At 39.1% G+C, this 55,648-nt stretch overlaps 1 protein-coding gene across 1 annotated transcript; it reads left to right on the top strand.

Moving 5' to 3' along the window:
- Window positions 1–13,206: 13,206 nt before the first annotated feature.
- LOC306876450 (amine oxidase [flavin-containing]) lies at window positions 13,207–48,288 on the top strand. Its single transcript, XM_079427619.1, has 15 exons — window positions 13,207–13,307; window positions 29,339–29,433; window positions 30,186–30,323; window positions 36,004–36,108; window positions 37,004–37,095; window positions 37,184–37,325; window positions 39,202–39,351; window positions 40,440–40,599; window positions 42,453–42,549; window positions 42,657–42,710; window positions 42,812–42,869; window positions 42,968–43,065; window positions 43,164–43,275; window positions 44,692–44,754; window positions 44,868–48,288. Exons 1-15 carry the CDS (start codon window positions 13,259–13,261, stop codon window positions 45,021–45,023), a joined length of 1,569 nt encoding a protein of 522 aa, XP_079283745.1. The 5' UTR covers window positions 13,207–13,258; the 3' UTR covers window positions 45,024–48,288.
- Window positions 48,289–55,648: the final 7,360 nt, after the last annotated feature.

The raw sequence follows: 55,648 nt of genomic DNA, 5'->3' as shown, positions 1-55,648 counted from the left end.
TTGTGTTGGGTAACTTTCTTACTCAAATGAGATGAACAATGGATTTTGATTATCTGCTGTATACTTATCATGGACATTATAATGTATGACCTGACAGCTCCATCCAGAAGTAAGTGAGGTTTAAATTATATATATATACACACACACACACACACACACACACAAACATACATACATACATACACACACACACACATATATATATATATATATATATATATATATATATATATATATATTCTATGAAATGTCAGTCTGAAACAATGTATGTGAATCTCCAGGCACAACCTACATGACTACATCCACCAGATGGCAGCAAATTCTATAAGAAACAGTTGATGCAAAAATATATTTTTAAATTCAAGTAGGCTATACAACATAACAGACACACAACTAAATACAAACCAAGTGGTATATACACTTCTCATGCAAATTTCACAAGAGCATTTCACAAAAAAAAGAAAAAAAAGACATGCAAATGTACAGGACACTTCCTAGCTCTCAAACTTAGTTGAACATGTTCATGAAGTACGCCTATGGTTACTCTGCTAGGACACTGGTGCACACTTCAGGTTTCATTTAGAAGGAAGTTAACATGGAAATGTTAACGCTCTCAAATTTTTTTTTTTTTTTTTTTTTTTTTGTGTAATCGCGATTAACCGCATACCAAATAAACGTTTTTCTTTGCATAGTGTGTGTGTTCTTTGTTTATTTATTATGTATATATAAATACATACAGCCTACTGTACTTTGAAAATGTATTTACATGTCTATATTTATATTCATATAATATATACATAGTATTTTTTGAAAAGTTTCTCAATTCCAAGAACGCAAAGAATGGACTTGTGTTCTCGTGGAGACCGGTCTTGCCAAACTTCCTTGGAAGAACGAACTTGGAAGGACGCGAGGACACAGAACGCGTCTTTGTGAGAATTGAGATGCAATGCGTTCTTGCTGAACTGACTGCATAGTCTCAGCATAGGCAGCGGCCAATGAACAATAAATAACATAACATTACAAAATGTCAACTTATTAAAACATTTCATACTATTATAGATATTATACTTTCATATAATTGTATTGTGTTTTATTTTACAGCGTTATATATTTAACTGTTAAGACTCATTTTAATATGCCAATAAAAATGCAGACTTTCTCAGGGTCTTATAACTTTATTAAAATTAGAGCTGTCAAAGTTAACGCGTTAACGCATGCGATTAATCTAAAAATTATAACGCTTTAATATTTTTTTAACGCAAATTAATCATTTGATAAGGTTTGACCCCAACTTTTTGCCGTCATCGCAGCATGGAAGGAAATCATTGCCTGCGTCCCAATGTGCACACTATCCATCCTAAATTCTATGTGATCTTAGTAATTTTCAATACTATTTTGGGCAGACAGGGTGAATAGTATGCACATTGGGACGCAGGGATTGTGTGATTATGAGGCGCCGGGCTAGACGAAAGTGAAGCAAACGCGGAGAGAGAGAGAGAGAGAAAGAGAGAGAGAGAGAGAGAGAGTACACTGGCCGCCGCAGCGTCTTCTGGGATTTCTAAAGGTTCGATTATCTCAAGTCTGCACTTGATGCATCCTCAATTTCAAGAACACATCCGGGCACTTTCATGCGTCCTCTGTACTTGCGTTCTTGAGAATTGGAACTGAACTTCGACGGTTAATGATGATATAGAACAAGGACGCAAGATCACTGAAGGCATATTGCGAAACAGCCATTGTCAGTCCTCTGTCGTGTGTGTCTTGTGTTCCCGCCTCATGTGTCCTTATTTGGTTTGTTTCCTGTCCTTGTTTAATGTGATTATTAGTTTATTCTGTTCCAGCTGTGTTTGTGTAATTAGCCTGTGTATTTAAGTTCCTGCCTGTTCAGTTTCGTGTCGTCTGATCATTAACATGACTTCCAGTAATATGTTGTGCTATGACATGGATTTTGTTTTTTCTCTTACCTCTGTGGTCATGAACGCAGGCAAAGTGAGGAGCGTCTCGCTGCAGCCTGCGGTGGACATCCAACCCCGCCCACATCCAAGCGTGACGTCACAAGCCACGCCTGTGTCCAAATACGTCACATACCTATTATTTTGCACCAGGAAAAAGCATCGATAAGAAGATAAGCCTAATTGTTTGCAAACCGAAGCAAAATAAGTTTGCTGTGTTGGTAAGTAAAAAAAAAAAAAAAACATCTTTTGTCTTAAAACGTTGACAACTTGAATGTTTGTGTGCATATGTAAACAACAGTTCAGCATGCTTATGTGTTTTGAACTGTACACAGGCACGTTATTACTTAGATATCACTAACATATATATATATATATATATATGTATGCGTGTTTGTTTGTTTGTGTGGGTGCGTGTTTGTGTGTGCGCGTGTGTGTGTGTGTGTGTTATCCAGCAAGAAGTGAAATGATGTAGTTCCTCAACCAAGATACTGTGGAAGGGCACTGTGATCAGTGTCATTAAAATATCACGTGTGTGGGGAGAGATGAATACATATGTGAGAGGGATAGAGTGTGTATATGAGTAGGTAAGAGTGTTATTTAGCTATTATAAAAAAAGGGTTATTAAAAAAATTGCACATTCAGTTAGTTCATTTTATGTCACAAAAAAAACAGTGCACTATATATTTATTAGTGCACTGATTCTTACAACATATAATGAATGTTGAGTTAATGTGCAATTTTTTTATAACACTCATCTCACCCACTCACAGATATGTACTTACCACCCTACACACACACACACACACACACAAACACTCACATACAGATGATATTTTTAATGATATACACTGATCACAGTAACTTGGTTGAGCAACCATCATTTCACTATGAATTGCAGGATAACTGTGTTTGTGACATATTATCTTTGTATTATTCTATATGAATGGAAAGATCACATAATGATTGTCAATCTTTGTCATGTTTTACAGCATTCTACACATTTTTGTTCCTAGCCTGATGCAGAGCAGTTCTGCCGGGATGAGGTGTTCCTGCTGCAGTTTCACCAGTAAAGAAAGGTCTGGAGGAATGGTGGGAGCATTTCTCTAGATACTGTAGTGATTGATTTTTGTGGTTTAAAATCATAAATATTCTTGTATGCAAAATGATGAGGTAAATACTATTTAGTATGACAAATATTTAGTGGACCAACACACATGTATTCTGTATTTTTAACAGGAGTGCCAAGAGGACATAAAGTGGAAGTTTTTAAGAGACATTGGCCCAGTGTTGTGCTGGATACAGAGTCACCGTGAGTTATTCTGTGGGGAGGTGAAAGGGCCTGCTTTACTCCAGATGTATGGTAAAAATCAACAAAATGCCATCAAAGACTATCTGGGGTCGAATCAGGTGAAGCAAGAGATGTCTTTTTATTCATCTCTCAGGACCTGCAGTGGGACATTCACATTCACACTCTCCAAGAACTGTACTTATCCAGAGTGAGCAAAAGGGCTGGTAAAATCACTCTGGACCCCTCACATCCAGCACACTCCCCCTTTGAACTGTTACGGTCTGGTCGATGCTACAGAGCTCTGAGCACCAGAACGACCAGACACAGGAACAGTTTCTTCCCTCAGGCCATATCTACCTCACAAACAGTTAAATGTTCTCCCCACTGTGCAATAAAACATGTGCAATACCAAATTACCCATACTTATATTTATTATACATATGTTTTTGATTTAATATATCATACATCTATCCACATTCCCTTGCATAATTTGTATATAGCACATCTGTACAATACAATATTCTGATTGTTTGAGTATCTGGAGGAGCTGGACACATTCATATCAAATTGTGTTGCTGAACAAGGCTTGAAAGTCCATGCCTTGTTTCTGTGAATAATCTAACAAGACAAGGAATCTCTCTGTGTAGTTTATGTATGTATGTGTACTGCATTTCAAGAACTGTTTATCTGATCATTCAGCTGCTCATTTATAATAGTTTAAACATATCTCTTATAGAACATATTTTTTGTAAAAAAATGTATTTAGTTATTTTTGTAAAATAATAAATATAAAAATACCTAATGAATCAAGGGATGTCGGTTTATTCATCTTTAAATATGTGGAGGACCTGGACACACTTCATATGAAGTTTTGTTGATGAACAAGGCCTGAATGTCAATGTCATGTTACTTGTTATAATGTATCAAAGCAAGCAATCTCTGTTCAGCAAATGTATGTGTCTCCTACTGCATACTGTATGGAGAACTGTCAATCCTTTCATTCAAATGTTAACACTTGATGATAAGTGGAACAACACAACTTTATAAAATTAAATGACGATTATAAATTATAACAATGTGTTGTGACTTTTACAATAACGTCTTTATAAAATTAAACGACAATTATCAATTATAACTATGTGTTGTGACTTTTACAATAACGTCTTTATAAAATTAAATGACAATTATAAATTATAACAATGTGTTGTGACTTTTACAATAACAAAATCTAATTATCCCTTTTAAATTTTATAAATCTAAAAGGTGTCTTAGGTAGTTTAAAATCGATAGTAATAAATTAGACTTTATCTCATTACAATAAGGTTGAATAAGGTAAGGTGTAGAGGTTTTTTATTACAATTAGCCTAATTTAATCAACCTTAATCATTTAATCAAATTTAAGTGTTTTACAGGCTCTTGTGATGAGAAATCAGCTCTGTACATTAGACATATTAAATATATTACATTTAAGTTGTGCCATTTTAGCCTAGACATCCTTTAAATAAATAAGAAAACGTGTATTAATAAAACGAAAGGCAACATTATTTTATTTAGATCCCAGAAACGGCTGTAAATTGCTTGGACAAAACGTTACTTCCGGGTTTCCCGGGGAATAACAAGAGGTGACGTATATTATAGGGCGTGGTTTCTGACGTAACGTTTTGACGTGGGCGTGACTGTATTGGTATGGGCGTGGCTTGTGACGTCACACTTGGATGTGGGCGGGGTTGGATGTCCACCGCAGGATGCAGCGAGCCCTACTTGGGCAAAGTAGCTTTATTTCCAGTGGTAACCAAAGGAACGCTAAATTGAGGCCATAAGCGCCATCTGCTGTCATAGAGTGAATTTGCATGTTCTTAAAGTCCATTTGCTGTTTTTCTTTTGCACAGGTGTCTTATGTAGCACAATTTCACACATCTGAAGTCAGACCATTCTATTTTTGCCTTAAATCTTGAAATCATGTTTTTTTTATAGTTATATAAGGTTAAAATACACATCTTTCCTGTAATATATTCTACTAAACTGTGATTCCAATTTGTTGTTCTCATATCGCTATATAATATCGATATCACCAAGACTTGTAATAGCACTTGCACGTTGTTGCTCTTTTGTTGGTTTTGATTACTTCTAATGTCCTCATTTGTAAGTCGTTTTAGCGTCTGATAAATGACTAAAAAATAATAATAATATATATACGACTACTATATTGATTAGCTACTTTTCTAAATTTCTATTGTTTTCAACTGTTAATAATTTAAGTCAGTAAGGCTTAACCTATAGTACTCTTCACTGATTACTGTCAGACAAAGCCTTCATCACATGAATTACAATTACGGAGCTCTCACTCTCATGCAGTGTGTTTGTTTCATTCACACTCGAAGCTGGAGTGCGCTCTCGCGCAGAAAGTGCAAGACAGACTCATATAGAAGTAACAATTTATGACTTACCAGGAAACCCCTAATATGGGCAAAAGGTCCAGCTATTGCTGTATGATCTGAATAAAAGGCATAAACTTTTGGAAATGCTAACACATTAAACACATTGGGACAATAAATGGTTTATTTGTGTTTTTCAAATCATCTCCAGGTAATAAAAGTATTTGAACAATGCAGTGCTAATTGACAGCATTTATTACAGTCTAGAAACTATTTGTCACAGACCTGCCAGGCTCTGCCACCAGCCAATCACTGCGCACACCCTCACCTGAGTTCTGATCACGAACACCTGCACCTCATCATGTCCCTCATCACGTCACCCCTATAAAGACACACACCGCCAAACACTAGACGTCCGGTCTCGTTAATCCGAAGAGGACTGCTAGCGCTACCCCAAGCCTAGTTCTACTACCTTTCTGACAAACTTACCTGATAACCCTCTTACCTCTTGTGTGTATGCTCCTAGGATCCCTCGTCTGTCTGCTCCAGGAAGTCTGCTCCTCGACAGCGGTGTGTGTCTCCTCTGTTCTGTCCTCCAGCCCTGTGTCACCTGCAAGACAAGACCCAAGTCAATATCCAGCGACTTCACCAAAGATTCCAAGTCCGATACTCACCACTACTGCTTCTCTGCTGGTTCAATAAACTTACCCATTACCATCGGTCTGTAACAGAAGACCGGACCATCACCGACGACCAGCAGCTTGAGCACCACCGATCCAGTCCAGGAACTCGTCGAGATCATGAGACGAGCACTCACCCCGGCACCATCACCTACCGGTATCTCTTCCTCGACGCCGATTTCCAGTCCCATGGCCTGACCAGCGCCCTACTCAGGATCGGCGGAGGATTGCAACCGTTGGTTTTTGCTCCAATGCTCTCTCACATTCGAGATGCAATCCCAGCAGTTCCCTAACAAAAGTTCCAAGATAGCTTACATCATCTCACTTCTCCAGGGGAAGGCCCTACAGTGGGCTGGGACCATTTGGCAGCAGGGTGGTCCGGTTACTCAGTCATCCCAAAATTTGATCCACCATTTTCGAGAAGTATTTGGTAAATCAGCCCTAGACACCTCCATTTGTGATCAGTTGTATCAGTTACATCAAAATTTGCTGCCTATTAAAGAATACGCCTTACAGTTCCGCACCCTTGCCGCTACTAGCGGTTGGAACGAGCGAGCCCTCCTAACCACCTACCGCCCATGCAACTCGACCACTCCCGTTTATCAAACCAGGAAAGAGCTAGACGGTTTTCCCTCGGTCTATGTCTCTACTGTGGAGAAAGGGGACACCTCCGCACCTCATGTCCAGTGCGACCTCCACGCATTATGGTGAGTCCCATCTGCCCCGACGTGCCTAATCCTAAGCCACTGACCATCGAAGTGCTTCTTACTGGCCCTAAATTCTCTGTTGCAGCCCTCGCACTCCTCGATTCCGGCTCCCCCGGTAACTTCATCTCGGGCACCCTCTGTCGCCAACTCGGACTCCCAACCACCATCACGCAGAGGCGTTACCAGATCCAGTCAGTAACCGGCTCCCCCATAAGCCGCAGGTGCGTAGACCGATACTCTGGTCCAGTGCGTCTTAGGATTGGTCTGCTTCACGAAGAGGAAATTAAATTGTTGGTTCTGGAGGGTTCAACAGTCGACATCATCCTGGGTCGTCCCTGGTTCATTCTTCACGAACCCAACATCTCCTGGCAGTCTGGTGAGGTACTCAAGTGGGGAGAACAGTGTTTCCATGGATGTTTCCCCACGATTCCACGACCCAAGTCACCACCCTCCGTCTTCCTGAACCTCAACGCCACTTCCATAGAAAGCCCACCAGAGAAACTCTCCATGGACATTCCAGCCTGCTACAACCAGTTCCAGGACGTGTTCTACCCCCGGAAAGCCTCCCAGCTGCCTCCTCACCAGTCATGGGACTGCGCAATCGACCTCCTACCGGGTGAGCCAGTGCCCCGTGGCAAAATTGATCCTCTCTCCATCCCCGAGCAGAAGGCCATGGAGGAGTACATTGAGGAGGCTCTCAAGCAAGGCTATATTCGCCCCTCAACGTCCCCTGCCTCATCCAGCTTCTTCTTTGTGGCCAAGAAAGATGGCGAACTTAGGCCCTGTATTGATTATAGAGCTCTCAATAATATCACAGTCAAGTTTAGATATCCTCTTCCCCTCGTCCCTACGGCGTTAGAACATCTACGCGGAGCAACTGTGTTTACCAAGTTGGACCTCCGCAGCGCCTATAACCTCATCCGGATACGTGAGGGGGACGAATGGAAGACCGCTTTTGTGACCCCTACTGGTCACTACGAGTACCTCGTTATGCCCTATGGGCTTGTCAACGCCCCCTCCATATTCCAGGATTTTATGCATGAGGTACTCCGGGAGTTTCTACACCGGTTTGTGTTGGTCTATATCGACAATATTCTCATATACTCCCAGAGTATGGCAGAACATCAACGCCACGTTGCGGAGGTCCTGCAACGCCTGAGGGAGTACCAACTCTATCTTAAGGCAGAAAAGTGCTCCTTCCATCTTCCCTCAGTGCAGTTCCTTGGGTACAACATCAGCAGCAGTGGTATCCAAATGGATGAGGGGAAGGTGAAGGCAATCAGAGAATGGCCCACTCCTGACACCATCAAGGGGCTCCAACGTTTCCTGGGGTTTGCCAATTTCTACCGTCGCTTTATCCAGAACTACAGTACAATCACTAGCCCCCTGACTAACCTACTCCGAGATAAGACCAAGGTCCTACGCTGGACACCAGTGGCCACTCAGGATTTTCTACTGTTGAAGGAAGCTTTAATAATAATAATAATAATTCATTACATTTATATAGCGCTTTTCTGCTTTTCTAAGCACTCAAAGCGCTCTACATTGTGAGGGGTGGTGTCTCCTCGTCCACCACCAGTGTGCAGCATCCACCTGGATGATGCGACGGCAGCCATAGTGCGCCAGAACGCCCACCATACACCAACTTACTGGTGGAGAGGAGACAGAGTGATGAAGCCAATCAGTGTAAAGGGATGATTAGGAGGCCATGATGGTCAGAGGCCAATGGGAAATTTGGCCAGGATGCCGAGGTCACCCAAGCACCCATCCTAGTTCACCCCGACCCCAGGAAACCATTCATCGTCGAGGTCGATGCGTCCACGTCTGGAGTCGGAGCCATTCTCTCCCAACGGCAGGGGACTCCAGCCAAGCTCCATCCATGCGCCTTCTTCTCCCGTAAAATCAGCCCGGCGGAGAGGAACTACGACATCGGTAACAGGGAGCTTCTTGCGATCAAGCTAGCCCTGGAGGAGTGGAGGCATTGGTTGGAGGGTGCCCAACATCCATTCACAGTTCTAACTGACCACAAAAACTTACAGTATCTCCGGGAAGCCAAGAGACTAAACCCACGCCAGGCCCGTTGGGCACTTTTCTTCACTCGTTTCAACTTCACAATCTCCTACCGACCAGGCTTCAGAAACCTCAAGGCTGATGCCCTCTCCCGTCTCTTTGATTCCCAAGAGGAAAGCTCCAAGGAACCAGAACCTGTAATCCCTGACCGATTGTTCGTCAATCCCATCCAGTGGCAACCGGATCCAACCACCTCCTCCAATGTCTCCACTGATACCCCGCCGGGCTGTCCCCCAGGACTGCAATACATTCCCAGGTCCCAAGGTTCACAGCTCATTCCCTCCGTCCATTCCTCTCTTGGCACTGGCCACCCTGGGACCAACAACACCCTCTCGCTGCTGAAGGATTGCTTCTGGTGGCCTAACATGGCAGAGGAGGTTCGGAGGTTCGTCCGCGGGTGCGCGGACTGCGCTAGGTCCAAGAATCCCCGACGTCTACCAGCAGGCAAGCTCCTACCTCTGCCCGTTCCCAACCGCCCCTGGTCACACTTAGGAGTAGACTTTGTCACAGATCTGCCCCCCTCGAATGGAAATACTTGCATCTTCGTGATCGTAGACCGCTTCCCCAAGGCTTGCCGCCTCCTTCCCCTCAAGGGTCTGCCCACCGCCATGGAGGCGGCAGAATTAATGTTCAACCACGTCTTCCGGTACTTCGGCATCCCCGAAGACATAGTCTCTGACAGAGGTCCTCAGTTCATTTCGAGGGTTTTGAGGGCCTTCTTTAGACTCCTAGGTGTGGCCATTAATCTATCCTCGGGTTACCATCCTCAGACGAACGGGCAGACGGAAAGAAAGATTCAGGAGGTAACCCGCTTTCTCCGAACCTTATGCCATGATCACCAGGACTCCTGGAACCAGTTTATTGGCTGGGCCGAGTATGCCCAGAATTCCCTACGCCAACCGGCCACCGGCATTACTCCTTTTCAGTGCATACTCGGTTACCAGCCACCCATGTTCCCCTGGTCGGGTGAACCGTCGGACTTACCATCTGTGGATCACTGGTTCCGGGAGAGCGAGAGGGTCTGGGACGCCGCTCACTTCCATCTTCAGCGAGCAGTACGTAGATGCAAGATGACAGCCGACCTTCGTAGATCCAAAGCTCCCGAATACCAACCCGGTCAGAAGGTCTGGCTGTCAACAAAGGACATCCGGATGCGTCTACCCTGCAAGAAACTGAGTCCCAGATTTGTTGGTCCCTTCCCCATAGTAAGACAGATCAACCCCGTCACTTATCAGCTCCAACTCCCCTCACAATACCGGATCCACCCGACTTTCCATGTTTCCCTGCTCAAGCCTTACCACCCTTCTGTTTCTCCTCCCACAGAGCCTGGCCCCACGGAGGATCCCCCGCTCCCGTTGATCCTAGAGGATGGTACCATCTACCAGGTGAAGGAGATCTTGGACTCCCGACGCCGAGGCGGCAGACTTAATACCTCGTGGACTGGGAGGGGTATGGTCCAGAGGAGAGGTCTTGGGTGCCTCGGGACGACATCCTTGACCCGACCCTTCTCACTGATTTCCATTCTAACCATCCAGAGCGACCTGCACCTAGAGGAAGAGGCAGGTCGCCGCAGCGTCGGGGTCCTCGGCCCTCGGGAGCGGGCCATGGAGGGGGGGGGTAATGTCACAGACCTGCCAGGCTCTGCCACCAGCCAATCACTGCGCACACCCTCACCTGAGTTCTGATCACGAACACCTGCACCTCATCATGTCCCTCATCACGTCACCCCTATAAAGACACACACCGCCAAACACTAGACGTCCGGTCTCGTTAATCCGAAGAGGACTGCTAGCGCTACCCCAAGCCTAGTTCTACTACCTTTCTGACAAACTTACCTGATAACCCTCTTACCTCTTGTGTGTATGCTCCTAGGATCCCTCGTCTGTCTGCTCCAGGAAAACCCTCCAGTCTGCTCCTCGACAGCGGTGTGTGTCTCCTCTGTTCTGTCCTCCAGCCCCGTGTCACCTGCAAGACAAGATCCCAAGTCAATATCCAGCGACTTCACCAAAGATTCCAAGTCCGATACTCACCACTACTGCTTCTCTGCTGGTTCAATAAACTTACCCATTACCATCTGTCTGTCTCCGGGCCTCTTCTGTAACACTATTCTGCCTTATGTAATAAAAATAAAAATGTTTGTAGTATCTAAACTACAAGTGGTGGCCTAATGGTTAGCGAGTCGGACTCGTAACCCAAAGATCGAGAGTTCGAGTCTCATGTCCGGCAGGGATTACAGGTGGGGGGGAGTGAATGTACAGTGCTCTCTTCCACCTTCAATACAATTACTGAGGGTTCAAGGCACTGAACCCCCAACTGCTCCCTAGATGCCGCAGCATAAATGGCTGCCCACTGCTCTGGGTGTGTGTTCACTGCTGTGTGTGTGCACTTAGAATGGGTTAAATGCAGAGCATAAATTCCGAGTATGGGTAACCATACTTCGCCACATGTCACATCACTCGAACTCATTATTATTGGTTGATGTCCAGCAGTGTGTCTGATTTCTTAGCCAATAAAAAGCAAGAAATAACAGAAAAAAATAAAGTTTCCTATCTATCTATCTATCTATCTATAGTCCGTGGCAACTGAGCATATAAATGCGTATAAATAGACCTGGGACAGGCTATATAAAAACAATATATTTTTCACAAACCTTGAATTATGTAACTCAATGGGAACTGGCCGCAGGGAGCTTAAATATAATATAATAGCCAATAATATAGTATAATACATTATAAAGTCTGTGGCAGCTGTCAAAAACAGTGGAAGCTGCCACAGATTCCGCGGCTGCTGTTTATGAATAAAGCTTATGAATAAAGCTCCTGCTGGCCAGTTCCCATTGACTTTAGTTACATCAAGGTAATTTGTACTGTGAAAAAAAAAAAAAAATTATATAATTATATATATATATATATATAAGTAGGCTACAGACAGTGGTCATGGAAAAAAGTCAATAATTTATTTGGTGTAGTTTCTACAGTAAAACAGTACATTAAGTAACTGGTTCGGCAGCTAATAGGCCTAATACAAAGCACTGCAGCCAGAAAGAGCGGCATCTGAGTGCAAATTACCACATAGGCTTTTTTTTAATAGGCTTTTTTTTTATGTAGTTTTTACAGTTCAAACATTACCTTAAACTACTTAACTGGTAGCTGACACAAATTGTGTAAAGTCCGTGGCAGCTGCGAATATAAAGTTAAATAAATATAAATAGTTCTCTATATAAAAACAACGTATTTTTCACAGTACAAACATTACCTCAAACTAACTCAACGGGAACTGGCCAGCTGGAGCTTAAATATATTATCATATAAAGTCGGTGGCAGCTGCTAGGAACAGGCAGCTGCCACCGGAAGTGACACTGCTAGCTGCCACTGACGCGAATTGCGCCAGATCAGTGGGTTTAGCACATATTAAAACAACGCTGATCAAACACACTACATCAGGGTTCGAATTCGCATACTTTCATTGGTTGCTTTCTAGACATTTTGCATCAGAGAAACAAGCACACAGCCATTTTCAGAATTTTCTCTTTGAACTTCAGTTTTCACTGGTGAAGTGGATTTACTTATTGAGTAAACGAAAGTTATCTTGTGCATTAATGTTCGAAGGTGATGTCATAACATGTCAGTAGACCGGGAAGTTTTTAAAACGAGTGGTTAATTCATAAATTCGTAGGAAAAAAGACAAAAGACACGATCGCTGTGCTGAAAAGGGGCGGGGCTATAGTGCACACTACTGCCATGGGCTATTTGAGTGAATGAGCAGCCTAAACTAGTGAGCAATTTCAGACGCAGCTAAACAGTGAAATGTTAAATTCTGGAATGCCGGTTGACCAATCAAATTCGAGGACCATGAAACGATTATATATATATATATATATATATATATATATATATATATTACAATAAATTTATACACTCATTTTATTAAAATTGTGTAATCAAATGTTCGTATATTTTTTAAATACCTATTTGTACAATAATGTTAAAATAGAAATATGTGCTCCTCCTGTTGGCACTCATTACGTAGCACGCAGATGGGAGCTTCGGTGCATTTACCCCAGTGCTCTTCTCATCTGTCATTCCCAATGATAGGAGGCGGGGGCGGGGCTCAGAATGCTTTGAACACAGATGCGGAGCGGCTCTTCTGCTCTGAGCGGAGCGCCAGTGAGACGAACAGCACCATGACTGCGAACGCATACGACGTGATTGTGATTGGCGGAGGCATCTCAGGTTAGTGTCATAGAAATAGCGCATAAAACTTCAGATAATCTCATTGCAATTAACGCACTGTTAAAGTAACTTTATATCACTGATGATTACAGGCTGATGGTAGTCATGCTGAGTTATGATCATCGTTATTGAGTAAAATGAGGCGCGCGACAGACCCGTGCTGAACGACTATTCCATTTCCTTAGAAGCTTAGACACCTTATAACAACACTGTACTATGGCTGCGTTTAAAAATGATAATGCATATTTACGTTTTAAATAGGACAGTGTTAGTTTGCCTGAAGGACAGGGTTAGTTCTGCAGACTTCAAGTGAATTTGTTCGCGGTGTCACCTGAGCTTGCTCTTCCACTTCCGTGACATGATTATTTCATATTCATAACGCCTGAGGCAGAGGCAGTTAAGCGGCACGCAACAGTGTAAGCTGGTAGTTATATATAACATCCCCATTAACTTTTTTTATACTCAACATTAAATTTTAGTTTAAAATAAACATATGTGTAAAAGAACAAATGTATATTTTTTGAAAGAACGAATATTTAATCATATACTGTTAGGCAAGCATCTAGTATACTCTGCATGTATAATAATTATATATATATATATATATATATATATATATATATATATATACATATATACATATTGTTTGTTTGTAATAGTTTTAGATGAATTATGTCAAACTAGATAACATTAGCTGCCCATTTTTCATTGTAAACTACCCATCCTTATTACACTTTCTCTGCAATACTTGATCCTGATTGGTCAGTCACTGCATTCATCAAATATTTCAGAATAATGACCAGCAATGTTGCATAACATATAATTTATCCTTTTGGTCTTGTTTTATGTCTGTAATCATTTAAAACTTTATATTTTAGCTCAAACAATATTTCATGTCCATTTATTTATTCGAAAAAGATCTATAGAAAATCTTGTTGGATGTAACATGTTCTCAAGACATGGGCACTTTACACCTAAAACTATATTTAAGGTTATCTTATGTGGAATGACATTGGAATGACATTTACTATTTTATAATCATTATACATACAGTTTTAATCACCTCATATTAAGATATTTCATAAAATATATTTTCTTTTAAAAATGTAGAGCAAGACCATTTAAAATGAACTAGAAAATGCCCAAATAATTTTAAAAAATTAAGAATGTGGTTAACCCAGAATATACTTTGTTTTAAAATATTTATATAAATGTTAATGTAAACTGACTTCTAAAAAGAACATTTCTTAAGCATGCATCAGCTCCACGCATATGCTGCAGTCCTTGCATGCACATATTTGCAATGCTCTGGTGCTCTTCATTGGCTTAATCCATACAAAATCAGTGTGAAACATTGCTTTGAAGAATGTGTATGCAACTCAGGGTTAAATAAGATGAAATCAGTGTAGTGTGAAAAGCCTAAACCTGTCAGACTCTATATCACAATAATCCCATTGAGAAAAGTAGTGTGCTTTGACCCTGGTGAAAAACCCACACTTACCTGGGAAGTTTATTTTACAGAGCTTGCAGAGAGATTTCTGAATATACTGCACTACAATATAATGCAGTATTGATTAGAAAATACTACATGCTAAGGATTCTGTTTCAGTCAGTCCTTGAATGTGACCTATTTTGTGTAGAGTAGAATAAAAGCGCAGCATAACGTCCTTACGGTTATGACCTGACAGGAAATTCAATTTACTTTGTCCAAACTGACTTGTTCCCACAGTGAATATGCATTATTACATACTGGCGTGACAATTTAAACCCAGCTCAGAGGGAGAGCACACTGGATGAAATATTGCTTGTGTAAGAACAGCTTTCTTGGAAACAGCACTGAGCAAAACAGCATCAAGATGTCCTACCAATAACCTGATGGAAACTTTATTTCTATGCATACAGACCGTATTGATGGTTTTGATTTGATATGATATGCAAGAAGACCACAAAATCAAGTCAGATGTTTTAGACTATACTGAAGCTCACAGTTTATTAACTCTTAATCTTAATAGGCTACTGAGTAATCAAACTCAGACTTTGTTTCAGAAAATAAAGGTGTGTGCTATGCACTGAACCAGTCATACAACTCTGCTTGAAAAAAGCTAATTAATGTAATCGTCACCATTATGTAACAAGGCCACACATGATGCACCATGGACCCAGTATCACCCAGTCCATTGCTGTAGAACATTTTCAGCATCATTTGAATCCCTGCCAAGTTTCTAGGAGTCAATGCTAACCAGACTGCACTTTTGAGTCTGTAAAACATTTGTCATTAATGCTTGTGCAATAATGCACGTCATTGGTAGTGTGAAGCTAGTTACACATTCACCCTCTGGTCAAAGGTGCCGTGCAACTTATGCAATGACATGCAAGTTGTTTCATGATCTGATTTGTGCAGTAATGCAATAAAATGTTGCAGTTTATGTAAATATGATCCAGGACTGTCTGCTTTTGACACATGGAGTATAGATAGAAAGAGACAAAAGATGTTTTTTCACAAATTGGCTGTCATCGTACACCCATTGAATATGCGGATGTTTTTCACCTGTTAGAAATTCTTCATATTCTAACCAAACCTCATAAAGTGGGTTTAAAAGAAATGCAACATTGCTTCGGGGACCTTTTCATAACGACCCAGCACTCCCTGCAAATCCAATTACTATTTGCAAAGCCACTGGAGGTGCTCAGAGAGACAGCATGTTGGCAGAGGTGGTAAACAAAACTGACAACTCATTTTTATGCTCCCTGGGATCCAAGAACACCCGACAGCAAATGTGTATTTGTGTCTGTTGTCAAGCGCCACAGGGGCTGTGCTTGACATAGAAGAGAGACAACTGAAGCCTTTCAGCTAAACAATGGAAATGACACCTTTACTCTTGTGACCTTATTGTTTCATGTCAATGACTGAATTAAATTGTCACGATTTACATTTTATTCCCATGTGTAAAGTCGAAGTGTGTCATTTCCTGCAGCTCAAACTGTAGAATGCAAGCAACTCCAAGGTCATGGGTTCTGTTTCCCAGGAAGTAATAAAATGAAGAACTTGAATACAATGTTTTAGTTGCTTTGGATAGAAGCGTTTGCTAAATACATAAATGTTAAACCATAATTTCTGCACCACTAGTCTTACCAAACAAAATTGGAAAATGAACAATACTTTCTGAATTATTAGTGGCTCTTTCCTGTGCAAACGTTGCTGTCATGATCCTAGGATGTTTTATATATTGTCAGCATGTTACCATGTGGTTTAGGATGTTCTGGTTGCAAGGGCAATGTTAGGTGGTTCCTTACTTGCCCAAAACAAAAGAGCCCAAGTCTGTATTGCAGTTGGTTTCTAAAGGAGAGTCTCAAACCATATATGTGATTTTATAGGATTTTTCTGCTCATTTTAAAGCAAAAATGAGCACACCTTTCTTCATTAAGTCAGGCAGTTTGAGGTATCATTAAGGTCCATAGCGCAAATTGCTTGGCAAATATTATTGTTTACATATAGGGGTTTGTTTAAATCTCTCCACTTCTGTCACTGGTCAGAAAAACAGATAGTCCAGCACTCAAACTCATGACATTGGGTGAACCAGTGCTGGACTGGTCTTTGATAGCACCACAGAACCACTCTGTTTACACCCATCAGAGAAATCAGCCTACAAATGGGGTAGGGTGTTTTGTGTGGGGTTCAGCTTGTATATCTGAACAAACCAAGTGATCTCAGAGCCCCCTAAAAGGACCCAAAAGAGAACCGTATTCAGACCACCTCCGGAGGTGCAATGATGTCCCGGTATGCTTTTTGTTTTGTTTTTTTGGTGTTTTAATATGTTTTTTGTATGGACCAACATAACACAGTATATTATTTACAGATGTAATTTTCATACGTGTCAGTCTCTTGTTACATTAAAAAAATATATAGATAAAAAATAAATAAATAAATGAACCGACTCTTAACTCTTATAATATAAAACAATTCTGTTGTCATTTATGTAATGTGAGGCTAGCTGTGCATTAAACAGTTTTAATGCAAGATGTGGAGGCAAAGAACCACCCGATGCGCAGAGGGGATCAGACACTTTAAATCAGACACATAGATAAAGTAGTGCGGTAAGATCATATTTATTAGAATGCATGAATTCTAGCGTTGCTTTGAATTAATTATCAAGAGAGAGATGTATGTTGTGTGTGTGAATTACCTGCATCTGTGCGTTTCTATTATTTTAAAAGCTGCAGGCAGCCCTGACAAGAAGTTTTTGTGCTCCTGGACGTTTCTGTGTGTGTGCAGTGCGATCTCTTTCGCTCACTCTGTGTGTGTGTGTGTGTGTGTGTGTGTGTGCGCGTGTGTGTATATGTCTGTGTGTTTGCATGCATCAATGAAAGTGGCGCATTAATATAGAATGATGATTAAACTGTCTTGGAACTACCTGTGCATTAAACAGTTTTGATGCACACCTGCCAGCCAATCAGAATCGAGTATTCAGATAGACCATGTTATAATATTATAGAAGTCTTTAGAAAAAAAATATGTGTATCTGTTTAATTTTAAATTTGACTGAAATACATTGTTAAAGCTCTGCAAAAGTCTTGACCGGTAACATGATCAGGGATTGCCAGCTTTTCCTCTCCCCATTCCATGTCCACTTCATCTTCTAAGTTTTCCTGACTCCAGTATTCCTCTGCGGCACAGAATGGGCTCTGAGTTCTTATTAAGTTGTGGTGTGAAAAAGAAAGGGTTTGAGGTGGTGTGAAAAAGAAAGGGTTTGAGGTGATCACTTCAGTGCTGAAGAGTACCAAAAAAAGAACCAGGTTCTCTTTTGAGTCCACTATATTGTGGAACACCAAAAGGATTGAGGTCACTTTCGGCAGGTTCCCTTTCTTTTAAAACAAACTATATGTGAAAATAACTCTTAATGATAGTTGAATGTGCATATCAAGTTAGGAAAGGGGAAAGTATTTTTACATAAAGTTTCTTTATGTCTCTTTGTGCTTACATATAGAAATAGCTGTCAGAAACAAAAGCATTAGGAAGTTGTTTTGCTCAGAACTCTAGTAGGTCTCAGCAGCAGCTCTCATGGGGTGTGCAAGTGGAGGGCAGGAATTCCACATCTAATTATGGAGGCTGTTGACGATGACGCTTCCTGGTGAGTGTCCTGCTCTTGCTAAAGGACTTTGGCATTCCTGTTTTGGAAGACAGCCAGGAAAGGCCGGAAACATGGAGGTTCACAGGCCTTTTCTGTGGAGTGTCAGAATGGGTCACTTTTACAATGTGGTTTTGTGCTTATTGACACATTATATACACCTCTTCATGTGTGTTTGTGTAATGGTGGCTTTGCAAAGTCATATACTACCATTCAAAAATGTAGGGTTAGTTTGTTTTTATTTGTTTATTTAGAAAGAAAAAAAGAAAGATTTTATTTAGCAAGGAAGCATTAAATTGATCAAAAGTGACAGTAAGGACATGATGTTACAAAAGTATCAAATCATTTTTTGGGAAATCTATTCATAATCAAAGAATATAAAAAAGTGTATCACGGTTTCCACAAAAAATATTAAGCAGCAAACTCAGTTACACATTCATAATATAAGAAATGTTTCAGGATATTATAACGAATTCTAAAGGATGATATCACAGTTGTCAATAACATTGCACAATATTATACAGTATTGTTATAATTTTTGAACAATATATACAGTTCTGAATGTATTTTTGATCAAATAAATGCAGCCTTTCTGAGCAGAAGAGACTTAAACTTAAACATTAAAACCTAACCAAACCCAAACCTTTGAATGGTAGTGTCCAAAATTAAACTTCAGTCAGACATTGCACAGAATAAGCTGTAAAATAAACCAGACTTTATGCTGCTGCAGTTCCATAAAGTTAATCTTTTCTCAACATTGTCGCCTCAGACACGGCCACATTGCAAGTGGTTGCAGTCATTCATGTTCCTGGAAACTGCCAGCTCTGTTAGACAAGACTTTTGGTTGTTTATCAGTTCAGAAAGGTGTCAACACCTCTTCAAAATGACAGAAACAATGTTTGTTTCAGTAATAAATACAGCTGTGGATCTCTGAAAATCAGTGTAAACAGACATTACAAACATTGATTTTTACAGCTCAGCACATTTTGATTAATTTGGAATCATTCTTTTATATCTCCAGTCACTCTCTTTATGATCCTTTTTTAAAACATAGTGATAAACCAAACATCTGAACTTGGAAAAACATGTCTACATAGTCCTAGAGAGCTAGGGAAATACTCAAATGCCTAAATGCCTTTTTTGCAGTGTCCTCTAAGCTTGTGTAAACAAATGTCATTGGCCTGGTTTTTTCCTCTCTGAGCCGTGCCTGACTCCAGCTTGACTGGCTTCGTTATGCAACTTAATATAATACTGCTCTGTTCCTCTCTTTTAGACAAACAACTGTCCTTAGGGTTGCCAGGAGAACATGCCATTTCACTGATCTCTCTGTAATTGCTTTTCAATAATGCATCTAAATGTCGATGTTGCAGCCTATTGTAGAAAGCGATTGCTTCTTGAACAGCATGACGCATCAGGAACTGTGCGTGCGTGCGTCACATACATGTTTTTTCAAGTGATTATTTGCCGCATTACATTTAAGAAAACCTCCTTTCCTTTGTGTTGGATTGACTTGGTGCATATTTAAACCATGTAAAGGAATTAAGCATGCTTTAATGTAGACAGAAAAATGCATTAAAGTTCTTGTTTGCTGTGCTTTCAGGTCATAGGCCCAAGCATGTTGCAGCTGCACGGCTGAGGTTAGAGAGCAAATTACTTTGTTATTATGTTATTATAAAAAAAACTAACCACAAATATTGCTTCTCTAGTTTATTTACCCCGATTTAAGGATACTTAGATATTGATACTGAACAACGATGTGACTATTTTATGTAGTGTATGATATCTTAAAGTATGGCAATGCACAAAATATTAGTACCATTGGTTTTTATTTTTAATGTATTTTTTTAATCCAATGTTAAAGTTAAAAGTTTAAAAACACTACTAATTTTAATAACATTTAAAACCATTCATTTTAGTTATAAAAAAATAGTACAGAGATTTGATACTGAACGTTGTTATTGGCATAACGTGAAAATAATGCCCAGTTTTTCGGTATTGATTTAAATTATTATATTGTATTATTATTATTATATTATATCTAATCAACAATACTCTCTCAAAGTTCTGGTTTCTTTTGTCTTGTGCGATTAAATGATAAATGAGCTGCTTGCTAAAGCTGATATTTTAATTGAGAAATTCCTTGAGGGATGAACCACAGACTTAAAGGTGGCCTGTGTCACCTCCAATCTATGGCTTATTGACTGTTAATGTGTCGTGATAATGTGATTGTGCAATTACCACTACTGCTGACAGACATAGCCTCTTAAACGTGATTCTTCTTGGTCTGTAATTGTAGGTTTTATCAGGGTCTGTAAGAGTGCAAACAAAGCTATTAGGTTTAGATGGTAGTATTAATATTAATGGCAAATTGAAATATGATAGAGTTCTAGACCTGACTTTTCAAAGTTGTAAACTAATCCTGGCCTATTTTGGAAAGACATGTTGACGCAGACCAAAGGTTTATGCAATAGTATAAAACAATATTACTGATTTGAGGTCAACTGTTACAATTCTCAGTATGACAATGCTGTTGCCAATGTCTTGAGAACAAAAATGTAAATAACATCAGTTTTTTTATATTACTTGTTTGCATTTACAACAATTGAATGCATGAATATATAAAATATGCATGAATAATTAGCTCAATATTTCAGCATGTATGCAAACGGTAGGCTTTACTTTATAATAACTACTTTTAATGCTCATTTTAATTAAATGTAGAAGGTTTGGTGGTCAGCTGCAGCATATAGTAATTGTATAACAAGAGAAAAGTGCATAACCCTGTTCTTACAGGACAAATTGATGCTGCATAAGATCCAGATCAGGCCTATAAGCTACTATGTTGTCTGATTTATCATCTTTACCTTTAGTTTGATGTCTTATTGAAAAGCCTAATCTTGTTATGCCATGTCAGTTAGAGCAAGAGTGCATAGCCGATTCTTGTTCCCAGTGAATACAGGGAGGTAATTGGTATAGAGTTACCTTTGCCAAGTGACTGCATCTTTATATGTACTGTTGCCACGGAAACCCCATCCACCCTCAGACTCTTGTTTCCCAGTAAATGGTCCCCTGAACCGGCACCAACAAAAGGAGTAAATCCTAAATATGTTGTTTTATCATGATCAGCTAGGTCTCTATAATATTGTACGTGATCAGAGGAAGTTTTCAGACCAAAGCACAACACAGTTGCATGTTATTCCTTACCTCCTCAATTATAGTACAATAATAAATCACTGCTTGTGAAATATAATCATTAGAATAGATATATTTCTACTACCTGAGCTTATTATTACTAGCAAAATTCCCCAGATTCACAGAAGATCCTGTATTTTTAAATGTAGTTTTTTAATTTTATTTGTTTTTATTCATGTATAAATTCCACTCTTATTTTAGGTTCATGCTGCTTGACATGTTGTTTAGTTCAGATGCAACAACTTAAGATGAAGAAATAGAGTGGATGTAGAATGAGAAATTAATTGGGTGGAAAAGCAAAGAAAAGAAGGAAACAAAGACCTTGAAAGAATGTAACTTTCTTTCCCAGTAAGAGACAAGCTCTTTGATCTCCCAGAATTCTCTTCAATTAAAGCTTGACCTTTTCCTCAGTGATTTGACATTCCAGTTGGGGTCATATCTTCTCCATATGTGTGGTGAATGATAATCTTTTGCATGCAACTCAAGTCTTTATCATTTAAAGGTATCTATTTTAAAGATCATTATTTGTGTAACAGAATATGTCGACATGGCTTAATGTTCAAAAAATACTGTACATTTTCAATTTCAAAATACTTTACAATTTCAAATACTGTACATTATTATATTTCCTCTATGCCCCACCTCTCTCAAATGCATCGTTTTCTACAAAGTCCTTCCTTCTGAAAGGCACAGTCTGCTCTGATTGGCCAACTGACCCAGTGCATTATGATTGGCCGAACACCACACGCACGCGTCAGAAATGTAACCCCCCTTACCATAATCGCGAGCTTCAGCTTTCAAAGTAAATTTAAAGACTGTTAATAATGTCCTAAGTTTTACCATCAGTTCAAGCCCGAGAGGGGAACAGAGTCGCGTGACAGACAGGCAGTGATGATGCTCGTATGTATTTGCAGTACACAAGCTGTGATTAAGACAGCTGACTCCACTGTAATGTGACCCCCCCCCCCCCCTCTCTCTCTTTCTCACACACACACTAAGTGCATCTACTTTCGGAAGGCCAAATAAAGTGCTTTTGCTTTCTCCTAGAAGCACACAGCGTCTCCCTGACATGGCTGCATCAACACTACTGCGGACTGGTTACTGAAACCACATCTTCTTTCCTCGCGTGAACATTTAGACGTGGGGGCGTGTTTGAAAGAGCTGTTTTAGGGGGCCGTGGCAGAGTCTTAACTGATAAAGAATATATCTTTGCTTTTGAGACTTTAGTCTTTGCAACTTTAGGATCTTATCTATGCACAATCAGCTTGTAACACTCCAAAGAGAAAGAAAAACTTGAAATCGCATCATATAACCCCTTTAAACTGATTTAGTTTTGCCAAATAGACATGTCCTATAGATCAGTGAGGTATATCATAATTCAGGCTTTATTTAGAGCCACTTCCTGTAAAATAGTAGCTAGCTATGCATTTTGGATTGATTTTTTTTTTACTATCATTTGGTCTGAGGTTTTGATTAGTCCTTGGCTTATTTTACAAACCTACCAGGGACTGTATTTCTGAGCCTGGGTGTTTAGGTAGCGATTCATGGCTTGATCTTTTAAGCTTATTTGGATGGCAGAATTTAACCAGATTGACTGCTTAAACTTAATTGTCAGCTAATTTGTAAACTACGGCTTTAAAGGTGACCCATTATGCCCCTTTTTACACTATGTGAAATAAGTCTCAGGTGTCCCCAGAATGTGTCTGTAAAGTTTCAGCTCAAAATACCCCTCAGATCATTTATTATATCATTTTTAAAATGCCTATTTTGAGTGGAAGCAGAAACAGCATCTGCATGTATCTTTAAATACAAATGAGCAGCTGCTCCCCACCCCCTTTTCCAGAATAGGGCTGTCTTTACAGCTCATACCCCCGATAATCTGCTAAAAACATGTTTGGTTTTTATTATCATGTCTATCACGCTGACATCATGCATTTTAAACCATATTAGTTTATAAACATCTGATATACAGTTTTCTAAATGCATACATTCGAAGCATGCGCGTGAAAGTAACAAAGAACTAAGTTCTTTTTCATGTCTAATTGCACTTAAACTGCCAAATACACACAAGATAATGTTAAAAACGCACGAGTTACAAAAACAGTCGGTTATGTCTGTGAAGGCAAACAGCTGGGAAAGAAATTATATTAGATCTGTGTGACAACAGCGTAATATACAGTAAATAAATCAATAAATCCACTCCTCTCTTGTCTCCTCTGAGGTTGGGACTCTAAATAGCATTCAGTGCTCGTCTGTGCAGCCAAAGTCTGAACAGTTAGCATGCTTTGCTTGAACTTTCCCCATGGTGTTAGAACCGGTACACTGTTGTCGTTTGCGAAAACACAATGGCTGTGGGTGGAAACATACTTATTAAGGGGCGGTAATATTATAATAAGATCCACTTTCTACATCATGGTGGAAGTGAAATCTGAGCGGCTCATTTTTCACAAGCTTGTAGAGAAAGGCTTACCAAAAATAATTACTGGGTTGCTCTTTTTCCCGTTTTCTGGGTGGGTGGGTGCACTGGGGACTTTAAACATGGAAAAAGTCAGATTTTCTTGATATGTCACCTTTAATATCTCTACAGTATCTTTGACCAAAATTAGTCTTTTTGTTTGAATGAGCATGAGTAACTGCAACTTTGATACTTCTGAAAGGATAATTTATCCAAAAACTATAATTTTGCCATTATTTACTCACCTTTTTATGTCTTTGTCAGCACTTATCTTGCATCATACTTGTTTGTCATTTCCTGAAATACAAAGGGATGGTGTTTGTAAAGACTATAGAACAATTATTTGTGTTATTTAAAAGGTTTGCAGTGTGTTTGATTTGATTAAAGTTAAAGTTGCAAGAAATCAGCAGATCTTTTTTTCCGTATTATGACCTACATCCAAGTGAAAAAAATAAGAAAAGGTAGGCATGAAGCAGACTAAATGATCGGAGAACTCTGTCATTTCACTTGAAATTCGAGATAATATTTAAATGAAAAATGATGAGGTAAATTTTTAATGAATGTTATGTATGGATGAGTTGTTCACATTTAAATATATAAGGTGAATTTATTTCATACTGTTTTTAAAGATCTTTTCACGCAACAGTGAAGGCTGAAAACAGAGCATGAAGTTTAAGACTACTAGAATTGCAAAATACTTGAATCAATATATAAACTGGCAGGATGTTCAACTAAGAGACGCAGTTGAATGACTGATGCACAGATGTGGGCCCCTACAGAGAGAGAAAACATGAATGTAACCGAATGCATGTGTACTTAGACCAACAATCAAAATATTTTGCAGTCTGAACACAAGAGCGTGACCTGTGTGAACGGCCCCAAGTCTATAATTGTGATCTTATAAAAGTCAAGCACGAATCTTTCTTAAGCTTGACCACACTTTGAGATGTTTACTGTGCTTTTACGGTTACTGTCGCCAGTGTTTATTGTAAACATGTTTTTAGCAAACTGTGAGCTTCATTTTTGTATTCAGTTCCATATGCGTTTGTGTGTGTTTACTTGGCAGTGGTAGAGTTCAGTCAGTGTGGTCCATTCAGGGCTGCACTTGAGTGACAAAGACCACAGCTACTATTATGTTTCTGCCAACTTCAAGTTTTTTTCTTCCTTTCCTGACCATTTAATGTCTCAGAAAGAAGAAAATATATACTTCTGAGCCAGCCAAACATGCAAGACCAAACTTTCTCTCATGAGAGCTTTTATGTTAAAGGAATATTTTCAGTTCAGCCACGCAGTGACAAATGGAAATAAACACAACATATTGATCATATCATATAGGTATCATATAGACACCTCTCAAATGTGTGTGTTAGTGAAAATGACTTTGTTTGCACTGTCTCTAACATGGTAACACCAGATTGGCTGGTAATTTCATGTGTGAAATATGAGGTTGTTGAATTGGTTCTTGGAATATTTCTATTCTCCATCTCTTTGGGGTGAGACTTGAATACCTCCTACTCATGCCACCTGGTTAAATAATCAGGTTTCACTGCAGTGTATACGACAGTGAGCTCATTTATTGTTCTCGGCCTTGTTCAGACAGGCATAAATTTTTATTTTTTATTGCCTGAGAACCACAAACACATTCAATTCCAATGTTTACAAATGTGACCCAAAGTACATTCTTAGGAACGCGTCTCTGTCTGAATGGTGGAAATTCATTTTTTTCCCATATTTTGGATATTAATGTTACATCATCATATCATCTGACCAAATATAGTCCAAATATGCATTTTGCACAACTTTTCCTCATGCGGTGAGTGTTTTTAAACACTATATGCATGAAGGTGTAAAATGTTGTGGTGAAATGGTGAAATGCCATGATGGACATGACCAAACCAAATGGCCAGGTTTCATCTTCTTTTTCCACACTAACAGCCACTCTCAGTTGGTGTATGTGTCTCTTGTCATTGTGCTGACGCATTTCTATAGTAACTGATGTATATGTAATATTGGCTATGCTGTCTGAACAAACAGATCAGATTTCATCACTTACTAAATGGACAGTCAGTCCTAAATATTGGATTTGAAAACCAAATTGCCTTTGTGCATAGTGTGAACAAAGACTTAGAGATTTATATTGGATTTCTTTCTAGCTCTTTGGCTCAGCCAAAACATCATTTAGTAAAACAATCATTTCAAACCTGTCAGATATCAGACTTCACAGCTGTGGCCAGGGTTTGCAAGCCTCTGTTTCTTTTGAATCTGTGCTGTTGCTGAGAGCATGAAGTGTCTGTGTGATGTAGGTCACTGTCGGCCACAGAACCCAAATGATGGAGAGCATTTTAGATGTTTGGTACGGTGCCTGGGAGGGGTCATCTTCGGTTCACTTAGTTCGACATCCATTTCTCGTGGCCACGACTTCTTATGTTGAGGGAACAGCATATTTTTCTCGTGGCCACGAGTTTAATGCATAAACAAACCTACGTGACCATAGCAACCCAGTATTATCAGAGATGGATAAAACATTTTTCTTAACATTAAAGTTTTCATTAAATGTTTGTATATTATTATTATTATTATTAGGTTATATTAAATTGTTAGAGCTATATTTATTTCATAAATAATATTTTATTATTTCCTCTTTCAATTCGTGTATCGCTTTACCTAATTAACGTTCTGTATAATTATGCTTTTTGCTACCATATATTTAGCAAATACTGCAAACGCCTGACAATTATGCCAATACTTTATGATTGTAGGCTATTTATGCAGTGCATGATGATAAATGAGTGTGTTGTGTTTTCATTTACAAATGAAACTACGTGAATGATTAATTCCTCAACGAAACACTAGGCAGTAGGCTATAATATTAATCATTATTAATTCGCAGAAAAAAAGACGAAAATAAATAAATGTTAAATTCAACCTTTAAACTGCATTTCCAATAGGCTATAAATTCCAGTCAGCATAATCAAAGCTTTATGTCGAGTATTTACAGTAGGCTTATTTACAAAAGTGGTCAGAACGTTATGTAAAGAGATCGAAATGAAGGGAAAAAACTAATATAAAAATATAATAATAGGCTAATAATAATAATAATGTAATAATATAATAATAATATACAAATACGATCAGTTAGTGGACACACACAGCTAGCAAGACTGTGGGATGGATTGGATAAAAATATTTTCTTGTAGGTCTGTTTTATATTATTTACTTTATGTAACATTTAGCCTATTCATGATAAACTCACATTAAACTCGTGGCCACGAGAAATGGATGTCGTTCCCTCAACATAACATCTCGAGGCCACGACATAATATCACGTTCCCAAGAGTTAATATGACGTTCCCACGAATTAATATCTCTTGGCCATGACATATTATCACGTTCCTGCAACTTAATATATCGTGACCACGACAAAACTAAGTGAACCGAAGACAACCCCTCCCGGGCACCGTAGTTTGGCCCGTGTGTTTGGGTAAGCCGTTTGTCTGGGTGTCTGCCACTTTCTCCACTTATCAAAGGTAGTTTGTAGTATTATTTAAGCTTCAAAGGTCATGCTTTGACCTCAGATGTTCTCTGCTGCATTGTCATATCACTGTGGCTGTAAGAGAATTTTAGAAAATTTTATTTATCTTTTAAAAAATGTTTTTTTTTGACAGGCCATTTTCAGCAGTGACAGTAGCTACTATCCAACTTTGATCTAAATCTGTTTTTTCCGATCATGTATTAATCACATTAATTGCCATAAGGGCAAAAGACCAACTTATTTTTTTATTAGATGTGCGTATATATATATATTATCTGGTTTATATTTCCAGCATGATGAAAAGTCCTTTCACCATATGAAATTCACAGGAGCGGTGTTACTTCCTCTGTAAGGAGAGGAAGTCCTTATGTGTGTGTGTTCAGAGAAAGGAAACGCCTGTGAATTGGTGTTTGACTTGCGATTTTTCCTTTGCAGGGAACCTAGTTCTCACTTGTGGCTTCTAGTTTTGAGCAATGCATTGGAGGAAACTGTTGATTTATTGCTCTCCCGCAAGACGACAGAATGTTGCTATGGTTACAAATGCGGGAGTGACTGCTGTTCTGTACACACATGGAACGATAATTTACGGGACTCACTCCCGTATTTTAGTGAATTGTGTGTGTACAGAACGCGATTAAGGACAACCGAATTTAGCTGCAGTGTGTACGTGGCCTATGATAGATAAGGTGTTGTTGAATTTCAAGAATGACTTGTGATACTATAGCTTAGGAAGCATCATATGAGACTGAAGTAGATGATGAAAATTTTGCTTTCCCATCACGGAAATAAGTGACATTTTAAAATATATTCAAATAGAAAATAGTTGTTTTAAGTTGTAAAAATATTTCACGATATTACTGTTTTAACTGTATTTTTGATTAAATAAATGCAGCCTTGGTGAGCACAAGAGACTTCTTTCAAAAACATTCAAAATGATTTATATGTTTTTTAAATGTAAGTGTTTTTGTTTTCTTAACTGCTTTGTGGCAGTTCCTGGGAAAAATTAGCAAGGCAAGTGAGAACTACAGGCCAAACAAGGTCTGTAATTTAAAAAAAAACCTTGTTGAACCCTGCCGATTTCCACAGAATTGGAAACACCCACCATTCACAAAGTTCTACACATCTTCTACTCCTTGCATGTTCATTACATGTTTGGGCTAATTTGATTATATTTTCAGTTCCTAATGTGAATATACCACTCTCAGGACCGTTTGACTAATTTTACCAAGCCAGAACTCGGTGTCTTTAATTTATAAGTTTAGGCGAAAGGAAGACAAACTATTTATATGCCACAAATTGTTTACACAAAAGAGGTTTAAATATGTAGATGTTATTTTTTAGCACGTTAGTCATGCATCACTCACAATAGAAAGCCAACAACAGCACTGTTGGTAACTACTCTACACAGTCAGACAGGAAGTAAGTTGTCAAGACAGGAACAACCTTTAATATTATTGGTACAGGAACAGTTTGAAAGAAAAAAATATTTTAGACCACAGACTACTGGCATCTCAAATGTACTCTAAATCTCTGTCTTAGCAGTTAGCCAAAGTATAGAGCTGTGCTGCTTTTGACTTAAGTTCCAATTCTTTTCCCTCTCTCTCTTCATCATTTCCTGTCATCTCGTGAATAAACATAAGTTTTCTCAAAGACCAATCTAGCAGATATTTTTACATATACTGTGTCTGCTAAATCTTACCCACATTTCTACATTCCTAATTCACAGGTCTGAGTGCCGCCAAGCTGTTGGTGGAGAGCGGCCTGAATCCTGTGCTCCTGGAAGCCAGAAACCGTGTTGGTGGAAGAACCTACACTGTTCAGGTAAGATACTCATCTGAAGCAAATTAAATTACTTCATTGCATGTCTGCTTTTAAATGTGTGATAGGAACATGATTCATGGATTATTATGTGTGTGTGCGATATGACAATATCATAGTTGTTTTAACAACGTGCAACTTAACATTATTGAGTATGTCACTCATAAAACATAAACTCACATACACTCCTTGAGTCCACGTTCATTTTGATGTTGCCTATTCAAAGAATCCTTGCTTTACGTTTCAGTATTCAGAATTGTACTTAGAAACATTATGTAATTGTAATAGCAGTGTATATGCATTCATGCCACCTCTGCATTCAACAGTCTATGTAAATACATGTAAATGCAACTTCAGATGCAGTTTCTCTGCCACTTTTGCACTGCAAAAATGGATATAATTGATAGCAGTTTATCTGCTATATTTGATTGAATTTATTGATTAAATGTAAGAATTTGTGGCAAAAGGTGATGCATACATCTAATAAAGTTAGAAAAAAATGCCCTTAAAATTAAAAACACTGCTTTTTAACCGGACTCATTTAACCTTGAGTCATTTGGCTCAAGTCAGCTTAAAAGTCAAAAACGAGTTTCAGGCTGCCTAGTGGGAGGCTGCCTACACATGGAAGGGAATCTGCTGTCTTTGCATGCATATTCTAACACTTCCTTTTTGTTTTTCCTTTTTGGTCCTTTTTTGGTCTCAGTGTGGCTTGTAGAAATTTTAGTGACTATTTTATTGTGAATCTGTGCTTTCAGAATAAGGAGACCAAATGGGTGGATCTGGGAGGAGCGTACATTGGGCCCACTCAAAACCGCATCCTGAGAATAGCCAAACAGTACGGTGTGAAAACATACAAAGTCAACGAGGAGGAGTCTCTGGTTCACTATGTGAAGGTAAACCTCAGTGAAAGCCTACACATGTAGCAGCTTAGACTTATTATCAAATCAAAAGCAAAACATCTGTGAAATTCAAACAAGATTTTTCCTCTGCCTCAAAATCCAGCTCTCTTCACAGCCTCAGGCCAGAGCTTTGGCTAATAATACAGCCTTTTGTTTGAGCACACTCATGTCTTAATGCACAGGAAGTCAGAGCTAGCCCTGGTTCGCTCAGCTGAACAGGGCTGAATACCGAGTCCCTCCTTCACATTAGTGTACTGCGCTCAAGCCTGGAGATGCTAATCGCTGCCTGAAGGAAGTCTGTAATATGGTTTCAGAGTGGGTAAGAAGGGCGGATCTCAAGAAACCAGCCTCCCCTCCTCCTGCCCCATATCCAATTTGAGTAGACGCATCACTGCCCTTAGCACATGCACGCTGCATGACCTTATTAGATTGGGCTGTAGATTCAGTGTCTTCTCCGCTATGACCCTGCTATTACAGGGATAAATCACTGGATTCTTAGTACTGCTCTTCGTCATGTGGGCTTTACTGCTTTCTGTGGTCATATTTCATGAGAAAAATACAGGTTGTTTTAAAGTTATCATGGTAAATCAAAGGGGTTCTTGAGATACAGACCAGGAAAACGACAAGCTCACACATACTCAAGAAGTCAGTGTGCACAAAGGGAAAGGTCATGGTGGAGATTCATTGGAGTATTCATTGTAGATTATGTCAGGATGGAACTGGATTTCAGTTGCTGTGGAAAAGACCCTTTGGCATGTTTCCCATAATCTTTGGTTTTGCCCAGTAGAATAGTTAGCTGTGTAGCACCATACCATCAAATCTATACATTATCAGTGTAAATATTTGGTTAATGCTAAATATTTATAAGATCTGAAACTTTAACTTTGCTTTCGGTCTCAATATCCTAAATCCTCTCAATATTAAAAATCAGGAATGTGAAAGTAGTAGAATCTTGTTTAGTGCTGCTAGTTGGACAGGAAAAGGTAAAGGGAAAGTTTGACCAAAAATGAAAATTGTTGTTTCAGACCTATATGACTTTATTTTGTCCATTTAACACAAAAGGAGAAATTTTGAGGAATGTGCTGGTTGTGCTTTTCTATGCAGTTACATTGAATAGTGCTTTCTAGTGCTTTCTAGCTTTAAAAGCAGCAACATATCGTAAAAGTGGTCCAAATGACTGTTCTGTAATGAAAGTCACATGATAGCTTGTTGTTTCAGTGGTCTGTTAAATGTGGGGACCTCACTGAGTCAGTGAGTTGAATTTGAGATCAGTGAATAAGTCATATAGACTTTGTGTACCACATGATTCAGTCATGAATCAGACATATAGTAGGTACTTTTTTCAATATTTCCATCTAATAACTTTGACACAGAACTATTATATGTCTTCAGAATTCATACATGGAACACTTCAGATTATAAGTGCCTTTACTGTCAGTTTTGATCAGTTTAATGCATCCTTCTTGAATAAAAGCATTATTTTTTACAAAATCTTACAGACCCCAAATTTGAACTGTGGTATATGTTTCAGAAATTCACTTTTTGGATTCCATATAAGAACATAAGGATGAGTAATTTTTTATTTAATTAACCCTTACTGTATACGTAAACTATATATTTTTGTTTGCTACCATATTTGTGCCTCATATTCCTGCTGGAGTCATTTCTATAAAAATGCAAACCCTTTAAAAAACAATCCTTGGTTCCTGTTCCTTGGTTTGTGCAGTTTGACAGCACAATCATTGTCAAAGTCAATATCAAATCAGCTCTTCCTTAACAGGTTTTGTCAGAATAAACCCAAAGGCAGTAATACAGAATGAGGTAGACACTAGGAAGAGGCTATGTACATCTATCTGATATCTGATTGATTTTAAGGCTTTATTTATTGAAGAACGCATCATCATGGATTCAGACATCTGTAAGAGAGATGCTGTTCAGAGGCTCAATAATACTACTTGAAAATAAAGGAGAGTGCTACGTTGCATCACATTTTCATTTGGCTTCTTCATTTCAACAAATACTGTTATGGTCTGTCTTGCTATAGGCGGATTTTTGGTACGTGTTGTGATTTAAATAGAATAAATGTGAATGTGTCTGTCCTAATGATTAATGATGTGTGTGTTTGTGTTAGTGTATTTTCTGAAGGAGCCGTCCCCTCTCTCCTCGTGCCATTATCTCCTGATCGGAGCATCCCTGTGGGTTACCATGGCAGCACTCCTCATCAAAAGACAATCGCTATCAGGATTGAGGGGACACACTCTCATTCTCTCTGTCTCTCTCTCTCTCTCTCTCACGTTTTCTCACACCATGATGTCTGGCTCGGTCTTTGGGATCAGGGGCGTTTCCTTCATAACCAAATTGTTTCAGTCCACAGAGGCACGAAGTCAGGTTTTTAATGTTGAGCCATGCAAACCATGTCTGGTGACAACCCACTAATTAATAAAACCAGTGTACAGTTTACAACTAAAATTGTGGTCACATTTACCACTCTTCTGCAAATTATGGGGCGAGAAATCCAGACATTTTAATAGGAATCCACGCAATCTGTAATTTAGCGCCAACGCAAAAGATTTGGTGTTGAGCAACAGAAAGCTTTTGGTAACTTAGGAGCCGTGCTTTATACATTGCTACACTATTGACAATTGACAAATCTTTTTTCTTTGTGAAATTTTGCTAATGTGACTGCACTTTAATTGTTGTAGGTCACTAACACAATTTTGCTCTTTTTGGTCTTGGTCTAGTCTGTTGACCTTAACAACAGTGGTGTAATTCAACTTTTGAGTTTAACCTGGATATTATCAGTGTTTTGCTGAACTGTGTCCATTTGTCTGCGTAGTTTTATGAAAACTACCCCTCATAGGGTAGTTTTATCAGCCCCTCACGTAGTCGGTCCAATCTGCTCCTGCACGTTTTGCTTTGTTGAAAGTTTTACAACCGCTTTTATAGTATCACCTGTTACTCAGCAATCACGTACTGGCCTTGAGCCAGTATTAGCCAATAAGGGCCTTACAATGAGCAGACCATTTTATAATTAAGGTGAGCGTGCAGCCAAGGCGCCCGTGTAATCAGCTTTTCTATAGCTGTAATCCTAAAGGCCAGACCCAGTTTCCTCTGCCTCTGTCTGTGAGGAACTGCTCTGCTCTTTCTGGCAGTCTTAGCATATCAATATGATTATTATTGAACAGTTCTGCAAAGGCAGTGTTGTAAAAAATTAATACAGAATATTGTACAGTGTTTGCATTACTGTGCATTTACATTAGTGGTTTCTGAGCAATACTAATAAACCACATATACTTATGTTGTGGAACTACTTGGAATTACATTGTTGTTGGTACTATTGCAATTAATTATATTGAGATGTAATATGTGTATAGTTTTACTGTTAATACCTAAAGGTTGGTATTTCAACATTTAAAAATGAACAATATATCGGAACTATTGGTTATTGATATTAGATATTTCATCAGTAGATTTAGATAAAATTTTGCCAACATTTAAATATTCATTTTATATAAAGGTACTTTTTATTTATTTAGACAAAGTAGTGTAGGATTTTAATATCGGCCATTTATTGGTTATCGCCATAACATAAAAAAAACTGCAAGCTTATCTGTATCGGTCAATATCGGTGCAAAAAATGGAAAACATTGTGCACAACTGCTTATAATGACCGCTTGTTTCTTCAAAAGAAAATTTGTTCATCTTGTAAAAAGTCTATACTGTAACATACAGGCAAACAGAATGTTACTTTGGAGGATGATACATTTGCGTTGGACAGGATGTGGTCTCATTTCATTGCTTGTAACCGAGGAGATGGGCGGCAGTATGGATATTGAGCAGTATGAGGTTAGTGATAGTAGAGAGGCTTGGGTTCTGCTCTGGCTGAAAAGATATCATAAGAGATGCACTCCATCTCTCCACCTCAATTCTGTCGCCATGGGAACAGGCCTGTTGCTGGATGCTGAGCGATCCAGTGTCCTCTCCTGCATTGGTCTGGCAGGCTCGCAAATGATATGGAAATGTCATGGTCCCTTATTTAGCTGAACATGTTTTCCTAGTGTTAGTTGGCTTAGAAATGCAGATGGCCAAGTCACATTAAAGAATTATACAGATGCTTTTTTTTAAACCCAACTTAGGCCAAGGAGACAATTTTTGTAAGATATACGGGTTCAACTGACATTTCTGGAGAAATGTCATGCATGTTTCCCATCAAAAGTGTAATTTAAATTTTAAAAATATTTATGTTTTATAATTCATGTAGCTCAAACAATAGACCATGGTGCTAATGGAAAGGTCATGGGTTCATGGGTTCGATTGCCAGGGAATGCATGAACTGTATGAATTTAAACCTCGAATGCAATGGAAGGCGCTTTGAATAAAAGCATGTGTCAAGTTCAGTTTTCTTTAGTTGTTATTAATATAATAGGCTAGATTTGAACCTTGGAATGCCGGACTGCTAAGTTTGATTTCGTTCTTTGAATTTTGTATTGTTTCATCTTGTTTAGGGCACCAGGAGAGACAGAACTGCCATAGTGTCCACTCAAAAAGGAGCATGGCGTCCCTCCGTTGTTTTGCGGTGGTCTGACATTTGAAGTCTTCTTTTATCTGTCCTACTAAGTGCATTCTAGTCCTACTCAAAAACCTCTTTGGTTCCCCTCAGATGTTTCTGCGAGCAATAAAATGACAGGGTTTTCCGAAACGGTGTGTTGAAAATGCACAAATCACTATGACATGACAAATTGCTCGGAAGTGAACGTTGGACATCAAACCCAGGGGTGCGTGAGAATCCTTCTAGGTGACAGGTCTTTGATTTTGTCAGCAGTTTTGACTAGGTTGCCTGATTCAGTGCTAAAGTAATAACCTTTTGCACATTTTCAACTATCCATCTCGAGCCTTCTTTATCAGAGATTTCATTATCATTATGGGTTTGGCAATCATTAGAGGCTTTATGTTGAAGAACAACATATTGAAACGCAGTCTTTGATGTGTAGTTAAACATTAATCAATCAGCCCAGCGGTGCTTATTTAAGAGCCCCACAGCAACAGAACAATCCAGGTATGAAGTAATGTCTGCATATAGTTACCCCATTGGCCAGCCACTGAGAATGATCATACTGACTAAGCGTTTCCACTACTGTGAGAAGCAAGCGATGTGTGAACAGCTTGTGTCATATAGCTGCTGTTTGCCAAAGGCTAATATTGTCATTATCTGTGATTATGAATTTTACTGAATTAGCATTATCATTAATGTCTATTTATAGATGCTTTATCATAACTGTATATACTATTCCAAACCCCTAATGAGCATATATATCCTTTTCCTGCTCCTAATGTAGAAGATTGTCACATTTTTATGTGAAATTCATAAAATCTTACTGAGATTTGATAAGGTCGAGTTGTTTCTGATCTTCTGGTTGTATTAACGCAAACTGTAAAGGCTGTGAACAGAGGCCCTCCATTAACTGATTTGATTCCAAGCCAGGCGAAATGCAGTTACGTATATTTTAGGCAGCAAAAACCATTTTCCATTCCAGACTGGTTACACTTCTAATGATAATGAGGTCATGATGGCTATGATAAAGACATTACGTCAACAATGACAAAATAATAACAATTTTCATTATTTGGTGATAAGGTAGTAGGTTTCTTACGGACACTGTTTCTTGTTTCCAAGGGCAAATCATATCCATTCAAAGGGCCTTTCCCTCCAATGTGGAACCCTCTTGCCTACATGGACTACATCAACCTCTGGAGGACAATGGACAAGATGGGAATGGAGGTAAAGGCCATTTTTATTCAGAACCGACTCCGCTGTTCTCCTGTATACATGATACTTACCTGCAATACTTATTGAATGCCACCACAATGCAAAACAAACTCTCAAACTTACAGTGCAACACATGTAATCTGATTCCCAAATGAATGACTCTCATGAGTCGATTCATTGTAGCGAATCAGACACATACCAGCGTTACCAGTATAGTTTGATTTCCTGAATGAATGTCTCTGGAATTGGTTCTTTTTAGTGAAATGAACACACACAACACAACCAGTGCACTCAAATGACTCTTAAGTCTGTATTTTTTGTGAATCAAACGCATACAGTGCAACATCTGTAATCTGATACTTGTAGGAATAAGTTGGTTCTTTTTAGTGAATCACAACCAGTGTTGACCAGTTTCCTAATGAATGAGTCTAATGAGCTGGTTCTTTAAAGTGAATCAAAAACATACAGTGTAGTTGTATTCCTGAAAGAAATACCCTAATATGTCAGTTCTTTTTATTGAACCAAATGCATACAGTGGGACTAGTGTTGTTCGATTTCCAAATGAATTACTGGAATTAGTCAGCTCTTTTTAGTTAATTGAATGCAAACAATGTAGTCCATATTTAAGAACAAATGATTCGAATGAATGCTAGTGAATAAAATATACATAACTTACAAGTCGGCAGTATTTTATAAATAATAAATGAAATATGTAATACTACATTTAGTTTGGTATTGTTTAATAAATTGTTAAAGGAACTGTCTCCTCTAAAAACGTTTTATATTTATTTTTTAATTAAATTCTCATAATTTTGGCAATATAATTTTGTTGTTTCTTATAAATAATCGTTATTGGAACTATTAAGAAATTGGAATCAGAGTCCCTGATCACAAATGTGCACTTTAGATTCCTAAAGAAGCTCCATGGAGGGCCCCTCATGCGGAAGAGTGGGACAAGATGACCATGCAGCAACTCTTTGACAAGATTTGCTGGACCAGGTACAGAGAAGGGACCAATTAAAATCAGGTATTGTTGTGGCATATTGGCTGTTGATGGCATATCCCTTCACCCATGGGTTGCTTGCAGGGCCGCTCGTCGCTTTGCCACTCTGTTCGTCAATGTGAACGTGACCTCCGAGCCCCATGAGGTGTCTGCTCTGTGGTTCCTTTGGTACGTCAAGCAGTGTGGAGGCACCATGAGAATCTTCTCCACCACCAATGGAGGCCAGGTAAGTCTTTATACAACAGATTAAATGTAGGCCTGTTACGTAACGTTTGTATACTATGTTATCTCGGTTGATTATTTCACTGTTGAAGACCAAAGTTAATTATATGGCAAACATATGAACTCCACGACATTAACGTTTGTGCAGCGTGTTTGTGCATGTCTCTTTGGTTTTTTCACTGCACCAGTGCTTGTGTTTACAGTATAATTAACATCTATGGGAGAATGAGAGAATGGCAGGCCGAGGGAGTGAGAGATGGGGGTTTAGTGTCCTCACACACCAGCGTCTTTTTTTAAATATTGGCAGTCCAGGAAAGGAGGTGTTAGAAATAGTGATATAAATCATGCTGGAGCTGTTCAGTCCAATGTTCCTGCCAAGTCCAATAGTCATTGTCACTGTTCAGTCTGTACCCCTAATTTAGTTAACCACAGCTCTCAAAATGGGTCTTGTTGCAAGGCAAAAAACGACTTTCTGTGGAAGAAAGCAAAATGTTTTGCTGTTTGAGTGAGAAAGGGTTGCACGGGGTTAAAGGGAGAGTTCACTTAGAAAATATTCAAACTGCATATTTAAATATAGTCATGTCAGACATGTCATGCCAGGTTTGATGTCTGTGATAGATTGTAGCTTTTTGTTCTCGTCCAATACTGTTTATGACAGATACAATACAGTATCTGTAGGTTTTGTTTGTTTATTATCATTTTTATTTAAATATCCAGTAATTGATATGGAGAACCAGTTTTTCATTTTTTATTTTTGTGCTTTTTTACACAATAACTAGATCATTGTACTACATTTTATTTAGTATTTTGGTATATTATTATTATTATTATTATTATTATCATTAAAGAAAAGATCACTTGGTGCCATCTACTGGTAGACCTCATATTAAGCAACCAGTAACAAAAAGTGAGAATATTGGTAAAACAGTATTGACCTAAAAACAAATTATTGGTCGTTTCTCCCAGTCATACATAATGTGTAAAGTATTCACAGTAATTTTTCAGTAAGGCCACTGCAATACTCCTTATAGGAGACTATATTCAATTTGTTTATTCATCCATGATGATTTTTTTTTTCAAGTTAGTCGATTATAGTATATAATTAAGTGAAGTGACATACTGCCAAGTATGGTGACCCATACTCGGAATTCGTGGAATTTAAGCCATCCAACACACACACAGCAGTGAACACACACACACCGTGAACACACACCCGGAGCAGTGGGCAGCCATTTATGCTGCGGCGCCCGGGGAGCAGTTGGGGGTGCCTTGCTATTGAGGGTGGAGAGAGTGCTGGACATTCACTCCCCCCCATCTACAATCCCGAGACTCGAACCCGCAACCTTTGGATTACGAGTCCAACTCTCTAACCATTAGGCCACGACTTACCCTCATTCCCCTAATAATAGTATACACTTCTCAAGAGAGGCTACCTTGTGTCGTACCCATTCTTTCCTGTGACACTGAACTGATTATGTAACACACCAAAATAGTGGCCACTGTATCTGGGTCACATTTATAGCAGGAGCCTACCAGCAACTGTGTCCTCTGATGGCACACAAATAAAGCAAATAAGAGTTTTGTTTATTAAATTGATAACAAAATATCCCGACTTTTCTCTTTGATTCCCTATGATCTGCCTGTTTCTGTTCTTTAACCTGTTTTATATTCTTAACGTGGTAAGGTATGTGGATGGTGGGCAGTATTATACAGCTCTGTCATAATTCTATCTCTGAGAGACAGAGACCCCTATTGGTGAATTAAAGAATTGCAGTCCTTGTTGAAATGTTAATGTTTATGTATATTAAACTGATCGTTTCTATTACATACAAGGTCTAACCAAAGTCTGGAAAACTGTTTTCTGCTGCCTCATATGACAGGAGCGCAAGTTTGCCGGAGGTGCCAATCAAATCAGTGAGGGGATGGCGAGAGACCTGGGTGACCGTGTGAAGCTGGGCAGAGCTGTCTACAGCATTGACCAGACTGGAGACCTGGTGGAGGTCAGGACAGTTAATGAGGAGATATACAAGGTGAGAATGTGCACAAAATTCTCCATGGCTATGTCCTATTTGGCAAGGACCACTAGCATACTGCTTACAGCATATTACAAAGTATATAGTGCATACTAATAAGCAAAACATAGCATGGGAAAGAACGCAAAGCTAAAAATAATTGTCACATTGGCCAGACAGTAATGTAAGGTCAAGACAAGCACATTGCATTCTGATATGCGTTTTTCCACTTTTAAGTAGCAAATCAAACCCCATATTCTGTTCAAGTACATAAATGTGCATAGTACACACAATAAACATGTTGCATAAATTGTAATATGGTAGTGTGATAGTCTTAGAAGGAGCTTCATAACTGGTTACTAATCTCAGAGTAAGCAGTATTTTACATTTCATGCTAAATCGGCTAATTTGAAGGACAAATGTCCCACTTTGGAGTATGTATCACCATGTATGTGTGTAATCTTGGTGGATTGTTATCAGTAAGCCACTCTTCATCCCCCTGTCCTGGCCACATCCTCTTTCCTGTGCTGAAAGCTTATTAAAGGCTGCTGTAGAGCTGCTTAACCCTCTGGGGAGGAACAGTGGGGGCGACACTGGAACCACTATATTCAACTATACATCCTTATATATATATATACTACTATTCAAACATTTGGAGTTTGTAAGAATTCACTTAGACAGACCAAGGCTGTGTACATTATTAATATTTTATCATGAAATTTATTCCTGTGATGACAAAGTTGAGTTTTCAGCAAATTTGTTGCATGCAATTATGAGTTCCACATTTCCGAGAGGTTTTGCTATTGTAAATCCATTAAAGCTAAATAAAACTCTTTTTGTTATATACAAGGTAACAGAGACTGATGTGATTTCAGTGAAATTCATCAGATAGAAGGGAATTTTTAGTGTGCGGCATTCCCAAAAAAATCACTTACAGCAGCTTTAAATGCATTGTTAATGGGCACAGTGCTGATGGTTTCTGGGGTTTGATCATGCCTCCTATAACTTACTACAACAGTCCTTTTAACACTTAACTATCTGAAATGATGATGAAATAGCAAAATAGATCTTTTTTTAAGGATATTCTTTTTTCTCTCTTCTTGTAGGCCAAATATGTTATACTTGCCATACCACCAGGCCTGAACTTGAAAATCCATTTCAACCCTGAACTACCGCCTCTGAGGAACCAGCTCATTCACAGAGTCCCCATGGGCTCAGTCATCAAATGCATGGTGTACTACAAAGAGAACTTCTGGAGGAAGAAGGGTCTGTACCACTTGTCCACTTTCCATTACATAAATCACTTGAAAGCCAGTTACAAAAGAATATTGGGACTGTCACGAGTCCGGGCTGCAGTTCTTCTTTTCTCCACCAGAGGTCACCATCTCCCTTCCTCCCGGACTCCATTCCCCTAAACTCCACACACCTGTCACATTACACACACCTGGTAACATATTACACTCCCAGCTGTGGACTATTTATGCACCACACTCCCGCTACTCTGTCTGGTTCAATTAATTGTAATTTATGGTACTAGTCTTTGTCACTGTGGAAACTCTGGGTATACATGCCGTTAATGTATCCCGTTTCTAATCTGTTTTGTTTTGCCTTGTTGGCCTTTTTGTTTTTTAATTAAAAGAGAGCCTTACCTGCATTTGGACCCTGACTTCGTCTTTTCACGGCGCTCTCGAAGTGTTCCGTGACAGAATTGAACCAGCAAACATGGGTCCAGCAGGGAGGTTGCTCAACATCCGCCAGGGAGACTGGAGCACTGAGGAGTATGCCAGGGACTTCGTTGGAGTGGCTCGTCAGTCGGCTATTGAGAAGACCTGCCTCATGGTCTTTTTTTACGGAGGCCTGGCCGAGCCCTTCAAATCCCTGATGCCATACTAGACCCCCGTGGAGTCGCTGGAGGACTACATCAATCGGGCTCTGTACTTGAGAGGCTCAACCTTCAGGGTGGAGGTAGCCGCGGAGCCCGCTCACAGTTCTCCCAACGCGGCGATCCAAGGGGCGTCAGAGGCCTCATCGGCCGCACCCAGTACCTCGCGCCCGTTCCCGGAGCGTCCCGGGCTGATCAGCAGGGTTCAGGAACCCCCGCTGATGTCGGTGCGAGCGGCGTGGTTTGCTCGCGGTCCTCCCGAGGCGACGGTGCCCGCTCGCAAGGCTTCCAAAGCGGCGGTGCCCGCTCACGATCCTCCCGAAGCGGCGGTGCTCGCTCACGATCCTTCTGAGGTGGCGTTGCCCGCTCACAAGGCTTCCGAAGCGGCGGTGCCCGCTCACGATCCTCCCGAAGCAGCGGTGCCCGCTCAAGAACCTGCCGAGGCAGCGGAGCTCACTTTAGGCCTTCCCGAAGCAGCGGTGCCCGCTCACGAACCTCCCGAGGCAGCAGAGCTCACTTTAGGCCTTCCCGAAGCGGCGGTGCCCGCTCACGAACCTCCCAAGGCAGCGGAGCTCACCTCAGTCCTTTTCAAAGCGGCGGAGCCCGCTGATGTTCCCTCCGATGCAGCGGAGCTCACCTCAGGCCTTTCCAAAGCGGCGGAGCCCGCTGATTTTCCTCCGAGGCAGCGGAGCTCGCTTCAGGCCTTTTCAAAGCGGCGGAGTACGCTGATGTTGTCTCCGAGGCAGCGGAGCTCGCTTCAGGCCTTCCCGAAGCGGCGGAGCCCGCTGATGTTCCCTCCAAGGCGGTGGTTCCCGCTCACAGATCTCCCGAAGCGGCAGTGTCCGCTCAAAGTTCCCTCGAGGCGGCGGTGTCCGCTGATGTGCCCCCCGAAGCGGTGGAGCCCGCCATTACCCGCTCCAAGGTGGCAGCTCCACACACACCGCTGTGGTGGCCGCTGGTTCTGCCCTGGGTCTTCACCCCAGCGGCGCTGCCTCAGGCCCCAGGTCCCCCTTGTTTTGCCTTGTTGGCCTTTTTGTTTTTGAATTAAAAGAGAGCCTTACCTGCATTTGGACCCTGACTTCGTCTTTTCACGGTGCTCTCGAAGTGTTCCGTGACAGGGACTGAAGTGACATTGTAATAATTTTAATTCGAAACATTATTAAAAACCATGTATGTAAATAATGCTAACACTGACTATATAGTGTGTATGCTAACCTGGGTTGCTTTGTTTTTTCAGGATACTGTGGCAGCATGGTGATTGAGGAGGAGGAAGCACCTATTGGTCTCACTCTTGATGACACTAAGCCTGATGGGTCTGTGCCTGCTATAATGGGGTAAATAAAGCGACGAGCTTTCTATCATAGGATGAACATAAACTACTAAAAAAAGTATTGAGATGTTTGAGGCAACAGAACAGTAAGCTGGCTGCTTCTCTTTACAGTTTCATCCTGGCACGAAAATCCAGGAAATTAGCAGACCTGACGAAAGAGGAGAGGTAGATATTTCTTTGTTTTCCTATTGGTAAAATGTCACTGCACCTGTGCACACTTTGTGCTCAAATGATTATTCTTATCAGAATGTTGTCAACCATTTCAGAAAGAGAAGGATCTGTGAGATTTATGCTCGTGTGCTTGGCACAGAAGAAGCGTTAAATGTGAGTCTCCATGACCAGTCACAAATCTCTGTCATGCTTCAGTCTTATCATTTTTAATAACTTTTCACTCTTTGTTTTTATGGTGGTGTCTTCTTTAGCCTGTGCACTACGAGGAGAAAAATTGGTGTGAGGAGGAATACTCTGGTGGCTGCTACACTGCCTACTTCCCCCCTGGTATCATGACACAGTATGGCAGGTTAGCGCACCTCCGGATGGTTCTGCATTATGCTAGCCTGCTGATGGTAAACTAGAGCATGAACTGACATGAGAAGTGACCGTTTCTCTCTGTTTCAGGGTCCTGAGGGAGCCGGTGGGCAGGCTGTATTTTGCAGGAACTGAAACGGCCACAGAGTGGAGCGGTTACATGGAGGGGGCCGTGCAAGCTGGAGAGAGAGCCAGTAGAGAGGTGCGTAGAGGGTTTAGCTACTAAGATCTAAGATATTTATTAAAAACCGTTCTGCCCAAACTTCCTATTTCAACAGGAAATATATCAATGCAGGAAACAAAAAGCTCTTGTCAAGTTTGAAAGTCTGTCATTGAATTTCATTATTAGCATGTTCAATATGAATCCATCTATTTAACATGTCACAATATATTTAGTTCTACTTCATTTTGTGCATATATTCATGCTTCATTTTCTTTTTTCAACACATTTATCAGTACTTGGATTCTTATGCGTAATTGTGTTGGATTGTTTTTTTCATTAGCTTGTCCTAATTTAGTTCTTGTTTGTACAAAGGTTTGGGGTCAGTAAATAAAAGGTGCATTTATTTGGTAAAATCATAATATTGTGAATTTTTTTACAGTTTAAAATAACTGATTTCTATTTTAAAATATTGTAAAATGTCATTTATTCCTGTGATGGCAAAGCTGATTTTTCAGCAGTCATTACTCCAGTCTTCAGTGTCACATGATCCTTCAGAAATCATTCTAATATGCTGATTTGCTGCTAAATAAAGATGTCTTTTTATTAACCATGTTGAAAACAGTTTGACATTGATATTTGATTTTTTTGTTTTGTTTATTTATTTGATATTATTGATTAATTATGGTATTTTATTTTGAAAACTCCTGGATATTTGTGTAGAAACCGTGATCTATTTTTTCAGGAATATTGGATGAATAGAAAGTAAAAAGAAAAATATTTATTTAAAATAGAAATCTTTTTTAAAAAACTATAAATGTCTTTACTGTAACTTTTGATCAATTTAATGTATAATTTTTTAGTGCTGTCAAAAGATGAATTGCAGTTAATCGCATACAAAATAAACGTTTTTGTTTACATAATATATGTGTGTACACTGTGTATATTTATTATGTATATATAAATACAAATGCATGTATATATTTAAGAAAAATGTTATGTATATGTATTAAATATATTTATGTAATATAAAATATAAATATTTAAATGTGCATACATGTAAATATTTTCAACATATATACCGTATGTGTGTGTATTTACATATACATGATAAACAGTACACAAACATATATTATGTAAACAAAAACTTTAATCGCAATTAATCATTTGACAGCACTAATAATTTTATTAATATTTGTTTTACACTAAATTAAACAAATCTTACTGACCCCAGACATTTGAACAGTAGTGTGTGTACAAGAAGATCTTCTAAACTAAAACAAACAGCACTTGCTTGCCATCTGTTAACGGTCCTGCATGTAAAACTAAAGCACTTTGTGTCATTTGCTCTAAATGCCTTACATGTAAATGTTCATTTAAATTTATGTCTGATTTTAAATATTGCCATCTGTTACTTGAAGGAAAAACTCAAAATACTGTATGCTTTTTTTCTTCCAGATTTTGTATGCAATGGGAAAACTCCATGCAAGTCAGATCTGGCAGTCAGAGCCTGAATCATTGGTATGAATTGCACTTTTGAATGCACTTAAGAAGCATGTTTTCATTGAATCATAAATATCAAAACCTTTCATTTTGGATCTTGAATAAATTCTACTCTGAACACTGTTCCTCAGGATGTCCCGGCCCGGCCGTTTGTCACCACATTCTGGGAAAGAAACTTGCCATCGGTTGGGGGACTCTTTAAATTTATGGGCGTGTCCTCCTTCCTGGCTCTGGCCACAGCAGCAGGAGTAGTCGCCTACAAGAAGGGGCTCCTCCCACATAACTAAAGCTCCTCCCACTTTCAAAACCTGTTCTCTGAGCTGGCCTTGTGATTGTGGCATTCAATCACCTAATCACGGTCATAACGCCACCTGGATATGTGGCCGAACTACTTAGATGAGATTTGACACACAATTGCTCAGTCATTGTTAATAATTCACCAAGTGATTATGGCATAATTGTTAATGTGGGAATTGCCCTGTCATAGAGTTCACAAATTAGCCACATTAGAGCCCTGCATTTCGTTCTGACTTTTTTACGCCCCTAGGGCCGGGCTTCGGGCCAATTTTCACGTCAGAATTCAGACGCGGGCCTGGCCTCAGGCCTGTTTTAGGTCTCTTCTTATTTTTATATTTTAGACATCCATGATGAATAAATTGCCGCGCTGGTGGAAACAACAGGAGACCATGCTGCCGCGACTGAGGCACCTCGACTGTGTTTAGTGTCCTGCAGCAGCAACGAGCGCAAGTGACTTCAGCGCAGCTGAAGAGTTCTGCATTCAAATGCACGCAATAGGCTAAAGCTTGCTGCAAAGCCCCAGCAAACATAATAACCATGAATGTGTCCACGGGAAATAGTAAGGAGATATTTGAATTATTGAATAATAAACTAATGTTTTCTGAGTCCGTGTTGCAAGGATGAAATTGCTGATCCTGACTCGCGTCTCCTCATTAGACGCGCCTTTAGAGAGAAATGCATCTTTATTGATTATGATTAAGATTATAATAAGAGTTTGTTTTCGTTGTTTTTTCGTTAAGTGATAATTTGAAGCTTTCTATAGATATATGTATCATGTCTGTGAGGCATGTATTCACTCAGCTTCGGTTCATTTTTGTGAAGCGCTCCTTTTCAAGACGAGATGGCAGAAAGCACATCATGTTTGTTTTTGTTTTATAAAAGCACAACGTTTTGTTGATATTGTGAGTGCACACAAATAAAAGTAGACTCTTTACAGTTCCGAATGATGTATTACTCTTACCTTTATCAGAAAAAAATGATGTTGTAGGCTATTTTAAGTTGTTTCCACTAAAAAAAAGCAAGTGTTTTGCTCTGGTGCCTCCATGTCCTGCAGAGCGCGTTTTAGCTTCCACTCTCCACACAAACTTAGATATAGGCTAGCGCACATTATTATTATTATTATAGCACAGGTTTAACGTTTAAACATTGTTATTTGCTTTAACTGTTTTAGTATATCAATAGATTTTTTTTTAGGCAAGTCGTGATGATTTGAGAAGGCTAAATTGATCAAACATAGGCTATGATCAGCTCACTGTCTGCCGCTGGCCGCTTCGTCATTACTTTAAAAAACAAAAACTTAGGACTTATTACTATTTAACGAACAAAATGCTCCAAATTTTTCTCTAAATTAACTTCATAAAAAGCGAAACGAAATATAATCATTTTGCCATTACATACAAAATTGAACTATTTTAATAGCCGAAACAGTAGTATAAGCTGTTTTGGGAAAAGGGGGAAAAAAGACGGGCTAGGGTCGGACTCGGGTCGGTAATTCTGATAAGCTGTCGGACACGGGCCGGGCTAGGGCCTGAGCGTCTCGGGCCGGGCTAGGGCCTAAGTTTGAAGCCCTTGCAGGGCTCTAAGCCACATTAAAGGAACCGAACGTGTGACATTCCACAACCATTCATTGCGTGTGTGTGTGTGTGTGTGTGTGTGTGTTTCACCAGTCTTATTGATTACCTCTGCTAATTTCAGGTGCTGTTCTCAGGAACTCCTTAATTAACCTTCCAAAATATTGAAGTAACATTACAGAGATCAGATTAGCATTTAGAAATCCATTTAATTTTACTTTATAAGAGAGACTTTGAGAATATCTTCTCTACATCACTACACAACACAGAAGCTGTATTAGCTTCAGCACAATTCACTATATCATTCATGAGATAAGCAGAGGCTGTTCATATCACATTCATTCTCGATTCTCAACATACAACGTTAAACGACAATTAGTATGTGTCCGATAGTATCACAAAGTGAAGTCTATCAGTCATAGAGAGCTGATTTGAAGCTTGTCCCAGTGTTTTTTGTCATTTCTATAAGCTGCTGTGTGATTGAATCATACGAAAGCATTTGAATGTACTTTTACAGTCAATTTTTTTTCATGTAACGGACCAGTGTATACTTGAAATATGAATTTGTTTTTGACATGCATTTATTTTCAACCATTCATTGTTTAACAGTCCTCTAATTCCATAGTATATTATTAATAGTAAAATAAAAATGATAAAATGTAATTAAATGTTAATTTGTAGAGAAATGTAAAGCCCAATTTATCTAAATGTTTTTTTTTCTATTTTCCCCATCTACCAATCTTGAGATAGATAGATAGATAGATAGATAGATAGATAGATAGATAGATAGATAGATAGATAGATAGATAGATAGATAATTATTTAATAATTTCTATCAAATTATATATATATGTAAAATTGCAAATAAATGAAAAGGAGGTCATGCAGCCCCAGACAGACATATTAGAAAATGAAATGTATTATGTGTGATGCGTGTAAATTTTGTTGTTCCAAAGATGCGTTGTATCTGTTGTTTGTGGTGCCTTAATCTGATGTAGTATTCCTCATTTCTCAAGTGCCTCTGTGCTGATGAGCTCCTCCAGTCTTGAACATTGTCTCTGGGTCAGTCACTGGCTGCTTTAAGTGATGCTTTCTAAAAACGAGCTCCTTTCGAAAAGAAACAGAAACAGAATTTTTGGTCAGAGATTTGTAAAGCTCTTTGACTGTTAAATCTGAATTTAAGCACCACTCAAAAACCCTCCACTCTACTCTTCAGCAAACAATGGAGAGCTTTCATGACTGCTTCCAGAAGAAGCCACTGATGATCCAGAATCAAAGGCAAAGCCACTCCTGACTGTTGACTATAATGTTTGAAAAGAAAGCTTTCTATCTGTGACCTACATCTTGGTTAGAGTCTGGTCTACTGTGAACTTAGTAATGATGTGGTGACACTTTTGTCCTGACATGTTGTATTTGCTGTAACTCCTCCACCTGGTGTGCTAGTGAATTGTGCCTCTGTGTGTGTGCTGCTAACGCTTTTCTGAAACCACATAACATGGCCCTGTTTACCTGATCTATCGTCACCTGCTCCAGTTTGCATAACTGCCCTGCTACGATCAGGCCCCTTTGTCTGATTCATGTGCGTATCACAATGTCCAATGGTCTAGTCTTATAATTGCATTATTTGATCTCTTTATACAAATTCAATGACTAGGCTGATAATAAAAGTGTGATTTACCACCAGACCATGCATATGCGGTTCTTATGTTATCAGAATACAAACAATGTTCTCATCTGAATTACTCCCCTTTAAAGTCACAAGCTTCTTGATTGGTGTGACGTCCTCCTTCAGGGAAGAAAGCAGATGAGGCTCTTCCAGCAGAGATGAGGTCATTTCAACCACAGCAGGACATGAACTGCCTCAGCCACTGATTTAAGTTCCTTAGGTTACATGGAAATACAACTTAATATAAACTTCCCTTTTTTAAACAGCTAACAAACCGTTACAACGTTTGCTGTAACTAGATAGATAGACAGACAGACAGACAGATAGACAGATAGATAGATAGATAGATAGATAGATAGATAGATAGATAGATAGATAGATAGATAGATAGATAGATAGATAGATAGATTCACCACTTGTTTTGAGCATTAGAGGGCGCCAATGTACCACAGTTACAACTATAATATTTCTTATCAATCTGCCTGTCTTTCTATATATCTGTGTTTCTGTCTTTCTTTAATATTATGACTATTGTTGTAAATGCTTCAAAATAAAATGATCGCATTTGTTGTGTAGCTACTTCAGGCAAATAAGTTGAGCACGTACTGAAAACTGCCTTCACTCAAGTTGAGTGTGTCCTTTCTCTCGTTTCGGCAAGGAAATGCAGATTATGAATGGACATATTAATAGAAACTATAACACTATTTGCTCTATGAAAACACTGAGAAGCGAGAAATTAGGAAACGAGACGTTCACCTCGTCAATCTGCCAAATGTTATCGCTTCCTCTACAATGTCTCTCACCATCCCAGCGAAACAAAAAGTTCAAAAGAAGCATTAGTGTTGTATAGAGAGATAAGGGATGCTGGGATATCACTTCGCCTAATGATACTTTGAAGTTGTGAATGCTGAAAATGGGCTGAAGTGCAGAGAAGGGGTAAAACACGAATAAATTTGTGCGATAAGCACTGGATAAGACTCCTCCAGAGTGGAGAGGAGAGAGAAGAACAGAAGCTGCAACACCAAACATCATCAAACGGGGGAGAGCAAATCCCACATAAAAGGAGGAGGAAAATATCCCCGAAGACAATTTATAGATGACCAGGGGTCCTTATAAGAATTTAGCGTTCATGCTTAGCTGTTCTGTCCCACTGTGTTAAGGAATAAGGTACGAGGCGCTAGGCTAGGCCTATAATTCCCTCAGAGAAAAGCCTGCAAACCCTTTAGCTGTGTGACTATTGTGTGTCTATTCAGGATTGTGGGAAAATATATAAAAAAATAATTAAATAAAAGCAAAGGATACATCCATGCCTTCAAAAATGACCAGACGAAGACATCTTATTTTGAAAGGATGTTATGCAAAAACACGAGCATCAGTGAAGCATTTTCAGGCTTGCAGCCTCATAGATATATTATTAAATATAGTTTTGACTCTACATTCTGATTGGATGGACAACGTTCTTTGACTGACTTTGTATAAATTGATGTACTGCAAAGCCTACTGTTCAGCTGATTAATTATTTGTTGGTGGAAGAACAGTTTTATTATTAGTAGTAATGATTAATGCAACTATTTATTGATGATTGGTTCTTCTATATGGGTCTCTTTTTTTAGATGTTATTATTTTATCCCTGTTATTGCTTAATCACTATTAATTGCACAACGTTTATTTTTCTTCTCATGTTTCATATTAATTTGCATTGTTAATTTCACTGCAGAGCTCATATTGTAAATTGAACACTTGCTTATTTTGATAAATAAACATTATTTTCTGAAATTAAACAAATTACCCTTGAGAGTTGGCCATAAAATATTAATGAAATGAACTGATGAGATGCTGATTTGTTCTTTTGATGTCTTGAAGAGACAATTCTGCCACCATCTTTTCAACAGCATTCACAATTTAGTCATGTATTATTTATTTGATGTATAAGGAAATCGGCCTTTCAAGGTCTATTAATGTTCAGTTGTGTGTTCAGTGGATTGATTTATTTAGGCAGTGAATTTAATTTAGAGCACAAACCAGTGTCTGATTGAATTGAGATTGTTCATTTTTAATGCATCTCATGACCTGATTGACCGGAGAATGAAAAACGTGCCTCCAACATTCAAATTATCTAATAATCTTCTACAAAAGCCCGAACTGTGCTGGAAAAAGATCTCCCAGCTCGGTGAGTCTCCTTGAGGATGAGTCCTCTGTAGGGCTGCAGGATTAATCGAAAAAAATCACGATCTCGATTCATACATAAATGCGATCTCATTTCTAAATGACGGCGATTCACTTCCGTGTATTTCCCTGCATTCAGATCATGCTGCATTCACGCGTTATTGGTCACACTCACACAATAACAAAACACTATTAATTCACCAATCAATCATAAATCTCGATCACTTTTCTCCTCTCCCTCATTGGTCACGTTCCGCTGTCACTCACGTGACGTGTAACAAGGCGGCAGACCTAAACGGAGTCAATTCGCGGAATGATCACCGTATGACATCAAAGTACCACGAGAGCGATAAGAAAGCAGTCGGATCCTATGCATTCAAATCGCTCTTGCGGTATTTTGATGTCATACGGTGATCATTCTGCGCAGCGCTGCTTCAACGGGGCGTCAGCATCAACGCTTGACGGAGGGCGTGTCTGAAGCTTGCTTGGTGCTGACCAGAGCCGCTGAGAAACAGAGGCTGTATCCGAAATCGCCCCCTATACCCTCATTCACTATTCCCTACATTAGTCCACTCATATAGTTCACTTGAAGGAGTGAATGAAAACGAGTGAGTGAATTCGGAAACTGAATGCACCGGAAGGACTGCTGCTTTTGCATAGTTTGCTTCCTGTTAAATAATCATTTGAAACGGGCAGCTCCAGTAGTAAGATTGAAGGATTTATCTTGAACTCTGTCACGGAAATTATGTATAAACCCTAATAGTCAATTTACAATTAATTTTGTACCTTTGTTGTATTGCGCTGTATTACGCCGTGGACCAGCGCTTCTAAAATCAATGGATGGATGATTCAGCTGCGGGCGCCATCTTCTGGCGAGACGCGGGAATTCACTCGGCGCGCGACTCTCGCAGTGCATTCTGGGGATTCTCTAGCCGTTGAGTGTACATCGGTTGTACACTCGTTTTTGCGGTGCATTGTGGGATTGAATGAGTGCACTCGAGAACATCCACTAAGGTTTCGAACACCACTTAAAATGGCCGTTCCCTCAAATAGTGCACTATTTGAGGGTATAGGGGGCGATTTCGGATACAGCCTAGGTTTGAATGCAACGCCAGTGAAGCGACGCCAGGGACCCACAATTCAGTTCGGCAACGCTTGACGTCACTCCATTCAAAGTAAACGAGAGGCGTTGACGCCGACGCCCCGTGTGAATGTGAATATTTTTTATTTAGTATTGTTAATGTTCTCTTATGTTCAACAACTTAAATCTTTAAAATTATTCACTTTAAGGGGTCTAAAATAAAGAAAAGAGACAATTTTGTGTTACTCCAGCACTTTATTATACTGAATATCCTGTGTTTTTTTTTTTTTTTTGTACTTGAGTGCAATACATTTTGGTTTAAAAAAAAAAGAGAATCGTGTAAGAGAATCCTGATCTCAATTCCCATGGAGAAAAATCGTGATCACATTTTATCGTGCAGCCCTAGTCCTCTGTTTGTTTGTTTATTTGAATGTGTATGCATGTGTGGGTTAGGCCATTTCTTAATTTATGTCAAGTGAATATTCAGAGCCTTAAGAGTGCTGCCTAAATGTTCCACTGCTGAACATTATATGACATTTACCATCTGCTGTTGGATCAAATCGTGTGCTGGTTGCTGAGATAAAATGGATGGTATCACATCTAAATGTTGTGGTTCAATTCATCATTTCAATGGCTCCTGAATTATCCATACATGCCCGCTACATATATGACACCATCTGTTGTATGAATTATTTTCACAGAGTATGGAGTGAAAGAGACTGTAAAAGTCATCTATAATGTGAATGCACTCTGTCCTAATAAATGTCTAGTATCATTTCCTGTGCCTTTCCTACACAGAGCCTGACACAGTTTTCATTCGTTCAAGCGGTATGATCAAACGTGTGTCATAAATCCAATCCAACTTTAAACTAAAGTCTCAAAGAGGCACTTGTTAGACTTCAAATCTTCATTCAGCTCCATTTTCTGCTTGACCTATGCTTGTACAATTTTAGTTCTGAAATGTAACAAGAGTATTTTAGGGCTTTGTTAGTAACGGGGCTTAGTATGAGTCAATTAGCTAATCAATGTTTGTGACCCATAGATATGGAGTAAAAGCCACAGCATTTTGAAATTGACTGAATTTTGGATTTAATTTAATCTTTAAAATGCAGGAAATCATGTACGTACATACTGTACATAATCTAAAAATTTTCAGCAAACGACTTTGCCATATAGGGATTTTTCAGTGAAACACCATTTTACCATAATTAAATAAATAGTATGGCAAACAGTTTGGAGAACACGGTTCATGGTTGGATACTGTAAAGTCTATTCCGCTGGAGATACGCTGCAGGCATGCTTTAGGTCACATTATCGTTGGGCTAATGAAGTCTATTCAAATTTGGTGTCTCCAGAGTGATTCTGAATGAAAGAGGCAAACAAAGGAGGTCAAATGTGACCTGCTAATAATTTGGCCCATAATGAGAATGTGAGATCTATAATAAAGAAAACAGAAGCTCAGGCACTGCACGAACCCACTGGGGAAAGGGTCAGCAGTGCCACAGACAAACTGAGATGTTGCTTTAGAATAAAGTGTGTCAAAAACAGCTAGCACGAGGAAGGTACCTGCTCATTCATTTATATTTAAAAAAGGCTTGTAACTCATTGAGCAATATTTAGAAGCAGCATTTTCTCTTAATATGACTTATCATATTAACCAGACAAATCTTAGACAATATTAATTCATAATGTTCTGTCATTTGTTTTTCCCACTTTTATTTAAAATTATTGTTCTGGGTCATTTACAAATTAAATGCGCTATAGCTTCTTGATTTGAACACGTCCACAAGTGAAAACTGGGGCAGCTGTTCATTCTGTGTCCATTACACATATGTTTGAGCAAGTCTTAAGCAACTCACTGACAGATGAGAGCTGTGAGTGGGAGTTTAGAAGTGGCAAGACAGATAGAGATGTGTGAAGGCAGCACCAGTGAGGAGTTAATCACAAGCACAGTGTGAGGGCAGACAGCTGAACATTGGCCAGCGGCAGGGGGGATCCTCACTTCTTCCCTGGACTGCTATCCTGAGTCTGCAACTATATGAATAGAGATGTTGCCAGAATCTGTCAGACCAGCAGGCCATTAGCGACCTGACCATAGAAATCATACTCACATGCAAATACTGAATGCAAAGACACAAATCAAATCATATTTATAATCTACACGAGGAAACAATTAAATGGAAATGAAATACTAATACAGATATAGATATAAAAATAAAGTTTGCATAATAGAGCTTTAATATCAAGTATCAGTATGAACATGAGTAGAAATCTCAAAACAAAATTGTTTTGAAGGTTTGCTGTAGTATATCAACATCTGTGGCTGAAACACAAAATTGCAAGTTGCAAAGGAAGTAGTTCCTTTTTTTTAATGTCAGCTCATCTACACAGATGTCTGTGATCACCATATCTGACTGGAACTGACTAGCTTCAAAACTAAAAATGACATCTGGGCAAGTATGTAGCATACATGTTGATTTGACTCACTGAAAATCCTTCCCTTGCTCCATTTGTTGTTGTTATGTATCTTTGAAACTTTCACATGCATATGGGAAAATGTTCTTGAAAGCTTTTCATGGTACAAAAGAGCAAAAGTTTTCTTCTGCATACATGAAAGAATTGTTTTAAATGGTTAAATATACTGTAGCTACTTAATGCAGTTTCAACCATTCTGCATTTGTGCTCAGAATAGAAAACATTATCATCTTTGAATTCTCATATTTAGTATAATCATCTATGCGCGACAGCATGCACAATGGCTAATAGATTCTGATTAGCTTTCATTATTGGAATGCATTTGATTGAAACATGTGTCCCCCCAGTTTTAAGAGAACACTTTCTCATATGCATAAGAACTATTGTGGCTGCTAGTGTCACATCTGCACCTGTGTGCCATCTGCGATCACTTTCTTGATGTGTTAGTTAAAGCTTAGAGCTGGCAAGTAGAAAGTTTGTGGTTCAGTTCACACAAAAATCAAGCAAGGTACCTTGGATACTGAGGTTGCATCATAATATTGTAGGCCTTCTAATGCTACATCTACACCAATCCAGATACATTTGATAACATCTTTTTCTCTATGTTATGGCCTTCCACCCATAAGAAGACAGCACTTTTGTCCTGCAAAAACAAAGCTTTTTGAAGATGCTCTCCCAAGTGGACAATTTTTAAAAAATGCTTTTGCATTGTAGTGTAGACTGTGAAAATGGCAGTATTTGAAATGAGTTTAGTTATGGGGTGCATATTGTAATGATAGACCTAGTTGCTAAAGATATATGTTACTTTGTTCATCATTACTGCTGAAAGATAACAAAAAATTACTCGCAATTGATGTACTGCGGCAAAACATAAGGGCAATTGCGTTTTAGACCATTCATTGAATGGTGATTGAGTGTGACTTGTATGCACTAGTAAGTGGTGAGAAATTTTGCTAATAAAATGATTGTGCCTGAAGAATTGCATGAGAACTTTATTACATCTGGTCTCTCGGTATCATCTCAGTGCTTTTTTATGTTTTACTCATGTACAGTAAGTTGATTTGAGTGTTTTCTTAGCTGGCCCAGTAGTGCACAACACAACGAAATCTCCACAAAACAACGGAAACAAGCCGCAACACAACGGAAACAAGCCGCAACACAACAGGAATAAACCGCAACACAACAGAAACAAGCCCCAAAACAATGAAAACAAGCTGCAACACAACAGGAATAAGCCGCAACACAATGGAAACAAGCCACAAAACAACGGAAACAAGCTGCAAGACAACGAAATTAGCACAGCACAATGGAAACAAGCCGAAAAAACAAAACGCTTGTTTTCATTGTGTTGTGGTTTGTTTCCATTGTGTTGTGCTAATTTTGTTGTGATGCTGCTTGTTTGCTTTGTGTTGCAGCTTGTTTCCATTGTTTTGCAGCTTGTTTCCATTGTGTTGTGCTAATTTTGTTGTGTTGTACAAAATTAGCACAACACAACAGAAACAAGCCGCAACACAACAAAATTAGCTCAACACAATGGAAACAAGCCACAAGACAATGAAAACAAGCCGCAACACAACTAAATTAGCACAACACAATGGAAACAAGCTGCAACACAACAGAAACAAGCAGCAACACAACGAACTTAGCACAACAGAA

This window comes from Barbus barbus, assembly GCF_936440315.1.
Source record: "Barbus barbus genome assembly, chromosome: 10".
NCBI classification, from domain to species: Eukaryota; Metazoa; Chordata; class Actinopteri; order Cypriniformes; family Cyprinidae; genus Barbus; species Barbus barbus.
Note: the sequence above shows the minus strand (reverse complement) of the source record. Positions and strands in the feature narration are given on the sequence as shown.

What these genes read in the sequence shown, in the direction of transcription:
- LOC306876450 (XM_079427619.1), top strand. Translation starts at nt 13,259, where the DNA reads ATGACTGCGAACGCATACGACGTGATTGTGATTGGCGGAGGCATCTCA. An exon ending in TCTGTGCCTGCTATAATGGG is followed by an intron (nt 42,550 to 42,656) that starts GTAAATAAAGCG and finishes TTCTCTTTACAG; the next exon opens with TTTCATCCTGGCACGAAAAT. An exon ending in GACCTGACGAAAGAGGAGAG is followed by an intron (nt 42,711 to 42,811) that starts GTAGATATTTCT and finishes CAACCATTTCAG; the next exon opens with AAAGAGAAGGATCTGTGAGA.